The following is a 72,089-nucleotide window of genomic DNA, read 5'->3' as shown; positions in this document are numbered from 1 at the left end:
TTTGTGCTTTCATTCATTCACACAAGATTTTATAACTAGCATAGCAACCCACTAGACCAGGAGGAGCCAAAGTGGTACTCTCCAGATGTTGTTGGACTACAGGTCTCAGCCAGCAGGGTCAGTGATCTGGGATGATGGGTGCTGCAAAATCTAGGGGGCACCATACTAGCTACTCTTGCACTATACACTATTAACTTTTCATCTTTCTCCACACTTCTGAGAAATGACTGGGAATCTGGGACAGAGAAAAACTAGTGGCATCCTTTAGCACAGAGATGATTCATCCCTGAAATGTGACTAGAGGCAGGAAAACAGTCCTGTGATGTTGATGCATTTTGCATAAGAGTCCAAGGCTTTCTTACTCCAGTATTAAATCCAGACCTCTGTTTTGAATGGCTTCTAGGGAAGTTGTTAGGGGTGGCCCAAAGGGCCAGAACCCCAGGTCCTTTGCTCCAGATTCCAGGTCTTCCCCACCCACTTAAACGTCTAAAAAGACTTTGTTTACAAGGCAGCTAGGAGCACTGCCAAGTGCGGTGCTGGTGAGACACCACCACCACCACTCACCTTCATTTCCAGAGGGCCCGATCCACATGCAGTGTACTGGGCCCAGAAAATTCTGTTGTCACCCCACAGCTCAGAATAAGCCCTGACAGCATGAGGCAGTTTGTTTCTTCCCCTCTGAAAGTTGGCCTAGATGTGGATCTGTACTAGGGATGGGGGTGAAATTCAATTCAGTTCACACTTTAAAGCCAAATCTATCAAATTTGCACTTTCTGAAACACAGCTATCCATCAAAATTTGTTCTTATCTGAATTTTGCAATGCCCTTCTCCAGCCAACCAGTCTTCATCAAAAGGCATATATTAGGGGGAAATATGTATGAAACTGAATATATTAGTGAAAATAACACACACAAAAATGCATTATATTAGGAGAAATTGACATCAGAGATATACTGACCTCAGGCATAGCATTTACACTCGGATTTATCATGAGTAGTAATCTCTGGTATATCTTTCTTCAATGGGCTGGATCTAGAGTTCCATGAAATGAACTCTGGAACAGCATGGGAGATGATGTGAAGAGGCTGCAGAGAGGAGAGGGAATTGGCAAAAATTCCCCTTCCCCCTTCCATTCACAGAACTTCTGCTGGATCTAACCCTATGAGTTTATCCAAAGTATGGGTTGGTAACCTGTGCCTCTCCAGACAATGGAGGCTGGTGTCTCTGATGTCAGTGGGGCAGTGAATCTGCAACAGGTTTTAGTCCAAACTTTCAAGGACAGCTTGAACAGCTCCTTGAAAGTTCAAACTAAAACCCAGAGTGGATTCACTGCCCCACTGACATCAGAGACATCAGCCTCCACTGTCTCCAGATGCTGTTGGAGTTCAACCACCATAAGGCCCAGACAGCATGCCCAATAGTCTAAGGGATTATGGAAGTTGTATTTCAGCTACATCTGGAAGGCCACAGACTCCTCATCCCTGATGTAATTTCAGTAAGTTAATTTGCATTGTCATTCTTTATTCATTATTGCATTTATAGCCCAGCTTTCCTCCAAGGAGTTCAAGGTGACATGTACAGCTCTCTCCCTCTCCATTTCATCCTCTACCTATGAGGTGGATTAGGCTGAAAGTTGGTGATTGGTCCATTCACTGACTGGGGGTTTGAACCCTAGTCTCCCAGGTCCAACATTCTAACCACTACACTACATGGGTTTATATCTTTTGTGGATATATCTTTTCTTTTCTCATTTCTCTTAAACCTGCTGTCTATCCATTTCCTTGAACGATTCAGGCTTTCGGAGCTTGAAAAAAATGGACAAATAATTTCCTTATTAATTCTCTCATGATTTTATCCTCCTCCCATCACCCTTTTTCTAAAACTAAAATAAAACTTTGCAAAACCGGTGCCCCTTAGATGTTTTAGACCACAACTCCCATAAGTCTCAGCTAGCATGGGCACTGGTTGGGGGTGATGGGAGTTGTAGTCCAACAGCAGTTGGAGGGCACCCCATTGGACAAAAAAAAAAACCTTTAGATGTAATGTTTATATCTGAGCGCAGTGTGTGGTATATTGGGAGAGAAAAGTCATGCCACAGAATAAACAATTATTCAGGTCTCTTTGATCTCATCTGAACCACAGAGCTCCAAATAGATTCCTTCTTGTAGACGTTTAGCAGATTTCCAGCCTTGGAAATTCCCTCAGGACATGTGGAAAGTTTCTGGAACCAAGCCTATCATTCAGGTGATGACACAAGAACTGCAGACAGACTGTGACCCTGACATAATTATTATAACAGGAGGTTACGGTCAGTTCCCTGCGTCACTGAGATGATAGCAGTATTTCAAAGGTGGCCTTACTGTAGGAACAAGCAGGACCCTTTAAGAAATTCCCCCTTTGGGCTGATTTATAGGCATTATGGTTTATTTTAGATGCAGCACTGGGGTGTTATTCCAGTACGATGATGCCCACTGAAGTTCATGGTTAATAACATCACTGAGCTTTCAAAGCAGTGATAACTAGATATCACATCATAACACAGGAAGCTGCCTTATACTAAGTCAAACGCATTGGTCCATCTAATTCAGTATTGCCTATCTATATTGGTGCCATCTCTCCAGAATTTCAGACAGACAGGGGACATTCCCAGACCTTCTGCACGCAAGGCACATGCTCTCCCACTGTGCTATGGTCCTTCCCCTGAAATGTGTAAAATGTGTTTTCTGTTTTCTTTGTCTTTGTAAAATGAACATGGGTTTTCCAAGACAAGAATCTTTCCAAGATAACAATTCACAACACATTTTTCATTTATTGGTTGGGTTATATTTATCTTATTTACTAAACAAGAAAAATAAAACCATAAACCATCTCTGTCACTTGAGGCTCAGGTAGCCTCAGTGGCACCGAGTGCCTTCTACCAACTTCGGTTGGTGGCCCAGCTGCACCCCATCTGGACAGGGATAATCTGGCTTCAGTTGTCCATGCTCTGGTAACCTCCAAGTTAGATTACTGCAATGCACTCTACATGGGGCTGCCTTTGAAGATGGTTCAGAAACTGTAGCTTGTGCAAAATGTAGCGGCCAGATTGGTAACAGGGACAAGACGGTCCGAACATATAAAACCGATTCTGGCCTGCTTGCATTGGCTGCCTGTATGTTTCCAAGCTCGATTCAAGGTGCTGGTTTTAACCTATAAAGCCTTACACGGCTTGGGACCACAATACCTGATGCAACGCCTCTCCCGAAACGAACCAACTCGTACACTACACTCAACATCTAAGGCCCTCCTCCAGGTGCCTACTCCGAGGGAAGCTCGGAGGGTTGCAACAAGGGAGAGGGCCTTCTCAGTGGTGGCCCCCAAATTATGGAATGATCTTTGTGACAAGGTGCGCCTGGCGCCATCATTGTTATCTTTTCAGCGCCAGGTCAAGACTTTCCTTTTCTCCCAGCATTTTAGCATGTGTTTTTAAATTGTTTTAAATGTTTAAATTGTGTTTTAAATTTTTTTTAAAGATGCGTTTTAAATTTGTATATATATTTTTTAGTGTTTTTAGGTACTGTAAACCGCCCAGAGAGCTTCGGCTGTGGGGCAGTATATAAATAAATAAATAATATAGCAAATAAAAGCATGCTGAAACAATATTATATCCATTCAAGAGCCTAGGAGAATAAAGATCCCTTTGCCTAACATCAAAGAGATAACAATGTGGGTGGAAGGAATTCCATGAACAGGGTGCCACAATTGGGAAGACTCTCTTACTGATTTCCACCCATCTTACCTCAGATGGTGGGGGCTGTGACGCCCCTTCCCTGGCTCTCCCTGTCAGGTTCTTACCTGCGCGTGGTTACTGCCTGTCACTAGGCACCACCAGGGACTCCACCAGTCCGGACCGCTCTCTCTTATGGTTTCTCTCCCTGCTCTAGCACAGATCTCAACAGAACCCCCTGCTAGGCAACTACCAGTAACGTCCCAATACTAGTATTCCCAGAGACTCTGAATACTGGTATTGTTATTCTCTTCACCGCTGCCACCATTTGTTACAGTTCCCCTTCAGCCTTGGTCATTACCTTACCCTCCCTTCTGGTCTGTGAAACCCCAGCCAAGGATCAGGCCTTTGGTAAACCAAATTAAGTATTTATTACAGATAACAAAGCTAACAAGATTAACAAGATTTCTTCTTAAGGCACATAAGCATATGGTTTTACTCAATACTAATCCGAACTCCACCCCCCTCCTTCTTCACGCTCTCCTGGCAAACAACTCTCTCAAATTCACACCACATCCACCTATCAACATTCACCTCTTTCTCTTCTCCCCCCCAGATTCCACTCTCACTCTTCCTTTTATACATTCAGCCATTTTAAACACTCAGCCAATCATCTAGCATTCTACTGCCCATTCACTCCCCCTCCTCTTTCACTCCACTTACCATGTATCTTCTAAACAACCAACACTTACCATATATACATTAATATAAGAACATCACAGGGGCACCTGGAGAAGAACCTCCAAAGATGATCTCAGAACTGCAGGTGGTACGAGAGCAACATTTCCATCAGGCATGTGGATCTTAAGCCATATAGGGTTTTAAAGGTGAACAACAGCACTTTGAATTGTGCTCAGAAATGGACCAGGAACCAGCGACGTTCATTCAATATCAGGAAGATTTGTTCAAGCAGTCCCAGTCAACAACCAAGTCCATGGGAAGCCCTCAAGCAGGACCTGAGTGAAAGAGCACTTTATTCACCTACGGTTTCTAGCAACTGGTGTTCAGAAGCAAACCACCTTCAGCTATGGAGGTACAGCATAGCCATCATAGCTAGTAGCCATTGGTAGCCTTATCCTCCATGAATTTGTCTAATTTTAAAGCCATCCAAGTTGGTGGCCATCACTGCCTCTTGTGGGAGCAAATTCTATAGTTTAACTATGTGCTGCATGAAGAAGTACTTTCTTTTGTCTGTCCTGAATCTTCCAACATCCAGCTTCATTGGATATCCACGAGTTCTAGTGTTAGAGAAACTTTTCTCTATCCACTTTTTCTGTGCCATGCATAATTTTAAACACTTCTATCATGTCACCTCTTACTTGCCTTTTCTCTAAACTAAAAAGCCCCAAATGCTGCAACCTTTCCTCATAGGGGAGTCAGTCCATCCCCTTGATCATTTTGGTTGCCCTCTTCTGAACCTTTTCCAGCTGTACAGTATCCTTTTTGAGGTGAGGCGACCAGAACTGTACGTAGTATTCCAAATGCAGCCACACCATTGATTTATATGCTGGCATTATGATATCGGCAGTTTTACTTTCAATACCTTTCCTAATGATCCCTGGCATGGAATCTGCCTTTTTCCCAAACTGGTTTCACTTCCGTCACACAATAGCACTCAGACCTGATTGCTCCACCAGCCTGGAGTTGGTGCAGGAATTGGACCTGATCATCCCACACACCTCACATTCCACCGTGGGCACAATGATCAGTTTAATTTATAGAGGATAAAGCTATTATGATGGCTCTATTACCTCTAGAGACAGAAGCCATTTGCTGGGTACCATGATCAGGAGAGAAGTTCTTTGCACTCATGTCCTGTTTGCAGGCTTCACATAAGCATTTAATTGGTCACTGTGAGAGAAAAGGGTGCTGGACCAGATGGGCCTTTGATCTGATCCATCTGGACACATTCTTGTTAAAGGAGTTGTTAAAGTAATGATATAGAATAATATAGGATCCCTTGGAAAGTTACAAAAAAATGCTGGGGCACAAGCTACTGTAATTTGGGCTGGCACTGCATTCAATTGCCTACCTAATGGATGTCAGGATTGGCTGCTCACTCTAAATTTGTTTAAACCTTTTATTTATTTTATTTAAAATATTTTTACCCCACCCTTCTACCCTATAATAGGGCACTCAGGGCCACTTACAATAAAATTGAACATGTACATAATAAAAATTGTACACAATAAAGATCACAAAAATTAATAAATTAAAATACATAAAATTCTATTAAAATACGTAAAATACTACACACACACACACACACACACACACACACATATATATAGGAAATGGTACTGAAGGGACTACAGAGGTAAAAATTAACATGAAAAAAATGGAAAATGGACTGCCTTCAAGTCGATTCTGACTTATGGCGACCCTGTGAATAGGGTTTTCAAGGTAAGTGGTATTCAGAGGGGGTTTACCATTGCCTCCCTCTGAGGCTGAGAGGCTGTGACTAGCCCAAGGTCACCCAGTGAGCTTCATGACTATGTGGGGATTCGAACCCTGGTCTCCTAGGTCATAGTCTAGCACCTTAACCCCCCCACCACACTGGGTCATAAAATCAGTGTCAGGTTCTACCTTTCAGAAATAAGGGACGTTCTGAACCTGTGGGGCTAAAATAATGGGCATCTATTAATATCTGTGTGGCTTGGGTAGTCCAGTGATACCATTGTCTCTCCCTGCATTGCTAATTTTGCACAAACTCTATGGACCATTAAGATGTGATGCCAAACTATGTTGTGGTATTACAAGAACAAGCCCCAAGGAATTTCTGACTCATGCAGTCCCTCCTCCTCTCATGTGCCATGATTTCTAACTTCTGGCTTGATTTAGTGGCAAAGCATAGTTTGCTGGTTTGCCCTTGCTTGCAAACTTGGTTTGGTGTTACATTTGAATGATCCCTATGCAATGTTGACAAACTGCAATTGATGGGATATTTAATATACTAACAAGCCACATCTAATGTTTCTTGGAACACACCCAGCTTTCCTTCCCATGAGCGAGGCTGGCCTGAGGTGAAAGAAAATATTATGTCCGCCCCTTCCACTTATAGAAGGCAACCAACTGACAATTGAATCTTGCTTAAATGCTAACAATAGGTCCGTATTCTCTACTGCTCCTGAGAACAGGAGGCTAACTTAGGGGACACATACATAGCTGTCCTCCAGTCCTTCACTGCCACTCCCTGCCCCCAGAACCTGCCACCTCAGTCTGTCTAATGGTAGAGCCGGCCTGCCCACAAGAGGTGTCATTCAAGGGAACCCTAGCCCTACTATGCATAGTATCTCAAGGTGCAGTCATGTGAGGATGCCCCTCCCAGAAGTTTTCTTTGTGTGGGAAATGTGAGTAATAGAGAAGTGACCCACAATCTGGAAGGTACCTAATTATCAAAATTCACAAAAGCAGCCACACCTCAGTGTCCAGGGGCTGAAAATCATTCACATCATGCCAGAGGAGACAAAGTGAAAGTAGTGAAACACACTCGGCTAATCAACCTGATTTACATAACAGGCAGAACCAGGAGCTCTGCAGATACATTTCAATGGTAGAGAAGCTGCAGGAGTAGAACTGTTATTCCTGTTCTAGTTAAAGTTATTGTGAAAGAGGTCATGGGGAACCATAAAATCCAATGTGTATATGTCAGTTCTTCCATTCTGACTGTTTCCAGTTAATGCTCTCATACAGACAAAAGGTTGCTGTCTGGTATTTATTATACCGACCTAACCATTTTTTGTTTTCTTCCCATAGTTTTTTTTTCCAGGGGGTGGGGGGAGGGTGGTACACTCATCAGCAATGCTAGCCATGGATTTAAAAATGAATTAACACAGGAGTGGTATGCTTCTGGGCACCATCTCATAGACTCTCTAGTGCTGCAACTGGGGATGCCATCTTGGTGTGCCCAAAATGCAATGCCCTGGATGTTCTATCATTCTGTGGCATTTTAAGAAAACGTGGTTGCTGGCATGTTTCTGTGTTGGTCACCCTTTTTTTACCCACAATCCCATGTAATAATGAAATTTCAAGCGCATTACATTTTGAAGGAAAAAAACTAAGATGGTGGCAACAACCACAGCTTTCCAGATACAGGCTCCAGCAGCCATTATCAACGGTATTGGGACCTAGCAGGTGTTCACTGCAGCAGTGGACCTTGGAAGCTGCCCAAGTGTGTGGTGACACCAGGCCTGGTCCTCCCTTTATATTTCTGCTTTGAGACCCACTGCTTTCCACTTCCAAGAAATTGGCAAACTGAGAATGGAAGCCATGAAGGATATTATAAAAATATGGATGCTGGTGGGCAAGGATTAGTGGGTAGAAGGGTTCATAGTAGTATTTTATAATTTATTTATTTAAAAGCATTTCTATACTGCATAATATTTCAAAAATCTCTAAGAGGAGAAAAGTCTAAAAAACAAACAATATATCATTAAAATGTTAAAAATAAAAACACAACTTCAACCAGTAAAACAGAAATATAAAAATACATAAAAGCATATAAAAGTGAACAAAACAGAAATTCCAAAGATTCAAACACGTAAAACAGGGTCCAATTTCATGGGTCAGGAAAAGCCTAGACAAAAAGATGTCTTCACAAGATGTCTAAAGCAACTGACAGTTGCTGCTTCACATATGTCAGAGGGAAGGGCATTCTACAGTACAGGAAACAGCAGAAAATGTCCACTTGGGGGTCAGTGCCCTAAGATATTCTACAGGGGGTGGTGCCACAAGTAGAATTTCTCAAGATTATCTAAGCATTGTGGTGGTAGTAGCAGCAGGTCCTTTCTTAATGAGGAAGATGTGAAATACCGAACAACAGGAGCATGCACCTCTCACCATGGGAAGATATGCAAAGATTATATTTCAAGCTGTGGTAGGGAAGCTCCTACACAGGAAGTACAGGTACCTGTGCTTCCTGTTATCCCACATCTCATTCACATCCAAAGCTCTACTCATAGGGCGATCCTCTGCATGTGGTGTTGCCAAAGGTGTTGTTGGACTATCATTCCTGACCATTGGTAGGGTGGCCAGTTATGCTTTGCCAAAAAAGATTTGCATCACCAAAACAGAGGATACCAATTTACATACAAGTTTGCATATGGTAATTTATATGTATAGACATAAATTTAGAAGTAATTGCTGCTGTTTAAATAGAAATACATGATTCTTACCATAGTGTGGAAGACACCAGGTGACTTCTGTGACTGCTCAGTCTGCTGATCACTTCAAGAATCCTGCTCTCCCTTTTTATAGTTCCTGTGGTGTTGGAGGAGAGCTTTGCGGATACCATGGACTGCGAAAAAGACAAATAATTGGGTGTTAGAACAAATTAAACTAGAACTATCACTAGAAGCTAAAATGATGAAACTGAGGTTATCATACTTTGAACACATGAGAAGACATGATTCATTAGAAAAGATAATGATGCTGGGAAAAACAGAAGGGAGTAGAAAAAGAGGAAGGCCAAACAAGAGATGGATTGATTCCATAAAGGAAGCCACAGACCTGAACTTACAAGATCTGAACAGGGTGGTTCATAACAGATGCTCCTGGAGATCGCTGATTCATAGGGTCGCCATAAGTCATAGTTGACTTGGAGATACATAACAACAACAAATCTTTAAAGCAGATGGGGACTGGACAGCCTCAAATGGAGGGCACCATCAAATACAGAACTGCCCCTTGGCAGCCCTTCAAAATAGAGAACTGTCCTCTGTAAATAGGACACAGAGCCACCCTAACCATTGGCACACTGGCTGGGGTCGTTGGAGTCCAACAACATCTGAAGAGCTAGAGGTTTCCCATTCCTACCCTATGCAAAGGGATTCTGATGCATGTCAGTAGGACTTATTCCCTTGTAAGTATGTATAGGACTGTAGTCTTAGTTTGATCTTAGCATATAGAGCCTATCTAAACTTGAAGGCATAGTACGTATCCACAGACCTTTGATCACAAACAGTACACCCAAATATCCTTAATGGTTTTTTTACCACTATACTGCTAACTGCTGAGGCATTTGTGCCTGTAAACACTTGTGACAAGATACATCATATCGCCTTTCAAAAGTGGCAATGTGTGGGAGGTCTCACCATAAGACTTTCAGTAAATTATCCCTATAACAGGTGGCATTGTAAAGATGCTGAGGTGTTACTGCTGACTCATGCTGGCCAATAGCATTTAATTGTATCCATCTGGTAGGCTGAAAGGATTTAACCCCAGGCACCTGGTTGGCCACTGTGAGAACAGGATGCTGGACTAGATGGGCCACTGGCCTGATCCAGCAGGCTCTTCTTGTGTTCTTATGTTCTTAAGTGTGCATGTCTCAAGGCAAAGTGCACTAAGAGAGTTTCCTGTCAAGGATAACCCTGGGAATAACCAAGCACAACTGAATTGATGGTGAACCATAAAGGCAGTTATAGGTAAGGAATACATTTGGTGCAGTGACATATTGCGTGTGCACACCAGTGAGTACACGCCATTTAGCAGAGTGAGACAAACACATGACTGCATTTACACAGAGGGAGCATTGGAGCAAGGTGTATGTTACACCAGGTTCAAAACCTGCATCTGAATTTAGCCTTCACTCTGCACATTAGGGCACTGTGTCCTAATTTTACAAATACCAAGGCTGACATATAGGGCTTATTAATAGTGTGAGAGGTGTTTATTGCTCAGCAACAGTCAGTAGCTTGGAGGTTATGGATATTACATGCCAAGGTCTGAGATCTTTGTCGTTATGGAGTCGGCTCACTCCTGTTAATACTTTGTTGAGCTCTCAGGAGGAACAAGGCCTTGGGGGTTTTGTTTTATTTTTTGGAGTAAAGTGTGAGACCAGGAACTTGTTTTGGTAACTTTTTTTACCCATACAAGAATCGTAGAATTGGAAAGGGCCTCAAAGATCATCTAGGCATCTGCTGATACAAGGTATGTACGATTAGAGCAGCCTTCCCAACCAGTGTGCCTCCAGATGTTGTTGGACCACAACTCCCATCAGCCTCAGCCAGCATTGCCAATGGTCAGAAAAGATGGGAATTGTGGTCCAACAACATCTGGAGGCACACTGGTTGGGAAAGGCTGGATTAGAGCATCCATGATAGGTAGCTATCTAGCTGCTGCTTATACAACCCTCTAATGAAGGAGAATCCACCACCATCAGGTAGTCTCTTAAACAGCATGGACCATCAGGAAGCTCTTATTGTTTATTCCAAATCCTTTTTCTTGTCATGTGAACACATTGCTTCAACCTTCTGGAGCAACAGAAAACAAGCTTGTTCTGGCATTTATACGAAAGCCGCTCAGATATTTGAAGATGGCTATCTTCTCACCTCTTAATTGTCTCATCTCATACCCAATTACTTCATAGGATTTGGGCCCCAGGCTTCAGGCTTTCAGTTTATCATAATAAATAAGAGTTGAGAGCCAGTGTGGCGTAGTGGTTAAGGTGTTGGACTACAACCTGGGAGACCACGGTTCGAATCCCCACACAGCCATGAAACTCACTGGGTGACCTTGGGCCAGTCACTGCCTCTCAGCCTCATGAAAACTCTATTCATAGGGTCACCATAAGTCGGAATCGACTTGAAGGCAGTACACAGTAAATAAGGCTATTGTTATTAGTGCTATTAGTATTATTTATTGGACTTCTTACATGCTGTCCACCATACGGTCCCAGGGCGGTTACAACAGTATAAACATACAGTATTAAAAATCAGTTGAAACAATTTACTAAGGCTGCTTTCAGACATGGGGCTTATTGCATTTGTTTAACAGGTTAAAACGGTAGTGCATGTGTCCTGATTTCTAAAATTCCTTTCACACTGAAGCACCTGTTGCTTTAAGGAACAGTAGCTTTTTCAGCAAATATACCGGCATTTCACACAGCTGCAATGAACATCTTCTTTTAGTCCCTCACCTGTTATACAGATGTGCAGTGTAGTTCCCCACTGTGTAGGAGGTCTAAGATCTCGTCCCGTCACCATGCAACCACTCTCCCTTTAGCATCTGACAGACAGACAGACACAGGGGAGTGTGTGGGAAATACTGCTGCTACCTGCACCCATGCCAGAATACCGGTACAATTTTTGTCAGGCAAAAAAAAAAAGCACACCTAAACAGCAGGAACACACTGCATGCTAGGATGCCTGTTACAAGAGCAGCTGCAGCTAGCAAAAAACTCCCGTGATTTTCCAGGTTCTGAAGCTTGCAAATGGATTATTTCTGATATCATTTATCATGAAAATAAGCACTAAATTTATTATTTATTTATTACATTTATACCCCACCTTTCTTTTCATGATAGAAACCCAAGGCGGCTTACATATGGTTCCCAGGCGGTCTCCCATCCAGGCACTGACCAGATACTAAACTTGCACTATATTCCACTAGAATTCCAGAACTAGCACCTTATAGTTGAAGCACTAATTATACCGCTTTAACAGTCATGGCTTCCCCCAAAGAATCCTGGGAAGTGTAGTTTGTTAAGGGTGTTGAGAGTTGTTAGGAGACCCCATTCCCCTCACAAGCTACAATTCCCAAAGTGCTTTAATATCAATCCTTCTTCCCAGGGACCTCTGGGAACTGTAGCTCTGTAAGGAGAATAGGCGTCTCCTTACCATTCTCAGCACCCTTAAGAAACTATAGTTCCCAGGATTCTTTGGGGAAAGCCATGACTGTTAAAGTGTGGTATGATAATGCTTTAAATGTATGGTGTGGATGTGGCCTAAGTTTTATTAAATTACTAAATAGTTTTAGTAAGCAAACTGTAGCATAATGAAGGCTCTTCCATAGAAGAGTATATATAGCAGTAAGTGTACAGGGGTTCCCAAACAGTGGTCTGTGACCACCAGTGGTCTGCAAGCTTCAATCAGGTGGTCCACAACATATCCACATTTAATATTCATATTGATTTTTAATTGTATTTTATTGCTTCTTTTATTTCTTATATTGTATTTTATTGTATTACAATTTGAATTTTGTGGAATGCAAATGGAAATACTTTAAAATACAATATCAGAAACAAAAGAAACAGTAAAAATACAATAAAAAATCATACAGCATCTCCCACAACGCATTACATTTCCTATAATAGGTAGAAAAATCATTAAATGATCCGCCAAGACCCTCAGCAATTTTCAAGTGGTCAATGGGGGGGGGAAGTTGGTAAACCATTGGAGTATAGGAATCCTATAGTCCAGCAGGGTGTCTATTTTTTAAAAGCAATTCATGACAAGAATTGAAATAAGATTTGAATTATCTTTTTATCCATTGTGTAGAGGACTTGCATAGTACAAATGCTCAATTCCCTAGACAAGATCAGAAACTAGAATTTCCTGGGCCAATCCCTTCAGGGGTGCACAAAAGGCATCAATGATCATAGGACTTGCCAGCAGGCCGCTTACAGAGGTGAAGGATGGAACCATGACCTTCTACCATCCAATGACCCTCCATTGTCAGTGGTTTTCCCAAGAAATTTACAGCACAATGCTAACCATGTAAATCAGTCCTGTTGAACTGAGTGGGGTTTACTCCAACACAGGGATTAGTATCAGAGCTTGGAAGAGTTACTTTTTTGAACTACAGCTCCCATCAGCCCAATCCAGTGGCCATGCACTGAGGCTGATGGGAGTTGTAGTTTAAAAAAGTAACATTTCCAAGCTCTGATTAGGATTGCAGCCTCAATTGCTAACCGAGGTCCAAGGGCTTCCTCAGTGCGCATGCTGGCTTTCAGTGAATACACTCCCTCAGCCAACCCACAGAATTCAAGATGGCCAAGGGAGCGAGAGGTTAATGTAGGATTTCTTTCCACACAGTTCCACACCCAGAAACTTCATCTGAGTGTAGGTGGCACATTGTAAGTTAGGGATAAAACAACAAGAAGCTAAACATTAACGGTATATGTTTGGCTTTTGATGATGATGATGATGATTTTAAAATATTTTACATTTGATTAAGATTTAACCTAAGTGCCTGGGGTAAGGTGACCACATGTCCTACTTTACAATATTTCTCACTAAGAAATACTGGAAGTGTGGAGCAAATTTGCTTCTTAAGAAATTGGCTAGAAAGCTGCTCACACATATTTCTCTTATCTCCATAACTGAAAGAAGTAGAGAAAGACTCCCTGGAGAAGGAGGTGGAGGAGGAGGGAGGAGGAGAAGGAAGCTGACAATGATAGAACGGGGCCTGAGGTCACCTGCCACGCTAAAGTTATGGCCTTGTGTTAGGGTGTCCATGTGTCCTACTTTACAAAGAAGAGCCCTCTGTTTTGAAGGGCTGCCAAAGGACAGCCATCTCTTTGAAGCTGTTCTGTGTTTGAGGGCTGTCCAGTCCAAGTCTGGTGTAAAGAGAAGGAATCATGACAGAAAGAAAGGGAGAGCAGGAGCCTCAAATATGGCCATCAACAGTTAGCAGTACCTAGTCAGCAGACTCAGCAGGCATAGAAGTTACTATAAACCGCCCAGAGAACTTCAACTATGGGGCGGTATATAAGTACAATAAATAAATAAATAGAAGTCACCTGGTCACACCCTTCCCCACTTTGATGAGATGTATTTCTATTTATATTATAGCAACTATTTCTACTTTTGCATTTACACTTATGAATTACCATATGCATATTTTCTGCAAATTGGTACCATCTTTTTTATTTATTTTTTTGGTGATGCAAATCCCCTTTTTTCTTTTCTTCTCTCTCTCGCCCTTTTTGTAATGCATAATTGGCCACCTTACCCTGTATTCATACGCTCCCCACCCCTTCTTCTGGCATTCAAAAAATATACCACGTTACATGCGGGCAAGAATTTATGAGAAGGGGGAGGAGCTGTTTCAGGCACCCAGGATTATTTCCTTCTGCATTTCTGCCCAAGTTCGGTCAGATCTGGGTGAGATTGTGAGAGCACCTCTTGGTAATCATTTCTGGAAGCAATGCACATTCGCCAGGGGAAGAAAAAAACGTGGATCTCTAATTGTGTTGATTACTAAAACAAACTGTCCAACCAGCAACAAAAACTCCCTTTCTGGAAGTGTTAGGCACCATTCCATCCTCAGATACAAACTTTCAACACAGAAAGAGTTTTTTCCTCTCTTGCTTCAGAGGAAGCAGCAACAAAGCATATTTCATCCTCACACCACATTGCCTAGTGTGTACTTCCAACTTACTATGCAATCCAATAACTGCCAAGGGTATGTTCTTCCTTGGCTAAATTCTCCATATGTTATAGTAATATAATATTACTATTCCACAGTAGTAGTAGTACTAGTATGCCATGGCACAGTTTCAGCAAATAAAGTGTTGACTGACTGACAATAGGCCACCTCCTAAAGGAGATGGGAACACATCACTGGGAAAGAATGTACACTGGGAAAGAATGTACTGCATTGTTATGCCAGCATCTAAATTCACTGCCTACAGCCGGGGGGGGGGAACCTGTGGTCCGCCAGATGTTGTTCAACTCCAACCCATCAGCCCCTGCCAGCATAGCCAATAGTCAGTGAGCTGACATCCAACAGCAGCGACAGGGCCACAGGTTCCCCACCTCTGGCCTATAGCCACTTGGCTAAAATTCAGAGCCAGTCATTGGATTCGTCTAGTTCCACAAACAATCCATACCACCAACACAGTCTCGGTATGGAGGTTTGGCTAAGGGCAATGCCATAAGTGGGCTAAGGTTATGCCTTGAATATTAGTTGTTCCTCTCACTCTACTGAAGGAGCTAGAATACCTGTTCCTCTTATATTATCTTCTTCTTCTTCTGAGTCACATGAAAGCAGTTGTTGTTCTGTTGACATACCAATAGGATCAATTCTTTTTTAATACTTTTTTTGTATGGGCTTCATCATATCCAGTAACCCCAGTTTATTTTGTCATTCAGTTACAATGTTACACTTAACAAGACTAAATTATGGTTGAGCTTCAATTCTGGTTTGAGTAATATTAACTGTTCTAACCAGTTTGCTAGTTCACGTTCAATTCCAGTTTCACTCCCCAAGTGTGCCTGCTCTCATGTTAACCAGAATAACCAGATCATACCAGCAAATCCAGCTTTCAATTTTATAGGGCTCAAATCAACAACAATCTGTAGCTGTATGGGAAAGTTAATACTGCTTTTTGCCCCCCTACCGTCAAGTTAGATATACTAGTTCAGGGAAGGTTATTCAGGATTTAAGATAGGCTGCTTTCACACTGCACTTTATTCCATTCTTCTGATGATTTCTTACATGGTAATTCGCACATTACATTTCATCTTTCACATAATGTACAAGCTAGTTCTGGAATTCTAGTGGAATATAGTGCAAGTTTAGTGCTAATTTTTGTGATAAATAATACCAGAAATAATCCGTTTGCAAGACTGGGAACCTAGAAAATCATGGGAGTTTTTCACAAGCTGCAGCTGCTTATGCTTATATGACAGGCATCCCAGCATGCAGTGCATTCCCACCTATTAGGTGCACCATGTTTTGTTTGTTTGTTGCCTGATGAAAATTGTAATGGTATTCTGGCATAGGCACAGATAGCAGCAGCATTTCACACACATAGCCCTGTGCCTATACAACTAAAATAATTTTAAAAGTCAGATGCTAAAGGGAGAAGGCGAAGGGAGGAGACACCTCCTACACAGTGGGGAACAGTATACGTGTGTATAATGCATGGGTACGAAAACAAGATGTTTATTCAAGCCATGTGAAAGCTGCACAAAATGCTGGTATATCAGCTGACAAAGCTACTGTTCCTTAACACAACAGGTACTGCAGTGTGAAAGGAATTTTAGAAATCGGGACAGAAGCACTACCATTTAAATCCATTAAACTAATGCAATAAGCCCCATGTCTGAAAGCAGCCTGAATAGGGGGAAAACAAGTACATAGCACAAAATTTGTCTTGAGTTCTTCAACTACACTCCCAGACCTGGAGTAGGAAACTTCTCTGTGTGTCGGGTCATTCCAACAAACAACTTACAGGGGGGATAGGGATTTATTTATTTATTTTAAACAAATGAACTTACTGTTTGGGAGTAGCTATCACCTGTTTATTTAAAGCAGCTTCTGTACAGCATTGGTTTATGTGCACCTGTCCTTTTAATACAAATGTGAAAGTTGATTGCACATCAGATAAGCAACTATACACCCCAGGTTACATAATCACATCACAGATGTGAATGTTCTGAATGGTATTAGAAGCAACATCACTAGGTCATCTTGCTTCATTTTATTTCTTACCTAGGAGGTGCAAGATCAGTCTCAGTTATTTCTCCTGTATCTTGGAATATCTGGGCTACAGCTCTAAGCTACTGCACAAGGACAACTATTACAGGAGCTGTTAATATCATCCACAATATCAAGGGTTGACTCATCTGCTCAGCTTCCAATCTGATATGTGCCATCATTTGCCAGCAATGCCATGCTCCATAAGACAAACAAGTGATCAAAAGAATAAATGGCACCAGACATCAGAAATGGCAATATTTAGAAACCAGTGGGGGAACATTTTTACTTTCCGGGACACACAATCTGTAATTGATCTTAAAGTAGCCATTCTTGAGCAAAGGAACTTTAGAGGGAGACTATAACTTGCAATCACAACTACTAAACTTCATCTTATCAAGATATTCAAATTTCTTGTGGCCTAAATTAAGATAAAGTGTTTTAAAAAAAATACCACGTGTGTTCATCAGTTTACCAATGCCAGGATGTCTACGTTATCACCAACTGTTTTGAGAATGACCACTGTTATTTCATTTCATTTTCTTCTTGTCTCATTTTTAACCCCCCCCCAAAAAAGACCCATTTGTGTGTGTATGTGTGCTTGTGTATATAGATAGATAGGTAGATAGACATACAGATATTCAGTAGAACACATAGGACATAAGGATTACTTAATTTAATCCCCTACTTTGGGGTAGGATCCACTAGAATCATAACTTGGGGCTGGATATTTGGTCACCTTCAGGCTACTCTAAGTAACCTTAACTGAAAAATGGAAACGGACTGCCTTCAACTCAATCCCGACTTATGGCAACCCTATGAACACGGTTTTCATGGTAAGCGGTATTCAGAGGAGGTTTACCATTGCCTCCCTCTGAGGCTGAGAGGCAGTGACTTGCCCAAGGTCACCCAGTGAGCTTCATGGCTGTGTGGGGATTCGAAACCTGGTCTTCCAGGTCATAGTCCAACACCTTAACCACTACAACACACTGGCTTAACTAAGTCAGTCATAAATAAAATGGCATATAATGGAGCCTCTAAGGAAATGTTACCATTTGTTCTAAGAAGGTAGAGCTCAAGAGGTTAGATCAGTGTCACCAACAAGGTGCCCGCCACATGTAGATAGACTAAAACTCCCATCATCCCTGATAACTGGCCCTGACCAACAACACCTGGAGCTTGGATCAATCAGATGAAAGAAACGACTGGGCCCTGAGCCTCTAAGGGCTGTGTGGGATTGATTGATTGATTGACTGATTGACAGTGCTTGCTTTTCTCAGTCCTGTAGCAGGGATTTTCAGCCAGTGATGGTGCCAGACCCTTTAAAATAGGGATGGGGAACCTGTGGCCCTCCAAATTTTGTCAGACCCCAACTCACATAGGAAGGTGCATAGGAATGGTAGTATAAACACATCTGGAGGGCCGCATACTTCCCATCCCTGCTTTAGAAAGCTCTAAGGACCCAAAAGAAGTGCCCCACATCTTCCTTCCAGCTTATGCATGCTAAAATGCTGATGAATTTTTGGGAGGATTTAAAAAAAAATAAAAAATCTCAAACTGATGTGGAAAAAAACATGGAAGCAAGCCCTGTTGGCTGCATTGGGGTTTACTTCCAAGCTACTTCCAAAAATACCTAGGAGTGCCGCGGAGAGCCATGGCGTCTCTCATGGGAACTGCAACTAGTGCTTTGAACTTGATGGTGTTGCACTTTGGCTTTCCGAATTATTTATTTACTAGATTTATATCCCGCCGTTCTTCCCAGTAGGAGCCCAGAATGAAGGTCTCACCTGGGGATGTCAGGAAATGGCTGAAGGGAAAGGGTATAAACAGAGGGTGGCTAGCATCCAAATGAGCAATCAAAAAGAGAAGGTCAAAGACCAAGATGCTGGAGAGTGGGAACATTTATTTTGGATAAAAACCGATATCAGACATTTGATATTGGTACAGTACAGAAAGCCATTTGCTTGTCTTTTAATCTTACAAGCTATTATCCCCTGATGAAGGCCTGTAGATAACAGGCTGAAACGCGTTGGGTTTTATCAAAAATAAAAGTTCCCACTCTCCAGCATCTTGGTCTTTGACCTTCTCTTTTTGAAGGGAAAGGGTGACAGGAGAGAAAGTGCCTTTGTGCGAAACAAGCTGGGGGAAGCCAGTGCAGTGCTGAACAGAAACGGGTAAAGGCAGGGGAAACATAGGTGATAGCAAGGGGGAAAGAGGCAGGACAAGCACTACTGGATTTCTTGCATCACACTGAGGGATGATGGCCTACACAGTCTCCTCTAACTATATGATTCTTGAGCATGCAGCTTGGTCTTACATAGTGCAGAATTGCAAAGTGGGCAAATCTAAAGATGGGCAAGGATAATGATACAGATATACAGAGCAACCTCTGATGAGCCACAGCTAAATAGTTTAAGTCTTAATTTGAATGGAAGAGAGTTAAGCATGTCCTTAACCCAATCTCTTGATGAGATCAACATATCTAAGGTGGCAATCCTCTACCCACTTTCCTGTAAGTAATTGCTAATGGGACACTCAATGGGACTTCCTTCTGAGCAGGCATGTATAGAATTGTGCCATAAGGCTGCAATCTCCAGCATACTTACTTAGGAAAATTCAGTGGGACTTGATTCCGAGTAAATATGATTAAATCACACCACAAAAAGGGCTCAGTTTGGGCAGGATTCTTGTGTCCTGTGCTTACATATTAAGCGTACTTTCTGTTATTTATTCAATGCCATCCACATGTCTTACCAAGATCCAGAGAACTTACCCTTGTTATGCGAGCTCAGGGTGCAGCTTTAGTGCATATTTTCTTCTTTTTTTTTTGAAGTTGATTAGCAGTTGCAAGGGCTAGAAACGGACTTTCTTATGTATTAGTGAAAGTGGTATTTGACAGTTGCATTGTGGTTTGCAGTTCTGTGTTGCAAGGCATGTTGTGTAATGTTATGTAATAAATTAACAGAAAGTTCTTGGTCTAGCAGGCAGTATTACTAAATACATGTTCAGTAAAAGTGTACAATAAATCAATTAGCCTTGAAATTGCCAGAAGGCACAAGAGATTTTTCTATTGACCATGCTTCAGTTGTTGGGGGAGCAGAAAGGGCTCGAGTTACTAGACTGCTTGACCTTTAATAGAAAATGTCAAGTTTACAAGCTTAACAATGCAAATTTAATACATATCTACTCAGAAACAGGGCCCATAGAGTTCAAAGAGACTCCGAGTCCCAGGTAAATGTGTAAAGGAATTCAGTTTTAGGTTGCAAGCTCATGTACACTTACTTGTGAGTAAACCCACTGCACTCTATTGGATTTAATGATAAACATGGATAGGATCAAGCTAAGTGCTGAAAGAATACCAGAACTCCAACACCATGCCTAAGGAGCCCCATAGGCTTGCATGGATGACAGCACAGATTTATCTATGCTAAGAAGGCTTTTTGGACAGAGTGGATCATGCTTTGCTGGAAGCCAAGGATGGAAACCTCTGGCCCTGCAGATGTTGCTGAACTGCAGCTCTCATCAGCCCCAGCCAATATGGCTAACGGTCACTTTGATGATTAATCAGTTATTGATCAGTGATGAGATTAATTTACGTGGGAGTTTATTCCATTGATGAAATTCTGTTACTGTTATTATCATCATCATCTAATGGTGCTAAAAAGCAACAGACAACTAATTCCATTAAGAATTAATTAAAATGGCCAGGGCAAATAAAAAAGGTTTTTGCCTTGTACTAGAAAGAACAAGGTTCACAGAGCAAATCTCCTTGGGGAGAACATTCCATAACTGGTGTGTGGCCGCAGACATTGCCACAGACCTCATCTCAGATGGCAGAGTTATCCAGAGAAGGACCTCTAAAACTGATCTTAACATACAGACATGTTATGGAGGTCAGCAATTCTACTGGACCTCTCGTTCTAAGTCATACAGGGCTTTTTAAAAGTAAGCACCAGCACTTTGAACTGTGTCCAGAAATCTACCAGAAGCCAGTGCAGCTTTCTAAGCACTGGTGAAATATGATTACAACACCCAGTCCCAGCTGGCAGCCTAGCAGCTGCATTTTGGCCTAATTGCAGTTTCCAGACATTCTTCAAAGGCAGCCCCATATGCAATGCATGGCATTTACTAGGGCATGGATAGCTTAGTCAGGCTGGTGCACTAGTCTCAGCTGTGAGGGAAACACTCTGTACCATGGGGGGCACTTGGGCCTCTGATTACAAAAATAGACCAATGAGCACCCCAAAACTGTGAACCTGATCGTTCAAGGGAAGCACAGTCTTTAAAGGACCCAGGAGGCCCAAAAGGGTTGCACCTCCCCAACCCACTTCTGGCATAGGTCATCTGTTAGGATGACCAAGGCAGCTTCTATACCAAAGCCAGGCCTAAAGCCCAACTGAAATGGAACTAAATAATTGGTTTCATCCACATAATGGAGTTGCATAGGGACAACCAACTAAGCTCTTTGCCCAGGAAAAGAATATTAGTAGCAGATCAGACTGACAGTTTTGTAATTTTCCCAGTCCAAGGAGGGCTGTTCTTGATAGCCCCAGATATATAATGTCTGTTCTATTGATTTTAACTTTGTTTTTAATTATGACAGTTTTATGTATTTTGTTTTTAATTGGATGGTGTAGTAGTAGTAGTAGTAGTAATAATAATAATAATAATAATAAGGCAGTAGTTCACAAACATGCTTTTTAGCTTGTTTGTTTTAGCTGTGTTTTATCTCCAATATTATGTGCATACTGTTTGGAGAGCCTATTGTGACCAAGCGGTTTATAGGTTTTCTAAATAAATAATGAACAAACAAGTTAGAAAAACCACTTAGAAAGTGCTGTCAGATGACACTATATTGATCCAATGGTGATGGAAAAGTAATGTTTCTTTGCCATCATCACAAGAGGTTCTATAATGATATCTTACCTGTCGTGTTTTCCACCACTTGCCTTCAAGCTGTTTCCTGCATCATAGCATTCAGCACCCCAGTAAACCAATCTGGTTCTGACCAGTGAGAAAGGATTAGAACTACTACACATTCCACAGAGTACTAGGACTTCAACAGAAGCTCTCAGGAATCCCACAAATTCCATCGCCCTCTGGGGATGCTTGGGCCAGCCTATTAAATCTCTTACTGACTGTGGAACCAGTTGCCACCTGTTTAACCCCAACAGGAAGTGATCTGACCATGATTTTATCTCCCCTTTTTTTCTAATCTGAAACACCCCAAACATTGTAACTTCTCCAGTCCCATGATCATTTTGGTTGCTGCTGTGGATATTGTTAGTATCTTAAAATTAGGTGTTGTAAGCCACTTTAAGGATCTCTGACAGAAAGGCAGGGTATAAATGTTTTCATAAATTTCATTAGTGAGTTACAGCTTCTTTTATTTCTGGATTATTAAAAAAATTATTTGTTTCCATAATAACCATGGGAATGGGATTTCCCATTCAACACGATTTACCAGATCTGAGAAATTAATATTAGCATATTCAGAGGATTCAAAGGGCCTGACATCCAATACATATAAAATCTTGGTTGATTACATAGGAGGAGATACATCAGAATTAAAATTGAGGTGGGAAACAGAACGTGTAATTGAAATAGACAGGGAAGAGTGGGTAACACAATGGAATAAGCCACCACACTGAATAGCAGCTAAACACAGAGAATTGTCTTTGAAAATCATGTATCAGTGTTATCTGACACCTAGAAAAATAGCATTGATGAATCCAGGAACATCTTCAATGTGCTGGAGGGGGTGTCAAAGAATTGGTACATACATATGCAGTGGTAGTGTCAACAAAATCAGATTTTGGGTATCTGTGATTAAGGAGATTGAACAGATAACCCAACAAAAATCACATTGACACCACAATTAGCAATATTGAATTTATTTCTGAATGAAGATCTTGATATTAAAAATAAGAAATTGGTAAGTTATTTGTTAGCAGCACCAAGGATTACTATTGTACGATGTTGGAAAGACCTTAAAGATGCAAATATAGATTCTTGGTATAACACAGTTTGGGATATACCTCTACTGAAAAAACTAATATATAATTTAAAGAGCAAGAGCAAGAGGACAAAGTAAAGAGACTAATTTCATTTCAGTATGGTATGATTTTATCAATTATATAAATCTATAAGATATATGGATCCCCCTGCCAATGCATACACATGCATACACATGCATACACATGGATATGGCACTATTGTTAAGTAGTCCAATAAATGAAAGGGTAGGAATGATATTCAAAACTCCTGCAGGAAAGGAAAAGAAAGGGAACAGTATTAATGTATGAATTAAAATTGTGTTAACAATTCACTATGGATGATAAAAATGTAATCTTTACAAGCAATATGTTTATGATCTACATAGTGTAATATTTTGGGTTTATTTTGTTAGTTATGTTTATATTTTATTTTGAAGATAAAATTTATTTTAAAAAATAAATTGCATCAGGTCACTTCCTGTTAATAACCTGAACCATCGGTACTTTTTGGACTGTCTTCAAAGACGTCCTTACCAAGTCATCTAATCTGCACTTAACCAAAGCATGGATTTAGACGTGCGATGCTGATATTTCCTGAGAGTCCATAATCATTCCTGCTGAGATTATGTACTTCAGGAAATCACTGGAGTACTGATCACATTGATTGCTAGCACCATCAAAAGCCTGGCATCCTGTGGCATAGGTCCAGATAAAATAGACATCAATAATCTCCAGTGGGACTAATAATGCCTTTGTTTGCACACATATTCAGTGGTCACATGAAAATGTCAGGCTGATATATTTTGCAGCAATCCCTATGTTAAATCAGAGCCTTCTGGTTGGGCATTTTGCCTTCTGACTAGAACTGCTTGATTAGTAGTAGATAGAAAGAGCTGGATGTCTAAGGGCACAGCTGTGAAGGCTTTGAAGCTTGTTGGAATTCTGCCCATAGATTAATGTTGAAGAGAGCTGTTTCGTGGCCTTAGGTCACTAGATAAGGTAACTACTGCTCCACTAATGAGGGCTGAAATCCAGGCTGTTCTTGTGATGACACCATTCAGCCAAGTTTCTAGTGTAGTTTGAAAGCATACAAGTTGCATCTGTAAAAACACCCTGTATTTATGGGCAGAGCATGGATAACTGTAACTCCGTTATGCCTTTATCTCACTTTCCAACACATGAATATGGGCCCTCACCTCTTCCTTCACTCCCACCTTCTGCCAGAAAAATATTCCAAATTCTGCAAATAATGAAATGTCAGTTTTGAAATAACACAACAGAGCAAGCTTTTGAGTTTACATAATATCGAAAATCAGAGTAAAGCTAAACAACAACAAAGCAATCATAATGCCAAAATACAATTTAAGTAACATCCCAGAAGAATATAAAGATCAAATAAGGAACAGATTTGATGCTTTAAAGTTAGTTGTCAGAGAACCAGAAGAACTATGGAGTGAAGTCAGAGACATTATCAGGAAAGAATGCAAAAAGACAGTTACCTCTAGTTAAAAAGAAAGTCCCCAATGGATAACTGAAGAAACTCTTAAAATGGTTAAAGAGAGAAGGAAAGCAAAAGCAAGAGGAGATAGGTACATGGTCAGAACCCTAAATGCAACAATACAGTGACTAGTACATAGGGACAAAGAGAACTATTACAATAGCTATTATAAAGAAATAGGACAACAAAAAGGGAAGAACAAGAGCCCTATTCCAAAAGATTAGAGAAATGAAAGGGAAATTTAAACCAAGAGTAGGGATGTTGAATAATCAACAGGGGAAGACACTGACAGACTGAGATGAAATAAAAGATGGAAGCAATACACTGAAGAACGCTATAAAAAAGATGCCAGGATGACAGATTCATTCATGGAGGACCGTATGATGAAGAACCAGAAATTTTAGAATGTGAGGTGAAAGCGGCTCTTAAAATACTTGGAATATCAACAGAGTTGCTACAAGCTACTGAGACTGAATCTGTCCAAATTTTGACAAAAAAAGTCAACAAATATGGAAAACTAAACAATGCCCCACAGACTGGAAGCGTTCAATATACATCCCAATTCAAAAGAAAGGGGATCCCAGGGAATGCAGTAATTATCGAACTATTGCCTTAATATCCCAGGCAAATAATGTTCCAAGATTCTACAATGAACACTCTTACCATATATGGAAAGAGAAATGCCAGACATCCAAGCTGGATTTAAAAAGGGAAGAGGCAAAAGAGATCATATCACAAACAAACATTGGATAATGGAACAGAGCAAGGAAGTTCAGAAGGAAATCACCCTGTGCTTTATAGATTACAGTCTTTGACTGGGAGAAAAAGGAAATGGACTGCCTTCAAGTCGATTCCACAGATGGCGACCCTATGAATAGGGTTTTCATGGTAAGCGGAATTCAGAGGGGATTTTACCATTGCCTTCCTCTGAGGCTGAGAGGCAGTGACTGGCCCAAGGTCACCCAGTGAACTTCGTGGCTGTGTGGAGATTCGAACCCTGGTCTCCCAGGTCATAGTCCAACACTTAACCATCATGGAAAACCATGGAATGCTTTAAAAGAAACAAGGGTGCCACAGCATCTGATTGTCCTGATCTGCAACCTATACTCTGGACAAGAGGCTACTGTAAGGACAGAATATGGAGAAATCGATTGGTTCCCAATCAGAAACGGTATGAGACAGGGGTGCATTTTATCACCCTATTTGTTTAATCTATACACAGAATACATCATACGGAAAGCAGGATTGGACCAAGATGAAGGAGGTGTGAAAATTGGAGGGAGAAATATCAATATATGCAGACGATACCATACTACTAGCAGAAACCAGTAATGATTTAAAATGAATTCTGATGAGTTAAAGAGGAAAGCACAAAAGCAGGACTACAGCTGAACGTCAAGAACACTAAAGTAATGAACAGAAGATTTATGTAACAAAGTTGACAATGAGGACATTGAACTTGTCAAGGATTATCAATACCTTGGCACAGTCATGTACATGAATAATACAATAGTTTCTTATTTAAAAAAAATAGCTGGGGTCAGACACTGAGCTAGATCAGTACTTTGGCATGGGGAGGGGAAGGTTTTAACCTTTTGTTCCTTGGTGTCTATGGGAGCTTTCCTGCCATGGTGAATAGCAAGTGCAGTGTGGTCCAATTCTCCCTGGGAGCATGTCAGGTACAATGGATTAATGTCTCCTGTCTCCATAGTCCTGAACTGGCTAGCTCCTGCCTGCCCACCCTTCTGGTTTTTTTTAAGTGCCACACAAAATCAAACTACCTAAGAAATGTTATGTCTACTTTGGCCCTTAGAAAAACCATTTCCTCCTTAAAAAAGAAAGTGGTCAAATTGTCCCTTAAGAAAAATACTTACCGTCTGCTCTTTCTTTAAGCAAGGGTGGAGAATCTGCAGCCCTACAAATGTTGTTGGCCTCCAACTCCCATCAGCTACAGCCAGCATGGCCAATGGCCAGGGATGATGGGAACTATATCTCAAGGGCCAGTTTCCGCAGTCCTAGCAGAAGTACTTATAAATCAGGTGCATGTTTTTAATTAAACAGTTAATTAATTGACTAATTGTTACCTCCCTTCTTGATACACAATTTGTTTTTTGTTTGTGACAGGGCTACAGTGTATGATCTGCCTTGGCATGCCTCAAGTGTTGATTCTTGTCATCACTCTTGTCCACAATACATTTTGACAGCTCTATAGGCCCTTCTCCTCCCCTCCCCCGTACCAATTTGTAAAAGCAGTTCAAAATAAGGGAAAAAAGAAAACAAAGTGAGAATTAAATTCTTTATTACAAAAAAGTCATAGATGGTGGTTTTTTTAAAGATATATTTGTTATTTTTTGTCTAAAAATAAATATTTCATATGGAATCTTGAGATTAGCCAGTGTGGCTAGTGAAATCTTTTCTCGCCACATTACAGATAAACAGTAGCACCAATAAATAAAATGATAGTAAAATTTTCTATATTTCTGGGGCTGGGGGATTACATATATAAAAAAAATTGTAGTGTCTATTTATTCCGAATCACACATATACATAAACATATATATATATATATATATATATACACACACACACATACATATAACCAAATATATATATAATATGTAGATGTATAACCCTTGCCTCAAAAGGAATGTGTAGGGGGTGGGTGTTAGAAATATTAATTAAATAACTGATCATGCTACTGACTCTGCCAACAACTGGAGATAGATTGGATGGAACAGAAGAGTTAAAAATTTATACATAACAGTACAAAAAAAGGGAGGTACGGTTTATAAATAGTAAAATTAAATATTAACAAAGAATACTGAAAAATACCTAGTTTAAATTATTTTTTAATTTCTAATTTTTAAAAAGGGATATTAAACAAGTATATAGAACAATCTTTTGTCACCTCGCACAGCATGAATATATACATTTTAGTAATGCGCGCAGACACACACACTACACACACACACTACACATCACATTTGCTATTGGTTGGAAGGGCATTTCATAGTGGTTAATCACACTTGCAACAAGCTGATTTTTTGCTTGTCTGTAAACAGACAGGCATTTGGCAGCATTCTGACACAGACCAAATATAACTTCATTAAAAAAAGAAAACTTCTGAAACTGAGCACCAGGCCTATACCCCACTCCAGTGAAGGCAATTGGAAGCTCGCTTCCACACACAGAGAAAAAGGGAGCTGGGCACATGGTTCTAGATCTCTGCATTCCCAGCACTTAGGACTGCACACACAGTCTCCCAACACTGAATTAGGAAATATGTTTGCAATGCCAAGCAGATAGCCAGCTCTGAGTGCCAAATTTTTCGGAAACTGGGAACAGAATCCAGGACCTATCTCTATCCCATTGCAAGGGAAGGAGAAGTTTGGTTTCATTCTACCCATCCACCGAGGTAACTAGCATTTTCAGAGCTGGCCTTACTATCTCTTGAGCAACCAGATAGCCACAGGTCCATGCAAGCAGCAGCATACAGGTGTGTGCACACAGTGAATGCCAGTATATTTTACATAAATTATATAGGAATAGATTTTCAAAGGCAACAATGCTGCTTCTAATCTTAAAAAGTCCGTACCACATGCATCTGATTAAAAACTGCAGAAACTGCCTGCGATATCATGGATGCTAGGTACAATCCAACAAGAAAAATGGAAACACTGCTCTTCCAGGGTAATTCTAGTGCAGAAGCACCACCCACTCACCCACCAATTACATTTCATCTAGACTTTCAAAGAAGTTGTACCTATGTTGCCCACTGTACCACTGATGCACTTGCCAAGCAATCAATATGGCGCCATTAATGCCACTCATTTGCTGGCAAAGCAAGATAAGGTCAGAGTGTATTTGGGCAAGTCAATAAACTTTAGGCATTAAAAGTACATTGCTGCCTTTAAACATCTACCCTGCCAGCTCCTTTCCTGATCAAAATGTCCACTTAATGCCCAGTGATTTGTGGTGCTTTGGTGTTCCAAGTGTTTTTATCTTGCAAGGCACTGGGCATTCTAGCCTGATCCCACAAGGACACTTAAATATCCATTATTCTAAATCTGTATATACGTAGGTGACTAGCTGAAGGGCCCATTTTAAGGCAATCCCCATGCCGGGGTGAAAAAGAACTCTTGCCCATTTTACAGTTTCAAAGCTTGTCCCAAGGGCCACACACACAGAAGTTTGCTTAGGGATAGTGTACACATGGTCCTCAGGATTGCAGGCATTGCATGTCAGCCACTGGCTTTGCAGTTTTATGATGGCTGTTGACTGCACCTTTACAAACATACACACACACAAGCCTGTTTAATTCAACAGCCCTTCCCAACCTGGCTGAAGTTTAGTTATAATCCAAAACATTTGGAGGGTACCAGGTTGGGAAGGCTGCTGTAAAAGGAGTTGGGTGATACTGCCAAGATCTGGAGAGCCTGAAGATATTAGCCACTCTAGGGTTCTACCAACCTTAATCAGGCTCCGCATAAGAATGGACTGAACTTTTTAGTGCAGAAGCATGATCAATGGGGTTAGTCATGTTAAGGCTATATTTGCATCACCAAGCCAGATCAGACAAGTGTTCTCTGAACAACTCAACACTTAACATTCAAGAACAGGAAACCCTAACGCCCAGATTTCCAAATAGCACATGCTCAAGGTTACGACAGGAGAAAAAAAAAACAGGCATCTTTCAAAACGTCTTAAGATGGGCACCCCCAAAGTAAAGGTCATGTCCAAATGAGAGTTTACTTCAGGCAAATAAGATCATTATAATTATTTAATGTTTGGTAGTGGGGTGGAGAGTGCTTCATAATGTCTTACTAAATAAGCTTCTGTTGCAACGAAACACATTTGGAAATAAACAAAACCATGTATTGGTAGGATAGGCAACGTTATCCTGCCATCATAGTGGTGGACAGAAATAAAGGTTACGTTAAGTCCAGCATAGCACAAGATGTCTCGATTCAGTCACGTTACAACAGATTGAGGATATTAATGAATTCAAAACAGTAGAAGTAAGCTCTCATCGGATGTTGCCCAGTGGGCTGAAAATGTCACTATCCAATTTTGAACTCAGGCACAAAAATACCTGTATAGTTGTGTGTATGTACTCCACAGACAGACACTCACACATACACCCCTCCTATTGTACATATATACTTTAGATTAATATCCCTTTCCAGAGATGTTCCATAAGCATCTTCAATGGCAGCTCTGTGCATAATGATGGCAGACAGCGCTGTTCAACTGCCTGGCTAGTCACCAGTTTCCGTTTCTTGCTTCCATGTACTGCCAGCCCTATATCCTTACTTAAGTAGCCAAAAGGGATACAAGATTGTAGATTCCAGCAATGCCTCCTCAAGCCGACAAGCATCATCCACTTTCCACTGTTAAAGGCCAGGACATAAATCCACAGCAAAGTTTCTTTAGCAAGTCAATACAATGTACACCACCGTCCCCAGCAACATAGGCAGGTTGCAAGACAAGTCGGAGCAGATAGTTTTGGAGAAGAGAGGGAGGCAAGTTGACAGAATCCTCAGACCTAGCATCTAGAGTCCTTTCCTTGACCTTTTGACCCATAATATTCCAATGCCCCATCTTTGGAATCCCCTGCCACCTCCTCTGTGGTGCAAATGTCTCTCCATACAAGACTGGGGGGAACTGAGGTTGGTGGAGCAGTGTGCTTTACAGAGTCAGCAAGAGTATGAAGATGGCACTGAGGGCTTTGGCTGAAGCCATCAGCATGTATGCCCCAAGTAGCCCACTTGTGTCCACAGCAGTTGAATATAATCCAGTGAAGACACCAATAATGTTAGCAATGTTTTTAAAACTCAGAATATATATGTATATCTATATTTACAAACATATATATTTTTATTCATGTGAAATGGGAGTCCCAAAACATATACCACTCCAGTCTCCCTGGCTCTATTATTTAGCAGCATGAGAAGGAAAGTCTCTCTATAAAATCAGTTCAAAACCAAAAGATGAATCCTGTGAGGGTCCTTGGGGAATGTTCCTTCCGGAGTCCATCGTCCGTACTCAAAGTGCTGTGCTCTACTGATCCTTCATTTTAGTGTTCATTTGGATTAGTGTTTTTTCACCAGGCGAGATATCAGGCTCCAGAATCCAAGGCTCTTCCCCCACTCCTTTTTCTTCTCTGCTGCTCACCGTCTCGGTTTTTCACATCTGTTAAAGAGAGGGGGTGGGGAGGAGGAGAGGTTATGCTTTTCTGAAGTAACTTAGGTGTGGGATTCTTTATGAAGGCAGTAGGTTGAGGAGAACTACAGAGCTAAAAGATTTGGTCAGCCAAATTGCTTCCCCACATAAATCCACACAAATGGGGTGAGCTGAGATTTGTCTTAAAGAGCAAAGAAAAAATACTGCATTTGCTCAGATTTCCCCACCACCACCACCCCTAAGTAATGATAGAAAATGACTTTCTCCTCAGAGCTGTCATCTTACATCTTTGCATATCTCTACTCACATACACAAGTTATCCCCTCCCTCCCAATCTAGCTTTTGTTTTGTTTTAAGGTGCAGCCAAACAAAGCCATGAGTGACTCTCGTGCAGGTGGTGGTGCGGGAACACAACTGTCTCTCATTCCACTGTTTGGATAACTGAATGGTTAGCACCTGAATGCAGCAGCAACAGCAACAGTTTGTGGCAGAAGCAGGAGGAAGATGGATTGGCTGTGCCGTTTTAAGGCCAAGATTTCATAATTCCACAGGAATGAAAGTTCATCTGAAGTAGCTTTCAACACTGAAACAGCTAACAAGTTGCCAGCCCCGACGCACCCAACCTTTCCTCCCACCCAATGCACTGACAAGACACCTTGGATATCAGCATTTTCCCTGCCCAGGAGAGAAATTTACCATGGAGTGAAACATTTCTCAATTGAAGAGCATTTGCTTCCTCGCTTAGGAATACTTCTGAGCCTTAAGCTTTTAGCAATGAGGACTCCAAGCTGCTCTTTGGATAGTTTAAGGGAAAACACAGAAAGGTCAAGGGCAAGAAGCCGCCTGGTTTCTCTCCAGGGACTACTTCGGCAGGGTGAACCGTAACTCAAGAAGAGCTGGCTCTCTTCTTTCTGCAGCAAAAGGCATCTATGCTCAGGTTACAACCCCTCACAATATTCCTCTGCATAGAGAGTGGTGTCTCAAGCTCTTCTACTAGCAGAGAACCGAGCTTCCTGGAGAGCGGTATCAAAAAGCCCAACGTTATCAAGATGAATATATATGTAAGCACACACACGGTTGTTTGGGGATACTGCAGATCAGCCTTCGCCAAGAAAGTGTCCTCCAGATGTTTTGGTCGACAGCTACAACTCTCCACTGTCCAATATATCTAGAGGGTATCCAGTTGACAGAAGGCTGCTGCAGTACCACATTGTACTATTCCTGGATAATGAATGGACTCCTGCCCTTCCAGCCTTGTCTGCAGGAGACCCTTTCTTCAGAGATATCAATGCTCATCTCCCAAACATAACAAGAGGATGTATGAAACCTCTAAGTGGCAGGAAGCTCTGGAATCTTTGTGAATGGTAGGGTGGTATTTGTGGTCATAGAGAGGATATAGAAATGACAACATCTCACATGCATGCAGCCAGACCATCAGGTGGGGTATATCACTGGCTTTTGACATAGCTTCTGCCTATTGGAACCATCCAAGGTCTAGCCCAGATGCTTGTCCATGCAAGTCATTCTTCCAATTGCACTCATACATCATGGAGGGGTGGACTATTACAAGCCTGAATAAAGATTTCAAGGAGCTGGGAGCATAGTCTAGTTATGCTTTGGTTCTCCTGATATCCTGAAAACCTAGTGAGGATGAGATCTGTGTATGGAGCAAAAAGGACTTTTATGATTATTAAATATTCTATTTGGTTATATATGCACTTGCATCAAAGGGCCTGAGCCCTTTCCCCTGGTTTCTAGCAACATGGAATGAGCCATATTGTTCTCCAAGAAGCATATTCTATGTTAACACCACCCTATCTGTAGCCATTTGCTGCCCTGGGCTCCTTTGACAGGAAGGGCAGGATATAAATGTCAATAAATAATTCAATCAATAAATAATTCCAGCCCAGCCCTAGCATAACACAGGAAGCTCATAACTTTAGACATACAACACCATCGTTTTCCCTATCCGTGTAAAGTAGGGAAAAGGAGAGGTCATAGAACATTGGCGCCAGAAGACAGCAAGAAGCGAACTTTATCTCTCTTGCTCTTTCTCAATGTGAGTGTGTGTGTGTTGCATGCACGCGTGTGTGAATGTGTGCCCATATGTTATGTGGGTATTTTTTTTCTCTTTCATTCTTCAGAACACAAACCTGCAAGTGCGCTCGTTTAACTCAAGCTGCCTCGACTTGCAACGTGAGTCTGTGAATTTGCAGGAACATTTACAGGTCTGGGGATCTTGTTTGAACAAGTGCTTTCTCCTTTCTGAGCAAGGTTCACAGTGACTGCAAAAAGGCAAAAGGAAAGAGGTCTAAGCTACAGCGCTTTAGCGGGAAGAAATTTACACATGCAACACCCTAAACATTGAAGCAACCCCTGCCCCCAACCCCCACGCGCTCAGTGTTGCTCATTCAGAACACTGCTGCCTTGTGGACAGTCCCAAAGGCATTCCAACACTTACTTGCAAGAGCTTTAAAGAGAAAGAAATGGGACTCTCTACAACTGTATAATCCACAAATCCTGCATTTAGTCCAATTGGCCGAGGTAAAAATGGTGAGATCCTCATGATGTTAATAGAGGTCCCCAAACCAGAAGCCAAAAAAGTGTTATCCCTTCAGAAAAACTCCTGCTAATATTAAGCAGGGGAACAGCTATTTTTTTTTTTTTTTTTTAAAGGAAAGGGGATGAGACAAGCTCCTCAGATGTTTCTTGCTCCGCTTTTTTAAAAAACGTTTTTTAGGAACAGAATCAAAATAGTTACTTTTTAAATTCCCTTCCTGCTCCAGAGCTGCCACCAGATTATTAGCAATGCAGGACTTTGTGAACTGAATAGGGAAACACAGAGAAAAGGAGAAGCCACCAATATCCAGCACAGAGAGAAAGAGAGAGACAGAGAGAGCAAGCGCTCGTTGTAGATTTCCCAGAATCCTCTAGCTCCTCACTGGTTAGTGTTACCCTCAGATCCCACACACACACACAGACAGAGACATGCATGAACAGCAAGCACCAAGCCCTCGTTGCCAGCCTCATGAACAATAACAGGCTTAAAGTGAAAGCTGAGGGGAAATTAACAGAAGAGAGCGGGGGAATCACACAGGGGCATTGCAGGGTGCAGTAACAGCGAAGCAAATAAGCCTGCCTGTCCCTTCATGTTGTTGTGCCTTCAGAAGATAAAGAATAATCCCAAGCAAGAAGAAGAATCACTCCTCCTTTTTATGCTTCTGTGCCAGATGTGCCAAAGCTATGCCACCACCATGAGTGCAACCACCCCAGCTTCATGAATGAGTGATTTGGAGAAGTGGGTGGAAGTTGTGTTTTTAATTGGGTGTATTGCAAGCAGGTGTTTGATTTGGGGGGTGATGGGAAGAAATGGGGAAAGGGCAGAGTCTACAAGCACATGATGCAAACGTACAAGTTTTGTGGTTTATACCGGCCTCTCTTGCGCTTTCTCTTTTGACCCTTCCCTCGCTTTGATTTTCTGGAAGAAAAAATAAAAGCAGAAAGAAAGAAAGGAAGAAAGAGAAGGAAAGAGAAAGAGAGGGCGAAGGGGAAAGGAAGAAAACAGAAAGGGGAAGGGAGGGAACCGCCCTGTGCCCTTGGGAGAACAGGAAGCCCAGGAAGAAAGGAAGGCTGGAAAGTCTTTGGGTCATGGTACAGAGCTGAATCATGGATGTGGCAGCTCAGTGTGCTCTCCAACTGAAGGCAGATGCAACAGTGTCTCAGTGCACAACCCTGCCATTTCCCCAAGAGATGGGAGGAGCTTCTTCTCCCCACTCAGAGGAGGGGCTTGCTGAAAGAGGCCTAGAGGTATGCCCAAATGCAATGCATCACCCATCATCAGTTGGTAAGGAACAATGCAGGCAGGCACCCATTGCCCTTGATAAACCATTTGTGCCTTGCCCAGTGTGTGCCTGGATAATTCTGACATGCAGAACTTCTGACCTCAGAAATCTAGCTCCAAGAATTCCACTGTGCTCAAATGTAGGCTAGCAGCGAGTGGAAGAGGAGCTCTATGTGCTAGTGAAGGGAGTATGGACTGTTGACTTAAATCTTAACCTCTTCCTCTTCAGCCTTACTCTGAAGACCAGAGTATTACAGCCCATTCGAACCCAGCACCCAATGCTATGAGCATCTCTTCACAATCTATCAAGAGCAGAGCAGTCAGTTCTATTGTCCCTTTGCTGCTGGGATTGTTTGGGAAGACTGAAGTAGTAACACATGCAGGCAGGCAAACAATGATGCAAGAGGACTACCCCCCCCAAAAAAATGGCTGCTCAATCCCTCTTGCCTCTGAAGTCCCTTTTGGGGAACAGAGACCTGCCAAACAGCCAATTTCTGGATGATGAGATATCGAGGTAAGGCTCACCTAATTATCTGTGTTTGGGAGATGACACAGTCCTCTTCTTTGCCAAAGAATTTAGAGCCACCTCCCTATAGCTGAGATATGAGACTGCTAATACATAAACTCATTGTTCCATCTTTTTAACTAAAAAAATAGGAATGAAGGAAACCGCCTTATCCATCTATTCTCAATACTGCTTATGATGACTAGCACTGGCTTTCCAGGGTTTCAGGCAGGTGTCTTTCCCAGCCCTACCTGGAGATGCCCAAGATTGAACTTTGAATTCTTTGTGTGTAAAACGTGTGCCCCACCACTGAGTTACAGCCCTTCTCAATACATGTTATTTTTGATAATCTGAACAATCTAGATCAGCAGGCAAGAATGCTCCACTCCAACCCTCGTACCCAAGTGGATGTCTGTGGGAACCTGGAGCCCTATGCTAGCGGTAGATCAAGGGAAAGATGCACACAGAAAGAAGCAAGGTAAAGCTCAAGGCAATAAGCTCTTGTGGCAAGAGCATTTTGAGAAGCTTCCTTTGTCTCACCTAAAATTCTATCTCCTTCCCTCCCAGAAGCAGTTCACATCAATTGGGTGGGAAGAAGAGGCAGCCTGTGAGGATAAGTGACAGTATGCTTCCTGGGCCTTGTTCAAGCCTGCTGGTTGGTACCAGTTTCTCTTTTCCTAACTACAATCAGAATAAGTATCTAAGAATACTGCCAGAACTACAAGCAGCACAGAGGGAGTGATATTTACTTCAGGAAACCTTTCCACAGTGCTCAACTTCCATGAAAAACACACTCCTCAAGAGGAAAGCAAAACAATTGGCATCAAGCACAAGAGGAATTTCAGCTTAACCCAAACCAGAGTGCCCCATCTGCTGTGAAATTTGCAAAGCTGTGCAAGCCACCTGAAGTTCACCCAAAGGTGAGGAGGGAAAGTTTCAGTAAAAGATGAGAGGGCTTTAGTGACACCAGTGTTCCCTCTGTCGCAGCAGCACACTTAATCTCTGAGCCATTTTGACACTCCGTTGAACTAGCATGCTACATATTCCAAAGAGAACAGGCCAAGCTGTGACTGTTTCTCTGACCTAACCCCATGACATGGCTCCATAAAGTGACTCCTAGAGAGAATGTTAGAAAATGGAAACAGCAATACAGCTAGCCATTAAGATTATTTCTCTTTCTTTCTTTGCCAATTTCCATACCAAATCAGGAGACCATTAACTCATGCCCTTATGGTGTGCATGTGTATTTATTTATATAAATTTTAGCCAAGGTGGGGAAAAAACAAATTTGCCCATGTTTGGTATGGTCCGGGAGATGGGTACAGAAGAATCCTTTTTTCATTCAAGACTGCTGCTTTATTCCAAACAAAGTTGAAAGCAGATTTCTGTTTCACATTATAGCATTGGCCAGTCCCATTCCTGTGAGGCAACCCATCTACTGTCAAGAAGGTTTGCGTGACTCACTTTACTTTATTCTACCCTTCATGATCCATATGCAAAGTTCATTCACATATAGATCACTGCTCACACCCTGAATGGGCTTCTACTTTCAGCTTTTTCCCTATGGGTAGCAGAACATCCCTGCTCTGAGAGAGGCAGCAAAGCTCACATGCATAGCCTTGGTGTTAGGAATCTATGCAAGCTGCTATAAATAAGTTAGCAAATTGTCACCCAAGCAGCAAGGGATAGCCAATGATTTCCAGTGTTCATAGCAACAATTGCGCATGGAAGGAAACTTTCACCTAGAATCCATTCTCAAAAGGAACCCAGTGGGGAGAAAGAGGTTCTGTTGCTTCCTTGCTGTTCTTTACAAATTTCATCCTTGCTATTCTTTACTAATTTATTTAAGTAAGCAGTTTCAGTATGTTATCAGGCAGAAAAGAAGCAGCAGCCATAAAAGCTAGGGTGTGTGTGTCTATCTGGCTACAAAGAATGGATTCAAGATGCAGCCCTTAAGATGACAATTTTATTTATTTATTTATTCATTCATTCATTCAGCTCTTGTTTCCAGTGATCAAAAGGAAAAAAGGAAGGGGAATTATCAACATTAAAAAGGGGGGAAAACATATGCCAGGTCACTTACTTTTCTTGTCTAGGTTTGACTTCTTTCTTTTGTCTACAAGGAAAAGAGGAGAGGAGCAACATCAGGAGAGAACCAACAACATATACACAGACATCATATCCACTCTTTCATCACTTTGAGCCCACTCTCATCAGAAATGATTATAGGGGAGTTTTTTCTGACTTCCAGCATTTTGCTTATGCTATACGTTGTGTGTGAATTTGTTTTTATTTGCACCTTTAGTACGCCATCCTGGAATCTTTTGGTGAAGGGCCACTAACAAGTGTTTTAAATAAATTATCACAGCCAAATACAAAATAAGGGTAGTTTTGGTGTACAAAGCCCAATACAGCTTGGAACCAGGATACCTGAAAGACCGTCTTACCCCTTATATACCCAGTCGATCACTGCGCTCTGCAGGTGAGGGCCTCCTGCAGATACCAACTTATCAGGAGGTTCCTTCCGCACAACATAGGAAATGGACCTTTAGTATGGTGGCACCTACCCTGTGGAATTCCCTCCCCTTAAATATTACACAGGCGCCATCTCTCTTATTTTTTCAGTGCCTATTGAAGACCTTCCTCTTTCAACAAGCCTTTTAAGTTGAGACTATCCCAGTCTGCATCTGTGTTGGAATTGCTTTTTAATATGTTCTTAAACCTTCTTTTTAAAATGTTTTTAATCTTAGAAGATGTTTTGAAACCTTTTTTAAGAAACTTTTTTGAAGATGTTTTGTTTTAATGTGTTTTAAAGTTTGTTTTTATGATGTTTTAAAGTTTTTTGGTGATTTTGTTTGCTGCCCTGGGCTCCTGCTGGGAGTAAGGGCGGGATATAAATAAATAAATAAATAAAATAATTCCTGACCACTCTTCAGATGTTTCACAACTAGCTGCTATGGCATCTTATGGACTCTCAAACTGTGTTCAGACATTTTGGTTAAGCATATGATGTTTAAAAGCAGGGATGGAGGCAGGGATGAGCACACAAGCACCTTTCCCAACATCCCTAGGCATACAGCCTTCCCTTTAAATCAGGGCTGGGGAGACCCTTTCAGTCCCAGGGCTGGATTACAATCTGACTAGCGTTCGGGGAGCTGCATTCTAATGGTAGGCTGGGCCAGAGCCAAAAAGGGGTAGGGCCAGTTTTTAAACATATCTGATGTAATTTAGGTATCTTTGTATATAAAATATCTAAAAATATGTAAAGTATTAAGAATAACCCTAGGAAAGCTGTGCAAAGTGGCAAGAGGAGATCAAAATGATTGACAGACAATGTGAAATGCCATCACATGATAGGTAGGTGGCTGGAATTTGCTAGAAATGCCCTAGCAGGCCATTGAGGAGAGGGTGGGGGTGACAAGCTGAAATAGGCCCATGCGCCAGAAGTTCCACAGTGCTGCTTTAGACCTTCATGGGATTAGCACAAAATTCTAAAGAAGGTTTTTAAGTGATTTCAATGAAATGCACTTAGAAACCTCCCCACAAGTGTGGCTTGCTAGGGAGCCCAACTGCAGGGAGAGTTTCTAAGTATGTTCAATTGACTTAAAAACCCTCTTCAGATGTTTATACTAATTGCGCAAAGGTCTACAGGGCAGCCTGTGAGCCAAGAGATACTGAAAGTGGGAGCTTACATGCATGCCCTTGCCCCAACTTTTAAACTTTGTGTTCAGGCAAACCCCCAAACACAGCTTCAGTCTGCGCCATCCAGTGAATGCACCTAACAACCGGTGAGCAACCTACAACTAGCCTATGAAGAACCTAATGCCTTTGTTAAAATACTTCCCATCAGTCAGTCATCAAGCAGAACCACCACACACCAAGGCCAGTAGATTTTTTAAAAATTTAAAAAGGGGGGAGGGAGATGCCATTACAAAGCAGCCAGTTCCATTCCAAGCACAGCCAGGAAGGTTCTCTATCCTCACCTGCATGCACATTCTCTGTGCTGCTGGAAGCTCATCTGGCTTAAGTGCTGGCTCTGATGGTGTCTAATTCTCAAGATCTGAAATGAAAAAAGAAGGAAACAGAGTGTGAGGCATGTTCACAGAGTGGTAAAGTCTGACAGCAGTTTCTCAAAACAAGTAAGCAAACAGCAAAAGGGAACACTCAATGAAGGGCAAAATTAAGGGAGACAGGACACACAGGCTTCAATCCTATACCCACCGTCCTGAACGTAAGCCCAGCTGAGCTCAGTAGGACTTACTTTTAAATAGGAACGTATAGGCTTGCTTCTAAAGCAGCAAGGAAACACAAAACTGTGCAATTTCTGCCCTTGGATGACCAGTAAGAAGCCCGAAAAAGCAATTTGTTAGACAGACACCATGTTTCTAGTGCACTTGCTTAAAGTATGTACACATTTCTCTATCATCCTTTTGCTTGGATTTTAGCTACCAAGCCACCTACTTGTCCACAAGCCAGTGGAGCAGAGTGGTTTTTGTAGGCAGGTTGGCACTTGGGAGTCTAGGAGCTGGATGCCAACACAAGGAGATGTAACTTAAGCAAGGCAGATACAGACTCAAAGAGATTTGTCGCAGCAATCATTATTTTAAATGTATTTGTATAGCATACAACACAATGGAATTTGAAGTGCAGATTGTTTCTGTGTGTGTTGTAGTATATTTGCAACGCTAGGAAAGAGTGATGTGTGCAAATATAAACTATACACTAATACTGAAGCCACAAATAATGCAGGGCTCATTCTATCACCTCCTGCCTGTGAACTGTTTCCATTCCAGCAGGCCACTATAAGAACTATTTCACTGTAAGAAATGGCACCTAAGTTTGCTTCTCCCCCCCTTCCCCCGTTTCCTTTTGTATCATGTCTTTTAGATTGCAGACTTACAGGCAGCAGCTGTCTTGTTTTAATTGACTGTATGCAAGAGCCTTTTAGCCAAAGAGTGGGGTACAAATGCAATATTTAAATAAATAAATAAATGTTAAACCACTCTAGCCCTACGGACCCTAAACTGCCTCAGATGCAAGCCTGCAAATGTTGCACGTTTGCAGAATAGTAACTTTAGATTATAAATCCATCTTCTCGGGCCCATTTCTCTGCTCTGTGAAATGCCACACAAGGATGGCACTGTAGAAATGATAGCGAGCAGGAATGCCAGCTTAACATATAACTGCAGGCTTCACCAAGGTTGTTGTTAGAACTGGTTTCCTTGGAATCAACATTGCCACTTGTGGTCTTGGGTCTGTGTACCACAAAACCACCATGGCATTTACATTCTGTTTTGCAAAGCCAGATCTGGAATGGCAGGACAATGTCTGTAAAATGGAGACTGAGGGGGCATCAGCAGTTGTTATTCCAGGCATGGAAGACTGCCTTTGGTGTAGATCAAGATTTAAGACACTTTTGCAAAGCTAAGAGGAACAGACATGAAGCGAATTGCTGGAAGCATACTGGCTATGCTCTGTGGGGAAAACATGCATCTTCACAGTGTGCTTTAGCCTTAGCTATTCTTCCCAACCACTTCCCTTCAGGATGACTACATTTAAATTAAAAAGAGAGGAAGTTCTTCCATTTGTCCCTGCATTTTTGCTCTTCCTACCCCTGCAGCACCTCTGCAGCTAACAAGTTAGAATCTAGCTTGGCCAGTGGACCCTGATGTGGCCAGCTTTTAACAAAGTCGGTTCACAGAGGCCTTCCTTTTCTATGCCACAGTCTGTTGCATTGAGAGATGGGTTTGGGAGATTTGGGAAAAGAAGAATGAAGGTGAAGCCAGAGTAAAGAGGGCATTCTTGGATACACACTCTCAAAGGGCCACTGGAGATACACAGCTCTCCAGCCTGTAACTAACAGGTTCACTTTAAGATAGGGAACCTGTAGCCCTCCAGATGTTGCCCAGCATGGTTAATGGTCAGGGATGATGGAAGCTGTAGTCCAACAGTATCCCAAAGTGCACAAGCTCTCCATCCCTGCTTTAAGAAAATAGATCCTCCCAAGAATCCAATCACACTTAATTCAGTGCAAGGATAATGTGTAAGCTACATCAGGGAGTCGCCAACACCGCAGCCTGGGGTGCTGGATTCTCCCCATCCAAACTGCTCAGATATCATGGAAGCCCCCAGCAGGGCTCTCCAGCGAGAAGCGGACCAGCTATTTCCCAATTTTTGGAGAAGCAGGACTACCCAAACTAAAGTGCTGCACAAACAGCTACTTCTGAGATGCCGGGTACCGCTTCCTCAGGAGAACAGGAGAGACCCCTGTAATGCCACTAGGGCAATTTTCCATTTTTCTCCATGTGACAGCTTTCATGCACTCCTTTTTCACTTTACCAGCACTGACTACCAGGCAAAATTGCTTAGGAAATGGCACTAGACAGGGGGGGAAAGCAGAGTCCTTCCACAGCCAGCAAGCAGTGGTAGTGGAAGGAGGGGGGTACATGTGGTCCAAGTTGGCCATTCCTGAGTTAAACTACCTGTGGTACCGTGTGGGTTGCATCAAAGGAAACAAGGTAGAGCCACAAAGCAGCAGCATTTCCTTCTTTGCTCTGTTCCCCCATTCCATAGCTATAGCCTCACCTCCATGGTGACATTGTACGTCGATGTGGGTACGCACTCCAGCGCCTCATCAGTACAGCACCCTGCACATCTCATCAGGGGCACACAGGATGGCTTGAAAATGTATTCCACTTCATCAGGGTATTCCTGGAAAATATCCACCATGGTCTCAATTGTCCTGCAGGCACTGCGCTCGAAGACCACCATAAATGAGATAACTACAAAAAAAGGGGGGTGGGGGGGACAGAAATATGAATAAAGAAGGTCTGTGTTTTGCACTGTGAAATCTGACTGTGTAATTCTTAAGATGTTTCAAAGCAATGTGGAAACAGGGCTGTGAGTGTGTGGACTAATGACTCTGCATTTGGTTCTCCTTCTACCTAGATCCCTCCTTATTATCTCATGGGATCATTCAAAGATGCTGTCAATAAATGCATTAGCTCAGTTCAAAGGCACTTTAAAACCAAGGAAATAGAGTAGCACAAGGACTGTGGAAAAGCAAGGTAGGGCCAAACCACTGGCAGGTTCAGCATTTGCCTGTTTGACTTTTAACCAGATAGACACTTAGGGCGCATCTGCAAGCCAGAAACTAAAGTGAATCGCAAGCCTCAGAAATCAAAGCAGCAACCACAGGGCACCATGGCAGACCTCGTTAGAACAGCATTTCCTGGAAGCTAATGGTAGCAGAATGGAGCATTTGATGCCGTCTGTTTAGACACAAGTTTGTTAAACCCAGATAATTCAACCCAGGATCCCATCATATGAAAAAACACCGCAATTCCTAGTTATTGTGCATGGCAGGGCCTCTATTAAGTGGTCATTTTTTCACACAACGAAAGCACAGCTGTTGGAGAGAACCAGACAGCATCTCCTAAGGAAGCATTTCTGCGGTGGGGATATCACATTTTCCTGGCACTCATCACACAGTGCTTTGTCATGACGAAAGAGTGCTTCTTCTTTCAACTTGTGAGCCTACGGCAATTGGCAGGGAGTCTGGAAAAGTGGCTGTGCAAGTGCTAAAGACGCTGACTGGCTATTTGTCCTTCATTCAGGTAAGCCCTTAAGACAAAATAAAGGAAGGAAAGAGCAATAAGGTTCCCCCGTCTTTTCCTTGAAGGAATTCCCCACCATTTCTCAAGCCTTTCAGAAAATATTCTGGTTAGTTTTTTCAAAGCCCAGCACAAGCTCTGTCCTTACTCCAGCATATCTCCCATGATGCTCCCCATCCCCCAAAAACCAACAAACCTCAAACAAATCTGCTTCCATACATTACACAGTTGTGCCTTTGGATGGGGTTAGCAGAAGTAATGTGCTTTTCCTTTTGCCTCCCTTCCTATTGCTTGTGCCTTGTGCTTTGCATTTTGTATGTTTTCAGGCAGGTTTCCATAGTTTGCTTCTAGCATTAAAAATGGCCTTGCTACATTATCATCATCATCCTCGATTGAAACTAGGGGAAGGTGCTGCTGAAATCAATGCAATTAACTACACTTCTGTTGATTTCAATGGGATCTAAGTGCAATGAACAGTGTGGATCCAACTCATTATCAGCTTTAATATCAAGAGAGGTTATTAGCCTTGCGTGTCACTACTTCTATGGTTATCCAACCACAAATAGATATTTTGCATTCCAATAGAACTGAAGATATGAACAAGGCCATAATAATCTAGCTAGCTAGAAAAAGGTGCAAAAGGGTTGGGGTGCATCCGCTTCCACTCCAGATTCTTCATGCTATAGGAACATAGGAAGGTGCCTTTGATTGTTAGATCCTGGTCCATCTAGTCCAGGACTGTCTACACTGACTGGCAGTGGCTCTCCAGGATTTCAGACAAGAGACATTCCCAGCCCTACCTGGAGCTTGGAGCTGAGCCCTTCTGGATGCAAAGCAGATGTTCTACTGCTAAGCTTCAGCCCTTCCCCACGGGGTTGGCTATGTATGCCAAGGCAGTAAAACTTAACTGATTTCCACACACACACACAAATTCCCCAATGTTGCCACCCCAGTGCTAAAGGTTCGTTGCAATGCTTGGGCTTGGGGAAGAAAGGCTGCAGAATAATACAGAAGAAAGAGCAACATGCAAGTGCACAAAGTCCTTCTCCTGAGATCGTACTGCATACTTTCAAAATACACTCCCAGCAACATGGTGTTCTTGCTTCTTCCTCCAGCATGCGTTGTTCACAGAAGCTGCTAACGGGGCTCCACTCAGAGACACAGCAGATAGAGTCTGATCTGAGCTTTGCTGCCTGCAGATCATATGCCTGTACCACACACAGAGTCCTGCAGTAGCAAGGTTGATAACCCAGCGTGATAACAAGCACAAACTGCTTGCATCATGGAAAAAACAAAATCCAGTAAGCATTTCTGAAGAATCCTGAACCTGTGACAAACCGGCATAAAGGTTGCTCCATCGAAGCAGGGGCCAGGGCAGGGAGGAACATACAGAAGCTGCAGGGCTTTGAGCGCAGGGCTCTCAACTGTCAAAAGTTAATTCTCAGTCATGTGGAGCTGACAATGCCACAGCGCTGGCAGCAGGTATAACGAAGGAGGAACCTCTCGGGTATTTCTACGGGCTGTCCTGCCTACATGCTTATTTAAATAGGTAGTTGCTCAGGGAGGAAAAGTGCAGTGTGGTGGCTGACAGGGCTCATCTAGAAAAAGCAAGTCCCCATTGCCTTGCCTTCCCTCCTTTCTGCCCCAGCCCTCTTGCCCAGTCCAAAGTCTGATATCAGCCTCTCATAGCCTTTCTTGCCTGCTGTGGGCCACCTCTTTCTGGTCCCCTTCAGGGTGACCTTAACCTTAAAATACAGCTATCTATAAACTGGAGAATTAAACAATTTAGCACCTGGGAAACTTGGAGGCATGCAGCCAGACACGTAACTACATTGCTGATCGTTCACACCTTTCCTAGCATTAAGCAGCAAGGAACCTGTCAGGGTAAAAATAATTTTTAGATCAAAACATTATTATCCTGCTCAGCATGTGTCTGATAGTCTTTGACTACCTTTAATTTTTTTATTTATTTATTACATTTATACCTTCCAAGGAGCTCGAACTTGCATACATGGTTCTCCCCCTCCACATTTTATCCTCATAACAACCCTGTAAGGTAGGTTAAGCTGAAAGACTGGCCCAAAGTCATCCAATGAGCTTCATGACTGAGTGGGGATTTGAACCCTGGTCTGCATCCAATACTCTAACCACTACACCACACTTAGAATGGTGTATTTGCATAATACACTGCTTGCATATTCTCATTTAGTTCCACTTGTTATGCTGGTAGTAGACAGCATTATTCCTTTCTTGTCTAAAAAGTAAGTTCCTACCTTACCCTACTAACAGGTGGCCACATCTACAGCACAAGAAGCAGAAATGTAAATCAGTTAGAAGCTTCCAAAGAGTGTGGCTTGACAGTTTCCACTTCTGATAATGTGTGATATTCAGATGAGGAATAAAAAAAGGGAAATAGTGTGTATATCAAGAATTTTGAGAATTGGTGCTTTTACATTCTAATCTATCAGTGCGGGGGCAGAAGGGGGGTTATAAAGGAGCTTTGTGGAGACAGTTGTGCACAATGGAAATAGCATGTGCTTTGTACAGCCTCTCCTATATAGCTTCACATATGGTTATGGTGCTTTATAAATAGTGCATCATAAATTTCATTATTAATATAGCAAGGTGCCTCCAGGGATCCTACAGTAAATCTGCAGATGGGCTTTAAATGTAGCTGCCCAAATCTAGCTCAGCAACTGTTCCACATTTGCCCACAGGTCACTCTCTTGATACTCAACGGTGCCAATCGTGACAATGTATAGTAATAAAGGATGCTGTCACGAGATCTCCGATATAAGTTGCCACTTTAACTGACTGCTACCTGAGCATCTACCCAGGAGAGGCACTGTTCACAATCTTTTAGCAGCATTTAAAATATAATTAGCATAAACCTGCAAAACCAAGAGTGTGTTTTTGCAAGCAATGCTGACTTGGCCAGGAAGTTTCTGTACACAGCATTCTGTAGAACTGTTATCAAACACAAAGCTAAGAGATGAAGGAACCCAAACAATTGCTTTAGGATAGAACAGTTACCAAAAAAATGAACCAGAGCTTGAAGCTCTGGTCTCATAAATATATTTGTAGCTCAACATAAAACGCCATATAGTTGAAAGAGCAATCATGCCAATCTGTGATTTTCCTTATATACATACTAGAAGGGGAAACATTTTCCCATGAAGTCTTTTTGGATTCTCTCTGTCCTGGTTCAGATGATACTTCAAAGGCCCAACCTGGCCCTATGTGTGGAACTGGCTCTGGCTCCATCACCCACACAGAGACCGCCCGTCCAAATGGAGCTTGCGAGCATGCAATCCTACGCATCAGTCAAAATTGCTCAACTGATGCTCCAGATAAAATTGAGGAATCAACCCCAATGCTGGCCTATACGCATAGGTGAGTAGACATACAGGCTCTGCAGATGGCCAATCCCCTAGTGGACAGCAGAAATAAAGCTGGCATGTCAGCTCCATGCCTAAACTTCTGATGTCCCACTGAACTCAATAGGGCTTACTTCCGAGTACACTTGTATAGGATTGCACTCTAACATACTGTACTTAAAAATCATATGGACTGACAGCTGAGTGGTAGTTGGCCAGAAGCAATAAAATACAATTGACTATCCCCAGAATAAATTAAGTTAATCAATGAAGACAGTGTATGCCCATATAAAAACCGAAATGAACAAAGTGATCTTTCACTCACAAAACCAGTACACATTTCATAAATATTAAGGAATAGGGGTTATTCATGAACATTTAATAATAGTTCTGAATTGAAAAGAGAGAGACTCAGGATTCCTGGTCCTACTACTTCTTCTAGATCTAAACTATTATCCTCCCATTTGTTTAAAACAAATCCAGAGAATAACAAATTTTCAACTGTCCCATCAGGAAAAAGAACCCAGCGACAATATAAAATGGGTCAGATGTTAAGAACTTGCTCTCCTGTAAGCCTCTGGCAACGCTCCTCTACTTTAACAAGCCAATTTTTATTTTTGCAATTGTAACCTACTGTGGCAAGATGAGAGGCTGCCCCCTGGTGCCTTGCACTAAGAACAGCAGCAAGTGCCGCTCCCTGTGTGTCCCAAAGTAGGCAGGTGATATTACCACAGCAAGAGTGGATTTTCACATTGCAAAGCTAGAAAAGAGGGAGCAACCGGGAGATCTCAGATGTGGGTGGAGACTGCACAGCTTAAAGGTCCAAAGTTTGCATCATGTGTTGTGAAACTGAGGTCATCAGAACTAGGAAGCACATGTCCCTGAGGTGATTCAGCTACCTATCAAAAGAAGCTCTGCTCTCTTTACTCACTAAATTCTTCTCTGGCTCCACCTCTTCATCCAATGCTATTCCTGTTTTCTGCATCGCTCATTCTTTTATTATGCAAATTCATGCAAAGTATATTTTTTAAGATGTAGAATGTATATTAATATGTAGAATGACTCTCTCTCTCTTTGTGGAAAGACTGAGATCCCTTGTAGCATCTGCTCACAATCAGTAATAAGACCTACTTGTCTGGCATTTACTGAAAGTCTAATGTTCCAGGGGTAGTCAATATGGTGTCCTCCAGACATTGTTGGACAACAACTCCCATCATCCTTGACCCTTGGCCATGCTGACTGCAGGCTATGGGAGTTGTAGTCCAACAACATCTGGAAGGCACCTCATTGACTATCCCTGGTTCAGTAAACAAATGCATTCAGACCCACCACCACTGCTCATCCAAATCAGGACAGTTACAACATCCTGGACCCGGATGTGGCGGAATTGCCTACTCCAACAACTACAATATCAGAAGCTCCTTTTCCCCATATTCCCAGCTGTGTAAAACTTGGGTCCCCAGCAACGCATAAACTGGATAAAATCAGTTACCATGTTCTGCCTTGTACAAAACAGATTGTCTAAAATAAAGCACATGCTTCCCCCCCCCCCAAAAAAAACCTGACAGCACAATCCCATGCATGTTTATTCAGATATAAACCCCATCAACTGAGTTTATTCCCAGATAAGTGTGCCTAGAATTGCAGCCTTTAAAAAGATGGAACCATGTGCTGATAGCTGACTGGGAAATTCCCCCCTCTCGTTTCCTTATTCATGTTTGCCAATGGCATAATCTTTGGAAGATTCAAACACTGCCTGATAGTTTGATGCCTAGCTTCTGTGTCTGAGCAATACAAGCTGGGTCAAAGGTTTGCCAACAGGAAAGCAACAAGGGTGCCAGGTAACAAAAGATGTCAAACCTTCCTTGGAAAAACATGGCAAATTCCTCCATACTTGTTCACTGGATTGCTGGGAATGGGAGTATAATTTTATTTTTAATTAATTCAAAATAAAAGAAAATGCAAACATCCTGGAAACAGAAAAATAAACTTCACATCATGTGTTCTTTGGGGTTTGGTAAAACTCTAGGTGTTGCCCCATGCTCCGAAACAGAATAATATTTTCTCTTAGTTGGAAGTGTTTCTTAAGGAAAAAACCAACAGGGATATCTTGAAGCCAAGGATGGATAAGTTGGCAGTTAACTCTTCCAACCTTATTGCTTCTTTTCAATATGCGCGTGTATGAGCCCATGCAGTTTATACCTGCTTTCCAGAAGGTGGCAGTATTCATGAGGCCCTCCCCAGCAGCCCAACAAATGGATCCTCCTCCACAACCCACCATCCACCTCCCACAACCTAGCTTCACTGGGCCTATCATGACGGCAGAAGGAAGGCCAGCCACTTACCCTCACTCTGTTGCCTTTCCCCATCTCCCTGGGCAGGAGCAGCCTGCGATAACTGTGGGGGGGGAAAAAGAGAAAATTAGTCAAAATACAGAACCAGGAACTTGTCTCCAGAAGGTGCACTGCTAGGCAAGAGCTGTTTCCCAGGATAGCGAGGCATAAAGAAGACACTGTCATAATTGCTTTTAAAAATGTTTTTAACTGTTTTTTTAAAAAGATGTTTTGTTTTAGTATGTTCTTAAAGACATTTTGTTTTAGTAAATTTTAAAGTCTTTTGTTTTTAAGATGTTTTAAAGTGCTTTTTAAGTGTTTTTGTTTGCCGCCCTGGGCTCCTTCTGGGAGGAAGGGCAGGGTATAAATTTAATAAATAAATAAAATTTGGATCATTATTATATTTTAAAAAGGATGAACGCCATCAGTCATAGTCCACAACTTCTTCTCCCCAATGGAAAATGAAACACCCTCAAAGGACCATGTCTGTATTATCAACTGAAACATATTTTTCAGTGGGAGGAGCTGTTCTGGGGAACTGTGTGGACATTCATTTATTTGCATTTATGAAGCCTATTTCTCCAGTTTCCACATTAAAACACAGATGGAGACCCTCTCTTTCCTCTCGCTCCGATGAAAGAAAGGTGGGATCCAAACACCACCAGTCTGGGCAATAAAAGTGGAGGGACAAAGACACAAGAGAGTCAAATCTCACAGGCCCCAACAGGTGGAAAAGACCATTTAGCTGTGCATGGGCTGGGCACGTTTGTGAGAGGAGGGGAACTGAGGAAGAGGTTCTCACAGAGGCTATTTTCTCGGCCACTTTAATGGGCAACCGAACTGAAACTAGCTGTTCTCAAAGGCATTTCAGATTATTAAGGTCGAAACACCAGAGAGCAAAGCTGAACTGGGGAGGGGGGTGGCCGAGGAGAAAACAACACTGGTGACCTTCTAGCGCTGACATGACAAATATGCCACGAGCTTTGTACACGTCCCTGTTCCAAGGAAAGTTAGGAGAAGGCATTTCGAAAAGGGGCCTGCCTGCTACAAAGCTTCAGCAGAGTGCAAAAGGGAACTGGTGGACAATTAAAGCGGCCACAATCCACTTTGTTTTTTTCTTCCTTATTTCATAAGGGATGGACATAGTATGATGCGAGGTAAATGAAGAGCACAAGGGTATCCTAGGTTTGACAATCTACCTGCACTACATGTGCATCTGGATGGTTATTCTTAGCTTGTCTCAGAGACAGTGTGGTGTAGCGGTTAGAGTGTTGGACTAGGACCTGGGAGACCAGGGTACTAATCCCCGAAGCTCACCGGATGACCTCAGGCTAGTCACCATCTCTCAGTCTAACCTACCTCACAGGGTTGTTGTGAGGATAAAATGGAAGAACCATGCATGCTGTCTAGAGCTCCATAGAGGAAAGGCTTATACTATAGCTATAGTAAATATATTATAGTAAATAATTAAAAATTATATTAAATGCACTATCCCTCCTCTTTTTGCCTTCTTCCCCAGTATGCCTTTGAAATTAGATGACCCATTAAAAATGGGAGAAGTGTTACTCCTAAACATCCCTTCAAGAACTTCCATCATCTTTCTCAGTCACTCCTTCTTTGAAAGCAAGCCTCTCCCAGCAGTTTAATGCCTGTCTCACATCTAATCTGCCCAAGAAATGTTCTATAGCTCTTGTTATCAGAGAACTGTTTAGATGACATTCTTCAAAACCACCTCAAGCGCTCAAAAACTAAAACTCTGAAGAAATCACCGTTAACAGTTCTGGTTTTCCACCTAAATCATTCTCTCCATCTGTCTGTTTTGGGATGAACATGCTATATATATGTAAGCAATGTACAATTTGTAGCTTGTACATTTAGTTGACAAATTCATTTCTACAACTGCATAAATGGGAATTAAGCTAGAATAGGAAGGCACAGTTGGGCAGTGGGTAGCCTTATCTATATTTTCAACTCAGACTCCAAAAATACTGCACTGTCATGCAAGCAGTTGCCAACTTTAGAGGGAGAATGATGGGGGTGTAAACTGTAGAAGGGGGGAAACGTTCACATCTATTTCCCCCTTTGGTTTGCATTCTGTTCCCCATCTTTGATATGCTGCTACGGACATGCCTTCTGGTATCTCGGCTTCCATCCCAAATCCCTATCTTCAAGGAATTTGAAAGATGCTTAGTTTCAGATCTGAGTTGATTTATTTTATGTATTTATTAAATTTATATCCTGCCCTTCCTTCTAGTAGGAGCCAAGGTCAGTAATCCAGTTTCAGTGAGGAAAAAGACTATCAGCCCATTCTGTTAGCGTCAACAGTCCTGATTTGCAAATGATAAGAACCCGCAAAAGCAGCTGGCGGCAGAAGGTAGGGGAAAGAAGCACAACAGGCTAAGGCTGCAATCCTGCACACTTGGGCTGCTTAACTTCCATTAACATTCCTGGAACCTAAACAGCCTCAACTGTGTGCAGGATGGTAGCCTTGTTGGCCAAGCAGACAGAATCTCCTGTTCTTGAGCAGAGGGAAAACTCGGAACTGGCTGGCTTCAGTTTGGCAGTCAATGAGCTACAATGTTAAGAACAAGGTAGCTTTTCTATCCAAGAACAGTGGAACGCACAAAGGTCATGGCAACCGCATAAAAAAGATGGGGGAGGCAGAGGCCACACCTGAACCCCTGTAACCGCCAAGGCCAGGGACCAGCAGACAGTTGTAATATGCCCAGAGAAAAGACTTAGTTGTGTCTGAGGCTTCAGACACACAGCTCTCCAGTGAGGTGGCAAGCTGCCATAGCTCCCTGTCAGGCTGGTGTCCACCCACTTCACCAGCACCGCGTAATGCACGTAGTCTTTATGAGCAAGCATCAAGTGGCAAGTTGTCCTGGGACTCTTCCAGTTTGAGAATTATGATGGAACACCACACCTGTAACAAACATGATCACATGCACCTGTCCCACATGAACAGGCAACAATACAATGCAGCCACAAGACATTCTGAGCCCTAGCAAAAGCAAAAAATGTCTAATCTTGCCATCCTTTATTTCCTTTTACACTCCAAAATCTTATTTAGGTAATTCTGAATCAGCCACAAGCTGCTCATTACTTCAAGCTAAAGTTGCCTCTGAGGTTCTTTTTGTTGGTTTTCAAGCCCTACTAATTTTGCTCGAAATAGCTTTCTCTCTTAAGTTAATGTTCAGGACAAAAAGAAAAAACGTTTAGAAAGTAATCTTCAGCTAAAATACAGTTGGGGAACCTATGGCCCACCAGATGTTATTGGATGCCAATTCCCATCAGCCCCAGCCAGCATGGCCAATGAATGAGATAGTGGGAGCTGTTGTCCAACAACATGTGGAAAGCCATAGGCTCCCCATCCCTGAGCTATGCTATGTCTTTATAACACTTTGCTCTGTTAAAAGCTTTAATCTCAAACTGTCTGAAAAGCCACTAAAAACTATTCTAGATAGTAAATGGAGATTTACCCTGGTATTTTTTTGAAGTATGAATTAAGGCAAGTCAGAATACTGCTGATTAACAGAGTTCAGATGTATTACATCCAGGTATTCTCCTAAGAAGGATTACCATCCCCATTGGTCACAGAATAACATTACCAATCACGTACAGTATTTTCACAGCACTGCTCATACCATTTGCCTTTGGATTGAGACAGTCTCTTGGAGCTATTTATACAGCAGTGTCACCTTGAGTCTATATCAGAAACATGAAGGTACTTTGCTTGCCTACACTGCTAAATTATGTTCTCTGTTGCTGGTGTGGACAATCCTCAGCTAACCAAAGCAGGGTGCTTCGGTGGAGGGCAATTTGTTCCCATTTCCATGGGACTTTTCTTCATCACAGGAAACACACCAAAGGGAAAAACAGAATCTTTCCAGGAGACAGAAGGGCCCAGTGCCCTTCTGAAGGTCACACTGCTTCCACTCATCCCCTTTGCTGGCTTGGGGATTTGCTCATTGTTTCTGTATTATAATTCTCTTTCCATCTCATTTCAGAGTTTCCTATGACATGGATTCTGCACTTAGGACAGAGACAGAGCAAACTGGGTTCTAGGACAGAAGACTTCTTGCTTTAGTTCCTGAGCTAGAGACTGTGTTCTTCAAATCACATTAAAGACTACCTCCTGCTACTACAAGGTACACAGTTTCAATCTGAACCAAGGAAGAGAAAAGGTTAATCTAATAAATTTTAAACACACACACACACACTTTACTCCATATCACAACCACCCATTCTCTCCTTCCCCCACCTCCCCAATCTGCAGCCTCATTAAAAGAGCTTTGAAACTGTTTAAGACTGGAACAAACAATCCAGCCAGTTTGGGAGGGCCCCTGGGAGAGGAGTTAAAACGTTTTGCATCTTAGGCGCTAAAAACTCTTCTCAGAGGTTTCTACTTAAGAACTGAGCTTTGCTGCAAAAAAAGAAGAAAAAAAAAGAATCTCCCCATTGTGCATACAGGGGAGAGAGGTCAATAATGCAGCCAGCAGCTAGAGAGATCCCTCAAATGGCACACAAGAAGGGAAAGAGAGGCTTTAATTGTTCAGAAATGACAGGAATATATTGGAGGAGCATAGCAAAACTCTAACATTTGCTATGGATCGTTGCTGACATTGTTTCTGTTGCAAGCCCAGGAAGCTCTGGTAGAAGGTGACCCACTCTGTTCCATCAGCTTAGCATAAGGAGTTGGGAGGAAAGCAACGTCCCCAGTGTGGCCTGATCAGCAGCAAGAAGCTAGTGGCTGCAAGATCATTAACAGTCTAGTCACACACTCTTGTTCCTCCCCCCTCCCTCCTTGTTTGATCTTTGCCTGATCCCTCTGGAAACAAATCTTGGGAGAGTGCCCCCAAGACATGCTCACTACACCTAACTTATCAAACCCCACTAAGAAAGACTGATAATAAAAAGGGAACTGCAGGCTGCCAGTTAAGTAAAACCAAGGTCAGAATAGACCTGACCAAGGTCTTGGACCCTACTTTCAAATCCTCCTAATGGTCTTTGGACCATGGAAAATAAAAACAACATGAAATATCCAAATTTATAACTTTACAAGTTTGGAGCAAGTCAAGTAAGCCTTATTCATTATTTTATTTTATTTATTTATTATTTGATTTATATCCTGCCCTTCCTCCCAGCAAGAGCCCAGGGCTTGACTCCAACGATAGCACTATCCTTGGCTAATGGGGGGTGAGGGAAACAAGGGGGCGGGGAATGGTCACTGACTGCCCCATTGTTACAGCCAAATCCTGTGAGTGGTAACCAACACCTGTGATTCCTCTGCCAGGTCACTGATGTGCAGGTTTTCCACTGTCCTAGCCTCACTTCACAACATCCACCGCCTCTCCATGATCAGTAATTGTATCTGTGCCTTCACCAAAGGAGACTTATCTCAGCACTGCACCTCCCCTCTGTGTTCTCTCAAAAGCAGCTGCACACAACCCCTTGGTTTTCCTCCCAACCGCAGCTTCTCCTGCAACACATCCAGGGACTCACAGGTGTGTTTACTCAGACCCACAGGAGTTGATGAGTTTATCAATTTCCCTTTACCAACAGAGAATCAGACTTCATGTCATGATTACACAGTTAGCACAAATAGGTGAGCACTGTCTAACATTCACAATACTCCCATTACTATAGTACTATACAATCTACCTCATTGTTGAGCATCTCATCACCATCTCCTTGGAAGAAAATGCATTTCCCTGAATCTCTCTCAGTAATCTTAACTCTTCTTTCTCCTCAAACTAACATCTCTTTGTACCCCCTTCTTTTAACCTGACCTGTTGTGCCCAATATTTAAACATCATTTAAGAGTACTTTTGAAAGTGAGCATGACCATGATAGCACACTGTGCGAGCTAGCACAAGCCTCCCCAAAGGAATCACAGCCACATTTCCCATCACACAAAGAGCCTAATGTGCTGCTGTCACTTGAACAAAAGTGGCAGGCTAACAGGTTAGCAAGAAAGCATGTGACCCCCTGACTATAACTGAAATGGTTCCTAACTGAGGTCTCACCTTTGGTGCTAAGCAAAACAAATGTAGGTATCAGGTTTGTTTGCACATGACATTATCTTAAGTTGAGGAGATAGTCAACCTCCCCTAAAATTCCTCAAGACAAACAGCAGAAGAAAACTAACCTATTCTACACTCTCAAATTATGGCATAAATCTCTACCTAACAGCAATCATAAACCACCTCAATTAAACACTTCTAGGCTGCAATCCAATACATGTCTACTCAGAAGTAGGCTCTGTTGGGTTCAATGGGACTTACTCCCAGGTAAGTGTATAACGGATTGCAACCTTAGACCCAATTCTAGACTCCTCATTTGTTTGAATTCTCCTCCTTTACATAAAAAAGGTATGGGGAAAGAGCTGGACAAAAAGCCCATTATAGTTTATTAGGAGAAATGGGACGGCCTTCTGCATTCAAGAATGCCAAGGAAGTGATAAAGAGTTTTGCGGGCAGGAGAAGAAACTTCCTATTTATGGTAACTCAGCAGAGTCGTCTATTTTGAAAATTAATCTGGAAGCAATACAGGTATCCATTTTGTGGTCTTTGATCTCTATTTGCTTTTGCAAGCCAGGAATTTTGAACTCCGGTCAGTAAACCTGCCTCTAGCTAAAGCAAATAGGCCCAAACACCCCCTTTTGCAATGTCAGGAAACAGAGAGCGTGTGTGTGTGTGTGTGTGTATGCTGATGCAAGAAGTCAACGAGCTAAGCTGCCTACACGCTCTGGAATCGATGACGACGCAGAGACGTCGTCTTGAAACCAGGTTCTCTGACTCCTGCTAAACTCCACAGACGGGGAGGGGAGCACAGCAGGAATTGTCTGTTGTTAAAGTGCGAGGAAGTCAGACCTGTCTTAGAGGTTCCGATCCTTCTGCCTCTCCCCCCTCCCTTGTCACCCGCCCAGGCCCCACGCGCCCTGGTAGTGTGAACGTAAGCAGAAGAACCTACACGCCTCGACTCTGCCTCGCTCTCAGGCGTGAAGCCTTTTGTTGGCAGCTCTAAACAAAACGGCACACACACCGCATGCATGCACAAGCTCATAAGTGCAAGCAGAAGCGACTTAGCGCTAAGCATTGATCCTGAGGATCGAGGCACCTGGATGTGCCCTACACATTTACGCTTAGGCAGCTTCCGACGCGTGCGGGCTTCCTTTGGCCCGGCGATCACCTTGCCCCCGCGACGCACGTTCACTGCAAAGCATGCAGCAAACAGGCCATGCGGGGGCAAGAAGAAGATTCCCCCGCCGCCTCGGATCCTGCCGCCCGCCTCCTTTTTACCTTGGCGTTGTGGAAATAGAGCAGCGCCGCCAACCCCCAATGCATCCAAGCGAGCAGAAAGTTCATGATTCCAGGCGCGAGGCAAAGGGGAGCCGGAGTAGCTTGTCGGATCCGCTCTGGGTCTCTTTAACTCCTCTTCTTCCTTTTCCTGGGGCCGCTCTGATCAAGGGGTTGGTGTGAGGGGGGGAGGGGGGAGATTTCAGTCTCTGGTTTCACCCGTCCATAAGCCCGGCTCCCTAGGCGCCAAAGACGCAGATCTCTTCTCTGCTCGTAGAAAGGCTACCTTGGGTTCCGATTCGATGCCCCTCCAGAAAAAATCCAACCGGTTCTTCAGACGGTTCAGAATTGTAACAGACTTCCAGCCGCCCACACGCACTCTCCAGCCCTCGGTGGCAAGGCACCACACGCGAGAGCGCGCGCACCACACAGGCACACACACCAAAATGAGAAAAGTTTGCCAAAAGTTTCAGTGCATTTTTCTCTCTCCAAGGTCTCTCTATCTCACACACACTCGCTCACACATAGACGCACACTTGGGCTCGGATCCTGCAGCCGCCGCTGAGAGAGTCGCTGCTCTCAAGCTGAAGTTGGGTGGTTTGTTTTGTGCTGGGATTTGGGGTGGGGGGGTTCGTCCCTTTTTTAACACCACCTTCAGGAGATCTTTTCGGTGAACTCAATAACTCAGCCCAGTTAGATTAGGGCCCTTTCTCTTAGGAGGTGAGATATATATATATATATTCCTCCTTCTTTCCCCTTAATTAAAGGGGGGGGGAATCCAAGTTGCTTAGCGAGGAAAGAAAAACCTCAGCAAATCGGGGTGGGGGAAATAAATTAATGGGCGAATAGAAAAATGAACAGCAGATCCTAATGCGTAGGCAATAGGAAGGATTGCTCCTCTCTAGTCTGAATCTTCTCTTCTTCCCTGTGCCGATCGCCTCTCTCAGTTGCCTCTTTCCTTCCTTCCTTTTTTCCCCTTTTCCTTTCCGAGAGAGCCTGCACTTTTTACTGTGTGCGCGTCCGTGTCTGGCTGGCTGGGTCTCTTTCTCTCTCGATTGAATGTCAGGCAGCGGCAGCAGCAGCAACAGCACGAGCCCCGTCCAATGCTCTGACTGGCTGGCGCGCTCTGTAGGCTATGCCTCTCCAAGCAGCGCTCGGAAAAAAGCCTTTTCAGGCTTCTAGTCCCTCCCCTCCTCCTCCGCTCATTTCACTCCTCCCCTCTTCCTCCCTCCCTCATTACTTGTGACTCTGAGTACTTGTCACCTGGAATTAAAAGACCCTCCTCTTCTTCCCTCCCCCAACTTATCTGTCTGTCTATACACACACATATAATACACACACATACAAACAATACATACATATTCTCAAACCAAATGGGCAGTCAATTAAGAAAGCAGGGACCTAAGTGCTTTGTATTTCCCCTCACTTTAAAGACATGATGAGAGAAATGTAAGTTCCTTCCTACACAAGACTCAGTTGAAATGAATGGAAGCTGTGCAGGACCACAGATGTCCCATTCGTTTCCAGGCATGGAAACAGGAGAATTTCTTACTGAATTGTGCCAGTGGTTCTTACCATCATTGTTAATGAAATGTTTTAAATACATCAAATGAATAAATACAATATCCAGCCCACATAGTCACAATGATATATATTAGCAATCCCATAGTGTGTGGGACAGGGAGAGCTTGACAGCTGATTTCCTTCCTTGCCACGTTTCCCAGGTCCTTAGCTCCGTGGCAAAAGGCATGCATTGCATACAAAAGGCCCAGGGTTCAATTCCAGCCATCTCCAGGTAGACTTGGGAGAAGGTGCTATCTGAAACCCTAGAGCCACTGCCCCTGGGGTAGACAGTACTGAACTAGATGCACCAATGGTCTGACTCAGTATAAGACAGCTTCCTCCCCACCCTCCATTTTTTTTAATCTAAGGCTTACAAGTTTGTAAAGTTTTAGTCAGCTTTTGTAAGCCTCTCTTCTCCCTCCTGCTTTGGCCAGAAAAAAGGCACATGTGACCCTCAGTGCACATAGGCTTTCTAGGGAGTCAGCTTTCTTCTGAGAAAATCCTCCGCCTGCTATGTGGGGAAAGCATACTATGCTACATATGTTAGCATAGGCCAAATGTCACACACACAACATTGGCTGCGAGCATGTGAGTTGCCTACAGCAAAGAGTTTCTGTTCGCCACACCTGAAGGGGGAATGGGTTGATCTGCCGATCAGTTGCAAATTCTCATTGAAGCGATTTTTTAAAAAAGCATACTCAAACTAATCCCACCAGGTTTTACAGTAAAAAGGGACAGGGTTTGACTAGCATTGTGTACCCGTTTTCAGAAGAGTGAGGGGGGACCCCCGCTGGAACCAGGAGAACAGTGAGTGTGGCTCCAGCCATTCTCTAGCCAAGTTCATCAAGACCACTCTTGGCTTTGCAAAACCATTCACAGTATTCCACCCTTGGGAAACGCAGCCCAACAACTGTTGAATCGAAATCTGTTGTCTGCAAAAGTTTCATGCTTCAGAACTTCAGCCCGGGGAAAATAGCTATAGCTGAAGGAAAGGAAATTCCGACCGGGGGGGGGGGGCGTGGAAAGAGAGGAAGTATTAAAAAGCAGTCTACGCTAAACTGATGAACAGTGAATGAAAGGGGCAGAGCTATGACTATAGCGCTACCTGGTGGTAGAAATTTAAAGAAAATTGAGCAAATGTAACTAATTCCCTCCTCGCAAGGGAAAGTGTGGAAAGGAGTTGCTCAAATATTTACAGCATTAAAGACTTCAGCTTTGTGCAGTGGTGGTATTGTAAACAAGGAAGTTAATCAAGACATAGTTATTGCTAATTGAAAACAACATTTAATACTTCTTTTCATTGGCCACATTAAATATTACACCTTCCCTATTTAGAAAAAGGTTCCATGTAGGAAAAAGTGTGAAAGCACCATGGAATTTGTGATTGTGCATGATGTTCACACTTGTATATAATATTACATTAAATATAGTATTTCACTAAAAGTGTTTTTCGTCAGCATTTGGAAAATGGTGTGGTTTATTCTAAACCAAATTCCTGGCCAAATTGGAGCCCATTATGCCCACAGTATTGGGGGAGGGATTCAACCCCCCCATCTATCTCCAATGAGCCTCTAAAGAAGCCTCACTCCCTCACCCATCTACTTAGGTGCCCACATCCTGGCTTGCTTCTCTGGCATTGACCCTGTTGCCAGGGGACTGATGTGCTAGGAAGCACAGTTTCCATAGTACAATGAACAGATTTCAGATGTCAGCAGCTCTGGGAAAACTTCATTTGCTGGTACCTGGCTGACAGTCTTAGCAGCCTGTCAGAGGGTGAAAGAGAGACCTCCCTCCATTCCATTCATCCATTCCACCACAGTGGAGAGGCAAAGAGGGGAAGTGGGAGAGGGCAGGCAGGGAGGGAGGAAAGAATTTACTTCTGCTCCACTTATTTTAAAAATCTTAGCTAGAGAAGAACTTTTGGGGTTTGGTATTTGATGGGGGCACGTAGGAGGTGAGGAGGAAAACTATTTCTCTTCTTGTCCGCAAAAATCTCCTTCTGAAGCTGCTAAACAGGAATATAGAACTCTGCCTTGCAACTAGTACATAGGGACAAAGAGAACTATTACAATAGTTATTGTAAAGAATAGAAGAGAACAAAAAAGGTAGAAAAATTAAAGGGAAATTTAAACCAAGAGTAGGGATGTTGAATAATCAACAGGGGAACACACTGACTGATTGAGATGAAATAAAAGGAAGATGGAAGTAATACACTAAAGAACTCTATGAAAGAGATACAATGATGACAGACTCATTCATGGAGGAACTGTATGACAAAGAACCAGAAATTTTAGAATGTGAGGTGAAAGCTGCTCTTAAAATACTTGGAAGAAACAAATCACCAGGAACAGATGGCATACCAATACAGTTGCTACAAGCTACTGAGACTGAATCTGTCCAAATTTTGACATTTGTCAACAAATATGGAAAAGAAAACAATGGCCCACAGACTGGAAGCGTTCAATATACATCCGAATTCCAAAGAAAGGGGATCCCAGGGAATGCAGTAATTATCAAACTATTGCCTTAATATCCCAGGCAAGTACAGTAATGCTCAAGAGTCTACAACAAAGGCTCTTGCCATATATGGAGCAAGAAGTGCCAGATGTCCAAGCTGGATTTAGAAAAGGAAGAGGTACCAGAGATCATATCGCAAACATATGTTGGATAATGGAACGGACCAAGGAATTTCAGAAGAAAATCACCCTGTGCTTTATAGATTACAGGAAAGCGTAGATCATGAAAACCTATGGAATGCTTTAAAAGAAATGGGGGTGCCACAGCATCTGATTGTCCTGATGCGCAACCTATACTCTGGAGAAGAGGCTACTGTAAGGACAGAATATGGAGAAACTGATTGGTTCCCAAGTGGAAAGGGTGTGAGACAGGTGTATTTTATCACCCTATTTGTTTAATCTATATGCAGAACATATCATACAGAAAGTGGGATTGGGCAAAGATGAAGGAAGTGTGAAAATTGGAGGGAGAAATATCAATAATGAAAGATATGCAGATGATACCATACTACTAGCAGAAACCGGTAATGATTTGAAACAAATGCTAATGAAAGTTAAAGAGGAAAGCACAAAAGCAGGACTACAGTTGAATGTCAAGAAGACTAAAATAATGACAACAGAAGATTTATGTAACTTTAAAGTTGACAATGAGGACACTGAACTTGTCAAGGATTATCAATACCTTGGCACAGTCATTAACCAAACTGGAGACAATAGTTAAGAAATCAGAAGAAGGCTAGGACTGGGGAGGGCAACTATGAGAGATCTAGAAAAGGTCCTCAAATGCAAAGATGTATCACTGAACTCTAAAGTCAGGATAATTCAGACCATGGTATTCCCGATCTCTATGTATATACATGAAAGCTGAACAGTGAGAAAGCAGATAAGAGAAAAATCAACTAATTTGCAATGTGATGTTGGTAGAGACGTTTGTGCATACCATGGACTGCAAAAAAGACCAATAATTGGGTGTTAGAACAAATTAAACCAGAACTATCACTAGAAGCTAAAACGATGAAACTAAGGTTATCCTACTTTGGACACATAATGAGAAGACATGATTCACTAGAAAAGACAATAATGCTAGGAAATGCTAGGAAGCCCTCCTTTGGTGCCATAGAAGCCTTTCCCTGAAATGCAAATGACAGCTTTGGAAAGGTTTTTAATCAGGATCATTGCAGAGAGAGAGGAGTTAAAGGTCCCTTCCCTTTTCCACCCCCACAGCCCAATGGCTTTTTACACAAAAAAGTGCACAATAATTACATTCACACACAACTCATTGACTCTGTGATGCCAGCTAGTGTAGAGAAAACTGAGCAAGGAAACAAGAGATTTGGTGACACCACTCCTTCCCCCCTACCTCCAGTTGAACTCAGGTCTTTCCTCAGACTCAAAATTCTGTAAATTTGTTATTAACAGTTTCTGTCCTGTTCATTGTAAAATTACTTATTGGTGGTTAGTTGCTGCAATAATATCAAAACTGAAGGCATTTAATCAGGCAGACAACTATTCAGAGTACATATTCCAACTAGAAAAGGAAGAACCTTTGGACAAATCCAAAAGAGGAAAAAAATTAAAATGACACCCGGAAAATATCATCAGTGAGACCTCCATTCCAAAATGTGGAATTTGAGGTGGGTGGGTTGCCATTCCTTAATGCTCTGAGGTTCTGTAGAAAATTATACCTATTACAATAAGGGAATAAAAATCTCAATATGTATCACAATATAGAAAGACTCAAGAATGAACAAAGACACTGATCCTGAGAATTCTGTCCCAGTAGTCTAGGGGTAGAGACACACTCACTGTTCTGCCAGTTCCAGTGCATCTCCACTCTCTCCTGAAAATGCAGGCATACAACACTAGTCAAATCCCACCCCTTTTTACTGTAAAACCTGGTGGGAGCAGGTTGTGTGTGTTTTGTTTTTTTTTTAAAAAAGTCAGCCTCAAAGAGATTTCACAACTGATTGGCAGATCAACCCATTCCCCCTCCAGGTGTGGCTAATGGAAATGCTTTGATCTGGCAACTAGTGTGTTTACAACCTCAGATAATAAAAGAGGTATTCAAATTAAAACATGACTCTGGTGCTTGAAAGCTTGCATTGGCTGCCCTTATGCTACAAGGTCATCAATAACTTGGACCACCTTGGACCACGATCAATATCATGGACCACCTTTGGGGATTTTTTTTTTAAAGATATTTTCAAAACTTTTAAAAAAATGTTTTTAAAAGATGTTTTGCTTTAATGTATTTTAAAGTCTGTTTTTATGATGTTTTAAAGTGTTGTTAGTGCTTTTGTTTGCCGCCCTGGGCTCCTGCTGGGAGGAAGGGTGGGATCAGGGCCGGCATCAGGCATGACTGGGCCCTTAGGCACCAGCCTATCCCGGGCGCGCAACTCTTGCCTGTTCCACTTACCTCTCTCCTGTGTTCTGCTGCTGCACATGCTGCACGCAGGGCTGCCAACAACCAAGATGGCTGCGGAGGCTACTCTAAGGGGCTGATGTCCCTGCCGCCATCTTAGTTGATGGCACGCATGTGCGGTACGCTATGTGCATGCACATACCTGCCATCAACCAAGATGGCAGTAGGGGCATCAGTCCCTTAAAGAAGCCTCCATGGCCATCTTGGTTGATGGCAGCCCTGTGTGTACAGCAGAACACAGGAGAGAGGTAGGTGGAGTGAGCAAATAGGTAGACAGCCTGGAAGCTCTGTCCCTGTGATCCGCAGCAGGGATCCTGCTGCAGATCATGGAAGGGGAGCATTACTCTCCCACCCTAAAGAGTGGCGCTGCAGGGGCCCCTCTGGGTTGCAGGGGCCCTTGGCCAGGGCTCGACCTGGCCATCCTCTGGCACTGGCCCTGGGCGGGATAGAAATAAAATAAAATAATAAATAAATAAGTCTCTGTTGATGGTCCCCCAAGGCTCAGATGCACAGGATGAAACTACTAAAAGGCATGCATTCAGTGTTGTGGGCCCAGCCTGTGGAACTCCCAAATGAGATTAGACAGGTACTCTCCTTGCTGAACTTCAGGTGCATGACTAAGACTTTCTTGTTCCAGCCGGCATTTTTATTTTACAATATTATTTATTAAATTTATATCCTGCCCTTCCTCCCAGAAGGAGCTCAGGGTGGCAAACAAATGGCAAAACACTAAAAGCCTCTATAAAACATATTAAAAAGAAACTATATTTAAAAATATCATAAAAACAAAACATTTTTAAGAACATTGTTTTAAAAAATCTTTAAAAACATCTTAAAATCTATAAATTATCATATCAGATAAATTAGTGAGGTATTAATCGGAGCTGCTATGTAAGGATTATCTGGGATCTCAGTAATAGCTTGAGCAATAATCTTCACTTTGATGCAACCAAGGTAATCATCCCCAAGAACAGATTGTTTTACTTTATCTTCCTGGTTTTATTCTGCTGTGGGAAGCAACTATGTCTAAGATTCTCTCTTCCAGAACCAGCTCTCTCAGTGTACTTACACCCAGGGTAGGGAACCTTTAGCCCTCCAGATGTTGCTGACCTACAACTCTGATAAGCCCCAGTAAGTGTGGCCAGGGATGATGGCAGTTGTAGTTCAGCAACATCTAGCGGGCCAAAGGTTCCCAACAGCTGACTTACACAATCCAAATTCTGAGAGCAACCTGGAATCTGTAAAGAAAAGGAACTGCTCTCGTTGGCCCTGCCTGTTGGGTTGGTGGGGACAAGGGGAATGATCAAATGATGCTGATTGCTTCTTGCCCATCCTTCTTCTACTCCCATTCCTCTTCTTCATCACAGTATTCCTCTCTGTGACTCCTGCTACTTGCTTGTTTCTCTCTCAATACATATTTGGATCTCAGGATGTCACTGCTAAGGTGAACAGACTGTGGTCAAAGCTAAGGGACTGCAGGATCTTGCCTCACCGTTAATGGGAGCAGCAGCCCTCACAGTGTCATTATCTGTTGCAAAGATCTAATTAAACTGAAGCCAACCAGCAGAGCTTAACAGTGCAATTCTATGCACGTCTACTCAGATGTAAATCCCATTGAGTGCAATGTAATGTTCAGCTGCAAGCCTATACAAACATCCAGGAACTAAGTCCCACTGAACTCGATAGTGCTTGCTTCAGTGTAGCCATACATGCATAGGTCTTACACTGTAAACTTCCTGGGTGCTAGAAAATTCTTCTACAACAAAAGCATTGGAAAAAAAAGTCTTCTCAAGCCTCTTGGGCATTCAGTTAAAAAATAAATACACTCATGTGCTCAGAATAAAAATAAGAGTCAGCAATAAGCTAAATGCAATGAGCCAAGAATTAGGTTACTGAACAAATAATTTCAAATAAATTCTCAATAAACCACAAATTATTTATGTGTTAAATCAGGATCTGAGCAGTGGACTGGATTTCTCAGATGAATTCCTTCTGTGAAACTGTACATGAAGGTGAACATAAAGGGAAAAGAAATCAGCATGGTGATACATTGTCTCTTGTTCAGACCTTCACATGCCAAGGGGAATTTCAAGGTAAAGTAATCCATCAGAATAGTTTTCTGTCCACCAAGTGGTGATGTCCCTGTAAAGCTGCATTGCAGCCTCTCTTCTAAAATTACCACGATGTTTTTGCTTGGCTGGTTTTATATTTCATCTGGATCTGGTGGACCTGACACTTGCCACAGCATCCTGTATCCAGAAAAGCAGTTAATGTGAAATTAGTTTGTGCAATTGCATGAATAAGAAAAAAAGCAACGAAAAGCCCATTCTTTAATTTAGCTCCAATTCCAATAAAATTCTGATATTTGTGAGAGCTATAAATGTTTCCAGGGATCTTAAAATGCTTGCATTATGCATTACAAAGTAACAAAATAATGCCCATTTTTATATGACATGCATTATTTCTGTTTTCTCAGAGAATAGTTTAACTGACAGCTTGTATAACATCACAGTGTGTAGCTCAGTTAAGGAGCCTAACAGCATGATCCTATGCAAGTTTACTCAGGCTACAGTCCTATACACCCTTACATTGGAGTAAGTCCCATTGAACTCAGTGAGGCTTGCATCTCAGTAGGCATGTCTAGAATTGCTCTACCAGTCCCACTTTGTTCAATGGGGCTTACTCCCAGACAGGGAAGAAATTTGATTCAGTTCTCATTGAAAGCTGAAACTATAAAATTTACACTTTCCTAAACAATATGAGAAACGAAACACAGTCATCCTTCAAACTGTTCACTTATCAGAATTTTGCAATGTAGTGCTCCAACCAAACAATATTTACAAAAAAACCTATTTGGGTGCATAAAAAGGAATATATCAGTAAAAATAACATACAAAAATGCATTATATTAGAAATTGCTTGCAAAAGTATGCTCATCAGTCAAAACTGCATACAAAAATGTGTTTGTTAGGAGAACTTTTGCACTAAAATGTTTAAGAATTTTCATGAGGATTTTAAAAACAACAGAAATTGCTGCAGAACTGAATTAATTGACAGATCCTTCCCTCCCTTCTCCCAGGCTAAGTAAATAGGACTGCAGCATAATAGTGAATGGCAGGCCAGGAAATCCTCACTTCAAATTTCACCTTACCCTTCACTTCACTTCACTTAGGTACCTATATAAAAGTCAGTCTCATTTTCACAGTCTCATTCTCCAACTGGCCTACTTTACTGGGCTGCTGTGAATATTAATGAGATAGTGTATATGAAGAACTTTGAACACTCTATAGATGGAGGAGTGGGTAATTTGTGGCCCTCCCAATGGTCATTGGACTGCATTTCCCATCAGCCCCAGCCAGCATGGCCAATGGTCAGGGTTGTTGGAAACTGTAGTCCAGCAACACCTGGAGGGCAACAAATTAGTCACCCCTGCTTTAAAGGTTTAAATAAGTGCTAGGTAATAATAATAAATGTAAGAGAGATTTATTCTTTTGTATGTGTTTCAGCTGTGACAAGAATGAACCATACCACAAGGCAAGAGGTATCTACATGAGTGCTACTTACTCAGAGAAAGTCCATAAGAAACATGTACATCCCAAGTCAAATGAATTTCCGTGCACACTGAAAAGCCTAAGACACTGAACAGTACCACCAACTTGTGAATCTTATCCCAAAAAACTATATTCTCATTCTTTGAAAGCAGTTGATCTATGACCTCCGAAGAGCAACCTAAACATTTTTAAGAAACTCTTGTGCAAAAGTTCAAATCGCAACTGTTATTTGAAAAAAATCCAGGCTTTAGAGAAATCAAACAAGGCATTGCCTTTTCTTAGAATTTCATCTTGTGAGGATATCTGGATTTGGATATTCTAATTTAGGAGAGAAGTCAGGGAAACAAAAAGAGTAATTTGATCTGTTTAGTGCCAGAGTTGTTTCTTAACTCGCAAATCTAGCTCTGGTTTCATATAAAATCCCTCAACACTAAGCGCAAGGCCCAGCACCAGTGGCTGATTTGGTTTTCCAACAGACCTAGAGAAAGGGCCAAAGAGTATTTGCTTCCTAGGAAAAACTATCCGGAGGATGTGTCTCAATCTTAATGTTTCAGAGGTGCATCATGTCACTCACATCAAACCAAACTGCAAAATAAAATAACATAAAATAAAATGTAGTTGTGTAGTTGCACAATAATGTTTAATAGCACTGTGACTGTGACAGAAAGGGCAATTCATATCTTACTCCTTTTCAGTTGAACTTGCACAAGCTGTTATAGCAGATGCTTGTTTTATACACTGCATTGCTAGCATTGCTAACACTCCCTCTGGTGTGTTTGAAGCAGAAATACACTCAGCGGCTCCTGCATTTGCCCAGTGTCATTCTTGGTAGAATGACCTTCCTTAGGATGAAAGCAGATATACACCTATGAATAAGGCCCATTGACTATACTCCCATAGTGGGATTTACCTCTGAGTAAACATGCATAGGATTGGGCTGCACATTGTCCAAGGACTTTTAAAAAACTATATATGATGCAAGCCTGTTGACCCTCTTTGTGCATTTTCACATGCAATGTTCAGATCACCCTTTAGTCTATGCTAGTTATGCAACACAGGAAGTGAACAGAATGGTTTTAAATCAAAGGTACATTTGTAGCTTTATTCATCCGTTTATAGGTGTGGATGTTAAAAAAAGAAGTAATTTAACCATTACATATGAAAATGGCCTTTGTTTCTCTACACATGAATTACTAATTGTGGCACTGAACACTGGTCTTCCTCACTATCCTCTATTCCTTCCTAAACTTTAACTTATTCTTCTTTGAAGCTTTTCATTTCCACCTGTTCTGGTTGTCTGGCCATTATTTTGCATCCTCCACAATGCCCTTTCCATGACATGGTGGGAACAGGCAAAGAATGGTGCCCCCCCCCATTAAAGTGGTGAAGAATATTCAAAGAGAATGAAGTGGCCTTCTATTTCTAGGGGGATGGGGAAAAGAAAAAATCTCAGAATTGTTATCAGAAAAATGTCGTCTGCGAAATGTTGGCTCAGCTCTGTTGGATATATTTATAGGTTGTATTCTTGGATTCATGTCTGCAAAAGAAATGTGTTATATTGTACAACAAAATTGTATATGTTGTTGTTTAATATGCTGTTCACTTCATTGGGCCAAAAAGTGGTAACTAAATAAATTGTAATAAAATAATACTACTGATGATGACGATGATGATGCAAATGAAGTTCTCGGTGCTGTAGTGTTCATGCAGTAAGAATGAAGTAAGAATGAAGGGCATATTCAGTTATAATGCTGAGTACCTGGTGGGCGAATAAAGTAGAATAAACGTTAAGAACCTTTGGATTAGAGGCCCAGTAGCAGGGAGGGAAGACTGCAGACAACCATTACTGGTCTATTAAAGAAAATCCAAATGCAGCAGTAGCATTAGGAGAAATGAAGCCTGACCTCCAGAGCCCTAGCCAGCATGGCCAATGGTCAGGGATGGTGGAAGTTATAGTCCAACAACATGGGGGGCATGGGTTCCCCATCCCTGTTGTAGAATGAGGTAATAGAATGAATCGAACCACTTCAGACAGAGGGTGCACTTTTTAATGCTCACCTATGTTTAAAAACAAGTGAAAATCTAATATAGAAGGGAGCAGGCTAACTTAGAATTGTTCTCCCTGAAAAAAAAAACGTGAGAAAAGTGTTAAAAATTGGCACCACCACCCTGCCTGCATCCTGAGCAGACAGAACTGCTAGTCTCTGGATGCATTCTGCGGTTATGTGTGGACTGGGTTGAAAACATCACAAGCAGTGAGGAAGCTTTCAGTGACCTAGAATTCCTCAGGCTAAATGTTCATTCAAAAAGCTGGGGAAAGGTGGGGAGAGAGGTTTTTCAAGGCATGATCAAAAAGCCCCAAAGTCTGCCATTTGTAACTGTGTTAAAAATAAGTACAGGACTCCATTACTCTAACAATTCTGTACACAGAATTTGTCTCCCATCTGAGGAAAAATTGAATTTACTCCTGCACCGAGCCAAAACTTACAAATGCAAATTGGTAAGCTAAAACTTACAAAACCAGCTTGAGCAGACACTGCAACAGAACAACAAAAATGTGTATGAACTGTGGGCAGTGATGACCCTATTATACCATCCAATGACACTGATAATGTTACTTGTGTATACAAGCTGAGACATAAATCCATTGGTGGTATTCAGTGCTAGCCCTACTCAGAGTAGACCCACTGAAGTTAACAGACATGAGTAACTTAGGTTAATTAATTTCAATAGGTTTACTCTGAGTAGGACTTAGCTGACTATAACTCATAATCTGTTTAGCTTCTCCTGGTACCATTGCTATATGGCTCTTCTCTGTACCTTTTCCAGTTTATGGCATGAATTGAACAGGACAGTCCCTAATACTCAGGTGGAACCCAAATGATCAGAAAATGCATCATTTTCCTTACAGTAGTGAAGTACTGTACTGTCAAAAATGCTTTCAGTATGTGCACAGTTCAGTGAAATACTCCAGATAATATTTTTTCTTTACCTGACGTCAACCCTTCCAGTTGGAAGTACATGATAGTTAAGGGACACAGAGATTTCTGTTCTTTTTTTAAAGAACCACATTACGAGGCTCTAATAACCATGAAACATTTTAACCAATGGCTTCATCATCCCTCATAGCAGCACATTCACTTGGTTTGCCTCATGAGGTAGTTTTTTACAATCCAACAGAGCAATCCAACTCAGGGGAAGCTGGCAGAAGGAGTGCCGGCAGAGGAGGAGCCGGCAGGAAGCTCTGTGGCATCCATTTGCCGTTCGGAAGTCACCGGGCCAGCTGAATATCAGCTCAGCCAGAAGCTGCGTACATGAACAGAAAAGAAAAAGGCAGCTCTCATGAATACGCCTACCAGTGAGTAAGCACTTCCTACTGACTTCCATTATCATCATTTCCTTAGACCGATCTTTTTCTCGGTGTAACTTTGGCCCGGATCAGGACCCACAGCAGCTCTCTGACTGGGAGTTGGATGTGGCATAAGTCCTCCCCCCTCAGCACCTCCTCCAACACGCCCAGAACACCCTTTTTTTGGCCCTTCTGCCAGCTTCTGCTGGCACCCCTTCTGCCAGGCTGGGGTTCCATGGCAGACTCTCAGGTGGACCGGCAAGGTCTCTGCTCCACCATAGCTGAGCTGGTGTCCTGCCCAGAGTGTGAGGCACAAGACAGAGATGAGGGTGAAAGAAATTATTGTTTTATTAGGGTAATTGAAACATCAAAGGCAGCACGCCTCATTAACTCAACTAACTAACTCACTGCAAGCCCTATCTAAGCTAATAAGGATACTCTGCAGCATATGAAGGAAGTTGACTCAGCTCCCCGGTCAGGGGGGCGCAACCTTAAATAGGAAAGGTCTTCGCACGTAACCTCTCACTCCTTCGAAGAAACTCCCTCTGACCGGTGCACTACTCGTGACATCTGGCGCAGGGTGAAAGAGGGCGCGCCTCCGACTGCTCATCTGACAATACCGACTGGATAGGTGCAGGCTGGAGGTCAGGAGGCGGGGAAGCATTTGAAGTGTCAAGAGGGGGATCCGGGGGGTTGGAATTGGCACGCACGCCAGAGATTCCCCCAACGGTTCTGTTGGCGCATCTTCTTCAGCAGGAGGACTGTCCGTGGGAACTGGCACAGTGTCAAGCACACTCCCTCCCCCAGTGTCCTCGAAAGTCTCAAATTCCTCTGGCTGTGCCCCTTGCTGCTCTAGCTGAGGGGGCTGAAGCTCCTCCAGCCCCCTTCCTTGATTCCCCTGAAAGTCCTGGGGCTCGACAGCTGGGGTGAGAGGCATCTGCCAGTGGAGCCCGGTGGAGCTGGGACCCTGCCAGCTCAGCCAGGGGTCTGTCACATCCAACTCCCCTCAGCCCAGCATAAATATGAGTTGGATTGCGCCCTTATTAATTTACTTGACTTATTCATAGACCACCTTTCTGCCAAGGCACCAAAGGCTGTTTACAATTTTAAAATACTAAAACAAACAAATTATATCAAATGTGAAATTGGCCCTGATTATTGTCTGCTGCCTCCCCCGACCCCACTCTCTTCTTCCTTCCCATAGGGCAGATGGTGTCCACAAACCCAGGCTAGATGATTTACAGCTGGTTCCCTAATCTCTCCCCCAGAGAAGACTAACAGCAGCAAAAGGGAAATGCCGGGGAGAGCAAGGGTGGTGAGTCCTCTTCCCCAGCCTCCTATATGGTCCAGCTGCTTGTGGCTTTAGTCTGTAAATCTTTATTATTATGTCCTACCACCTGCACCTTCTCTTGGATGCTAGTAACATATTTATACACCACACTTGCATTTCCTTTCTTTCATGTCTTGGGTGCATGTAGCCTGTTGGGAGGGGTGTGGGCTTTTTTGGTATGTTCACCACTTTTTAAAGGGGTCTTTGTTTATTAAGCACCTCTTAGGCGAAGTTCCTGTTTGTTCCACTTCTTTTTAAAGCAGGTTTCAGGCCAGTCTGTCTTTTGTGGGGTTCACATCTAGCAACCTGCAGCAACTGTCAGGTTTATTTTGCACTTCTGCTGTTCATTTATTAAATAGCACACCACCAAGCCATTTTCTCTAATAGACCCTTTCTGGGTTGAAACTTGTGCCATCTTTTCAAAGCATCCTTTGAAAAATGTGATTGCACTGTAGCCTGCAACAACCTGGCCAAACTGTTTCGTTATTTCATCTTTGCCATATCATAATACTGATCTTGCATCATCAAGAAAGTGTTGTAAAGAGTCTCCTATTTGAATCAATTAGTCTGGAACATTATGCTAGAAATTTCCAAAGTATGGGCCTAGGAGGGTGGGCGAGAGAAAATTCTTTAATCGGAATAAATTATGCAAATTTTAAAAACTGTCTGTGTTGACTTGTCTTGGTCACACAGTGTGTTTTGTGGTTCTGTTAAAGACCAGTTTGTTTTGTTTTGTTTATTAAAATCACAGAAGCAGCTTCTCCACTGTTGCTATTTTGCAGGTAGGATTCAATTGCGTACATGTAAGCAGGACCACTGCCAGACTGGCGTGGGCCCTTGGGCACCAGACTGCCCCACACACGCTCATGGGCATGCTTTAATTCATCCAGTCATGCTACCTTCTGCATCACCACATCAGTGTGCATGGTTGCCATTACCCAAGATGGCGGTGGGGATGTTAACACATCCCTGCCACAATCTTGAGTGATGGCAGGCATGCGCGCTGAAGTGTTGCCACCCCTACCACCATCTTAAGTGTTGACAGGCATGTGACAATGCTACAGGTGATGCAACTGGGCGTATTTAAACATGCTCTGCTTGCGTGTATGTGCAGGAGTGGTATTAACTAGGAGATTGGAGCTCCCACTCCACAATCCAAATCCTCTGTCCGGCCGTGCCCTGTGACCCAATGCTGACAGGGATCTCAGAAAGAGAGCTCCACCATCCCAACCACAGGGGCCTAGGCTGGTGTCTGACCTGGTTGCCTGCTGGCGCCAGGCCTGTCTGCAATTTCAGGTTGCACAATTTAAGTGGATTTTAAGCTCTTGTACAACCAGCCTGCTTCCAAAAAAGTGAAACTTTTTGCATTAATGAGAGTGACGGGGAAGTGTACTGGAAAGTGTGGGATAGCAATTGCTTGATGAGATGTGATAAAACCTCCTTGGAAACAAACAAATATGAGCGCTCAGTAAAGTGTCATATTACCTCCCTGCAAACTTTATGCAAACAAATCAGGATGAATGCTCAATAAACAGACCATTTGGAAGCAACCACAATGAGGTCCCACTGACTGATTAGAAGCAGTAGGGGTGGAGAGGGCGAAGCCTAGGTTTGAGGGCAATTGGAGGAATCTGGGATCTATGATGAGGAGAAGCGCTGACTGCTGCTGAGTAGCTGCAAGGATCTCCAGCCCATTTGGGAATTGGAGCAGGTTTTAGATTGAGTTTGGTAGTTCTTGTTT

General features: G+C 42.5%; 1 protein-coding gene across 6 annotated transcripts; it reads right to left on the bottom strand.

Annotated features, from left to right (window-relative positions):
• Positions 1-26,746: 26,746 nt before the first annotated feature.
• VEGFA (vascular endothelial growth factor A) lies at positions 26,747-56,782 on the bottom strand. Of its 6 annotated transcripts, XM_061624810.1 has the most exons (9): positions 55,621-56,782; positions 48,329-48,380; positions 44,399-44,482; positions 41,579-41,775; positions 38,977-39,053; positions 37,077-37,109; positions 34,060-34,125; positions 32,801-32,932; positions 26,747-30,656 (listed from the first exon to the last, which is right to left on the bottom strand). In XM_061624810.1, exons 1-9 carry the CDS (start codon positions 55,684-55,686, stop codon positions 30,635-30,637), a joined length of 729 nt encoding a protein of 242 aa, XP_061480794.1. In that variant the 5' UTR covers positions 55,687-56,782; the 3' UTR covers positions 26,747-30,634. The 6 variants fall into 6 exon arrangements, with proteins under 6 accessions (XP_061480794.1, XP_061480795.1, XP_061480797.1 ...); XM_061624811.1 differs by lacking the exon at positions 34,060-34,125; XM_061624813.1 differs by lacking the exon at positions 44,399-44,482.
• Positions 56,783-72,089: the final 15,307 nt, after the last annotated feature.

Source organism: Rhineura floridana, chromosome 4 (assembly GCF_030035675.1).
Source record: "Rhineura floridana isolate rRhiFlo1 chromosome 4, rRhiFlo1.hap2, whole genome shotgun sequence".
Lineage (NCBI taxonomy): Eukaryota > Metazoa > Chordata > Lepidosauria > Squamata > Rhineuridae > Rhineura > Rhineura floridana.
Note: the sequence above shows the minus strand (reverse complement) of the source record. Positions and strands in the feature narration are given on the sequence as shown.

Excerpts from the sequence above, each read along its gene's own strand:
- VEGFA (XM_061624810.1), bottom strand. The coding sequence starts at position 55,686 with ATGAACTTTCTGCTCGCTTGGATGCATTGGGGGTTGGCGGCGCTGCTC. Across the intron at positions 41,776-44,398 it reads CATGCCTCCAAGTTTCCCAG|TTATCTCATTTATGGTGGTC; the intron begins GTGCTAAATTGT and ends CTTTTTTTGTAG. Across the intron at positions 39,054-41,578 it reads CGTACAATGTCACCATGGAG|ATCTTGAGAATTAGACACCA; the intron begins GTGAGGCTATAG and ends TTTTCATTTCAG.